At 43.1% G+C, this 72089-nt stretch overlaps 1 protein-coding gene across 1 annotated transcript; it reads right to left on the bottom strand.

Moving 5' to 3' along the window:
- Positions 1-2831: 2831 nt before the first annotated feature.
- BICRAL (BICRA like chromatin remodeling complex associated protein) lies at positions 2832-39528 on the bottom strand. The gene is made up of 12 exons (XM_082249775.1): positions 39391-39528; positions 39054-39099; positions 36190-36238; positions 33258-33326; positions 29515-31128; positions 25943-26033; positions 23685-23743; positions 20614-20675; positions 20045-20190; positions 12990-13084; positions 10118-10220; positions 2832-4253 (listed from the first exon to the last, which is right to left on the bottom strand). Exons 2-12 carry the CDS (start codon positions 39092-39094, stop codon positions 3499-3501), a joined length of 3084 nt encoding a protein of 1027 aa, XP_082105901.1. The 5' UTR covers positions 39095-39099; positions 39391-39528; the 3' UTR covers positions 2832-3498.
- Between the last annotated feature and the right edge of the window lie 32561 nt (positions 39529-72089).

Raw genomic sequence — 72089 nt, forward strand, 5'->3', positions numbered from 1 at the left:
TAAATCGCTATCAGAATTTTTATTCGCAAATGGGTCCAAAAACATCTCTTCTTCTTCTACCTAATACACTTGAGTAAATATGACTACCTGAAAGGTTATATTGCTGTGATTACCTGCTAAACATGTGACTTCTAATAGAGATGTATCATCTGTATTTGTATACAATAGAGCTAAATTTTCCTATGAAAAAAAAACACAGCCCTAGGCTGTAGATTTCTTGGAAACGATATAATGAGTAAACGTTACTGCTCTAGCCACTCTTGCCCACAAAAGATTTCCTGGGTGCATATCCAGCTCGTCGCTGATCGAATCCCTAATGTGTTTCACGCATACCTGTACTTAATCATAGAGTTTAAGATTAGGCGTAGGTAAGCCTAAAATGCTTTAGCGATTCTATCTGCTTGCTACCCTGTTTTATACAGAATACCATATAGGGGAGTTAACAGGCAGCGAAAAGTAAAAGCTCAAAGCAGCTCAACCGCCTGTAGGAGCAGCTTCTTTGAGCTTACGGTGTGCATGAAAGATATTTTGCATTGAGAATTTGGAGTGCCGTCAACCTGGTATTTGTATGATCTTTAGATTTGTTGGCCTAAACTATATTCGTCACATGGTCTGAGTAACACAAACAAGCATGTGATACAAAAATGCAAAAGCAGAAGTTACTTTTAGTGAAACTGTACATGTAATAGTCTATCTCGGGCCTGGCCTGCCTCTTCCTGCCACAGAAGACTCTCTGTTGTTACCCTACGGAGGAGTAATCTCATTCCCCCAAAGGAAGGAGCCTAAGAAATTCTTTAACTTGTAAACTCCCTCTAAGAGGCATGCAAGCATTTCCAGGGTTAGCAGGAAACCTGACAGCAGTGGACTGAAAATGAATTACTAACAATCGGTGGATGGGCCTAGTTTTTTAGTAGTTTTACGACAGATTTACTTTAAGCTCAGCACCCCCATTCCGATACATTTGATACTGTGTACCAAGCCATTTATTACCCATCGTCTCTGGACAGACCTGTATAGACTATTGCAAACCTATTTCGATAAAGAAGCAAAATTGTGTATTTACCCCAGGCCAACCAGAAGCTCATATGTCTCATGGAATCTGTTAGATGGTATATAGCTCACATATCATTTCTCCTGGCATCCTAGAAAGACACCTTCACTTAAAATGGGGTGTTCTACTTTCACACTGATTATTCCAAGTTAATATTCAATAAACATGAATAGTATAAGGCTATCCAAAGACATGGGGTGACAATCGGAGTATCAATCTGTATAATTCCTATGATATAAGTGTGCAGGATTGTTTCAGCTGTGCATCCATTACACTGAACATACACTGAACAGACACCCGCAGCACTAAAAATATGAAGAACCATTTTTTGGACAATTTGTTCCTTCCATAGATTAGCTGGCTAGAGGGCATAATAAGAGGCTAAAGGGCAAGGGTCATTTTATTCCAAAGGGTAATTTTACACGCATTATAAATCCTGGACATTTTGTAGCTCTTACACTTACTTTCTTCCCCCCCTAATTTTAATAAACACAGTATTATAGTGCAAACTTTTTTTGCTGCACTCATGAAATGTAAAAAATACCCTTTCAGGGCTACAAAGAGACTGTGTTTTAAGATAGCCCGTTGAGTATTGAAATATCCATTAGGTTTTGGATGTCTTCAAACTGTAACACTTGAAGTGCTATGCCTACCCAAGCATTCCATGGACACTGCTGCCCTCTAGTCCCCAGGGCAACAAATAAATATTAAACATTTCCCATTCCTTCACAGACTGTACAAAAAGAATGGAACAAGATAGGTAATAAATGCTTACACAAGCCTAACAGTATCCTGCTTTGCAGTATTAAAATTATTGGAAAAATGAAGTTCTATTTTGAGTCACCAAACCGTACCCAAAAAATTGCAATGGGCAGTTTAGAATGATCATTTTGCAAATTCACATGGGTCACTAAATTTGTAGCACTATACTGTGACCTTCACCATTAAATGGTCAGTCCACATAAACTGGTGTTCCATTTATGGATACAAATTGGGGAAAAAGGTCAACTATTATGTTCTTAGATGTCTGATATCTGGGATACTGCTTTATAAAGCCATGACAGGTGGGCAGAGTTAAAATCAACAAAAGACAGAAGAAGGTAGCTGGTAATCCAATACTTCTAGGTGGACTGACCCTTTGATGCCTATTTTGTTGGGTGACTGGTGTCACATATGGGCCCACCTGTACTACATGTGGCATAGTTTCTGACATGAAATGCTGGCATGTTGTGAATCATCACAAAGATCTGACACATATAACAGTGAATAATAATCCCATTATTACCTAAACCTGGAACAAGTAGCCGTACTCTTCCATTAATGACTATAGTAGCAGCATTTTTGCTGCCACTAATGATTATTTTCATGTATTGCTAGTTGCTGATTCTCCTTCACTATTTCACAGCATTTCGGAAATTATTCAAAAAGAAAGTGCAAAGAGTAATGGCTGCATGCACGTAGCAACCAATCAGATTTCAGTTTACTGTGGTCTGCTCTAATAATCTCCTATTGGTTGCTATAAATAACTTTTCTTTGTGCTTCCTCATTGCTCTTTGCACCGCTTTATTGAATAACCTTGCAAATCATTCAAGTCCAACATTGACATTACTAGCAAATAAAACACATTTAATGGTACATAGAAGCTGGTTAGTTCCAAACCTAATGGAGTGGTACATGGAATTGTCTCACGTGTACACTGTATTTCAGTAAAGCTGCAGTCTCCCGTAACATATAGTGCAACAAAACAAAGTATCAGAAGGGAGAACTGTTATCATTGCCTCTACTAGCCATTCACATCCCCCCTTTGTGTTCTCATACTGAATTGGGAAGAATTTGACTGGCTGCTATAGGCAAACAAACATGTTCTTCCTTCAGATACAAAAATAAGGCTTATTGTAAATATCGCCGTATAAGGGTGAGCTGCTTTAACAATTTGCAGCTCAGCTACTAAGTGGTTTGAGGGTGCCCGCGTGATTCCAAACTGTAGTATACATCAGCTAAGCTACACAGGATTTGTTTAACTCCCAGGGCCATGTAAGCTTCCATCATCTGTACTCTTTGGTCCCAGCAAATAAACAAATGCGATCAACATAGTATGATGGTCTGAAGATAAGCTCCATCAATGTATTATTTTTTTTATTTTTGTCAGCTGCAATGCTTAAAAGTGGAGACAGATCATGTTATGTGTTGGTGGCAAGACTGCATCTTTAATGAAATCCAAGAAAATAAAAATTAAAAACATGTTACCATCTATGAATTCACAAAATGACCTGCTTATGCAGATCATTCCTGATTGTCTATGGCAGGCTTTCTTGAATCCATAAAACGTGAAAGCCATCTCAGCTGATGTTTTTGTATCCATCTCATCACATCTTCGGTGAGTTAAATCACTATTGCTCTTCATCCACTTGCATCATGTGCATCCTACACAATGTTTTGCAGATTGTTCAGCAATCTAAAATACTATTTACAGCTGCTTCTAAAACTGAATCAGTTTCTGCTGCCCCTTCTCTAGTATGTGAAACTGGCTTGTCCATGCCGTGATCTTCGGAGCATTTTATAAGTTCCGTTTCCGCGGAATTGCTACCGGAAACCTCGCTTTTCAAATGCTTTGCACTAAGTTTAAGTTCTAGAACGTTTCTGACCGTTGCTTTCACAGTCTCGCTACACATTATGTTTTTGCTGTTTACCATAATGTTAGTTTGCTTGTCTGTGGTTTCTAGAGAGGGTCCAGCAGTTTTGCTCTGGGGGCTTTCTGCATCGTTGGGGTCCGTACTTGATCCAGAAACAGGAATGGGCTTTGGAGCGCAGTATACAGCATTTGTTTCTTTTGAGGCTTTACATGACGTGAAGGGTTCTGAAGGACAAGAGGTGTACTTACCCTTTAGTTTGCAAAGGTTTACAATGAGTTCTTTCGTAGGGGAAAACTGTACGTCCTTCAACACAGCATCTTTTTTAAGGCCTTCTGTTTCCTCTGGAGAATTTTTACATGTAGGTACTGGTAAATTGTCAGTAGGCACTAAACATGGGGTATCTGGTATTTTAGGTGAGCATGAACCTGGCTGATCTTTTGTATTACTGTCCGTTGGAGAGGAACCACCACTGGTTGGCTCTGACTCCAGGTCATGATCGCTGAGCTCCTTTTCCTCTGAAGGATCTTCATGAAATTTGCTATAGCAACAGAATTCTGTAAGGTACCCATCTGTGGAAAGAGGACACCTTTGGTTGTTACAAGTAAACAAAAAATAATTATAATAATTCTTGCAAAATATATTGAGTCTTGATTTTTTAGGCCAAATTTATTTAAAGGAAATGTCTTAAATTAACACTTGACCCTAATCCTTAAGTCATATGTCAGGACACAATTTTAAAACATTTGCACTATATCTCAGCAATACATAAACATTTATCTATGCTTTAGCCCCTTAAAGACCCTACAAGTAAAGAAAAATACATTTTAGTCTGCCAGAAACGTACTCAGCTCCGGATTTCATCTTGTGTAGTGACTCTGCCTTCCTTTTTTTGTGGACGGAAATCGCAAGAATTGTGGTCAGCTCTGCCCAGTTGTCTGTTGTTAAAGCCTAGCTCTAGGTTTACTATGACTTTAAATAATTTGTTTGGACCAAGTTGGTCCAAACAAATTATTTCCTTTACTAACAGATGTGCCTGTATAAAAAGTACAGGATGAAGCCTTCCATTCCCGTTCCCAGAAAACAAAATAGAGTCAGGCTGAGCTCTGTTCAGCCATTCATAGAAAGCCTTGTATTATATAAATGAATACATGTTTTCCTCTGATTGGCTGGAGTGGAGATTGTGATGTCATCTGCCTGCCTCTCCACCTCAGTCAATCAGGGGAAGGTTTGTATTAATACACAAATCAAGGATGCCTAGCCTGACTCAATTTTGTCCCTATCCAGTTGATACTACATACAATTTATCCAGCGCTCCCAAAGGGCACATATGTTAGTAATGGAAATACTTCATATGGACCAGCTTTGTCTGAACAAACTATTTAAAGTAATAGTAAACCTGGAGTTAGGCATTAAAGGAAAAGTAAGACCAAAGCTTTTTTTTTTGGCCCTACTTCTCCAATGGATCAAAGGAGTGCAGTACCTTCTGCACTCCTGTGACCCGTTTTAAGTGAACAGTGGGCTAAAGTCTGCTGTCGGCTGACATTCCTGAGCCGGTCCAGGATCTGGATCAATCCTGACTTTCCAATTGGTATCCATCCAGATGCCTGGGCCAGCAGCTGGCTCAGCCTCACAGCAAGCCGCTGGGAGACTGAGCCAGCCGCTCCCTCTCCTCCACAGTCTAGCACTCCGGTAAGCGCTGGAGGGGCAGAGCAGAGAGCTGGTGACTGAAAACCCTCAGCTCTCTACTCACTGAAGACTGAGAACTGAGTGATCAGTGGTCTTTGATTGCCCAGTTCTCAGTCTTAGAAGCAGTGGGGAACAGATGCAATAACGGACCGATAGACTAGATGAACTTAATTTTTTTTTTTTCATTTTTTTTAAGGAATCCATACTTCCCTTTTAAACAAATCAATCCCTTAATTTTCCTCATCTAGAGAGCATAGTGACTAATTGTTCTGTGATGCAAAATAAAAAATGAGAGAACTCCTTGAGGTAACACAGAAAATGAGCTTAGGACACGAGACAGCTCTAAACTTCTGACACAACCAATAGATATTTTTTTTGCCCTTAAAGTGTGTTTCCACTTTTGCAGCCAAATTTGGATAACACCTACTTTATAATTGCTACATATCTCCATTCACATAGCATAACTTTAAAGTGTTATTTAAACATAGCAGCTTACCTTTTTAACGCTTTTGTATGGAAATCCAGCACTGAAAATTCCTACTTAGTTCTCTTTGTTTGTGAGGGATCTGTGGAGCTGTGTTTCCTATAACCCTGTCTGTACTTTGTGTCATGTGCCTGCCTGGTTTTGAACCTGGGACCTTCTGGCTCTGTGCTGCGGCTCTGTCGGCCCTGCCATCAGAGGGTCTATTGGCCCATACACACTATCAGAAAATCGGGCGAACATTTTCATCCGAGGAAAGATCATATGATTTTCTGATAGTGTGTACACAACTTTCGATAGCCAATTCTGACCTTCTGAACAAAAATTTTTCCGATGAGACAAACTCCAAACTTTTTCTCTTATGGGAATAGAATGAACAATTTTCATTTAATGTGTACCGTTTTCATACGGGTTTCAAACGAGAAATATCAGATATGAAAGACTGTGCATGATCAGGAACAATAAATAACAAAAAAAAAAAGCATTTGTTGTATGACTATTTTCTTACATTATTTCTATCCTCAGTTCCGACTTGCTGTTAAACATCGAGGGAAAGCGGCCAATCATTCACCCAATTTTCTTATAGTATGTATGGGGCTTAAGGTGGTTTTTAAGCCAATGTCATAACTTTGTAAAATCCTGTTTGTTTCCTAATCCTGTGTGCCCCTGTCTCTGTGTTTTATAATAAATATAAAATGCCAACTATCGGTCGGGAGGAGAGGAGGAGAGAGGAGAAAGTAGGCCAGTCATGTGAGCGCCAAGCGGCGCTCTAAAATCAGGTATAGTCGGCATTATTTTTTATAAAACACAGAGAAAGGGGCATCACAGGATTAGGAAACAAACAGGATTGCATAAAGCATTAACAGTCATTTCAGCAGCAGCAGGAGGGGGGGGGGAGAACACAGGAGAGCAGAGAGCATGGCCGCGGATGACGGAGGCAAGTATACTGACCACTGTGTCAGGACTCAGCAGTCATGATATACCGTGGTCAGTTTACAGGGGGAGGGCAGAGCCAAGCAGGATCAGCCAGGTATTTCAGGTGAAACAAAGGGCCAAATGACACAGCACAAGCACTGTGCTGTTATACATGCTTTAAAGGAGAAAGATCCATTTTTGTTTTGTTTTTAGGGTAACAAATGCTTTAAGTCTCTGCAGCATACACACTGCTTGGCCCTTCTACCCTCTTTGGCTCCACCTGTCTTCCAGCTGAAGTCAATCTGTAATTAGATCACCCTTTAAATAGCAGAACTTCCTGTGCTCTGTGCCTGTTTTTTGGATCTGTTTTCCTGGGTGTGCTATACTACTGAACTACTGAACTTCTGGACTTTGACCTCTGCCTGTTTCCTGGATTACTCTCTTTGCCTGATGATTCTACATTACTCTGCCAGCCTGTGTATGACCCTGCATGCCTCCGACCATGCTGGATTCTCACTTTTTACCTTTCTGTCAAGATTTGTTGCTGACCTGGCCTGCCTGACTACGCTAAACGCCTCAACCCCCAGCCAAATCTCTACTCTGGACTTTAAGTGTTACTAAACCCAGGAGCCTGCATTCACTATATCTGGTCTCCCACAGTACACAGAACATGAAAATGCAATTCATTTAGTAAATATAAACTGCTAAATACCTTTTCTCATTTACAATTAGTCTTGTGACTTGTATCAGTGTCTGGCTGAGAACTGGTTAAAGCTTATAGGAGGAATTTTCATTATACTCCGACTGTCCTATGAGGCTGCAGGACCCCTGACCCTCTGTCTGAACAGTGCTGATTGGCCCTCTGCCAATCACGTGCACCTTCCCAAGAAAAAAAAAAAAACTCTCTAGCAATACAGAACACACTGAGCATGTGCAGAGTGCCCCCAAGGCTCTGCTCTATCAGCAGATGGATTGGGGACTGTGGAAAAAGGGGAGGATCAGAGGAGACAGGCTCAAACAGCCTTTTAACACAATGCAGGGGATAAACCCCTTAGGCTCCACAGTGAGTATAACAAGCATACTTCACTGCATATACAGACTGTTTTTTTTTTGTTTTTTTTTAATCAGGAAAAAGTTTACTGAGAGAGCCGAACCATTCAAACAAAAAATGCAAAAACATTCCAGAGATTTCATACATAATGAAATGCAATGACAAAGAATGGTCACATAACAATCCTGACATTGACATGTATAGAGGGCAAACGGATTTTACTGTTTAGGTTTAGTAACACTTTAAACTTTTACAGATTTCTTGCACTGTGTTGGTAAATCTCAACTTATCAGTTGTACGCTAGTTTTTAATGCTGTCCTAACAAAGGGTTTACTGTTTAGAAGCTGGCCTTCTGCATTGTATGTTATTGAGAATTTAATTCTGCCTGTGCCCAGTCTTTTCTATTGCGACAGATAACATTTGTAAACTAAACTTGTTGAGAAATGCTTTCAGTCAGCGATGACACTTTTTCCTAAGAAACATCTAAAAAGTAAAATAAAATAGGTTTGCTATGTGAATGGGAACACAAAACAAACATATAGTGGGTTTCTATCAAATTTGACTGCAAAAGTGGAAATACATTTTAAGTAAAATGTGAGAGAAATACAGTATGAAGGGGCTTAGTATATGGAAGTTTCTGATTTCAATACTTTCTGGTTTGCTGGCCCGGACAAATATATTGCCAGTGAAGTCAAAACTCCTGATTTGCATATGACTTAACCCTCTAAACTCTAATAAATAACCCTGATTTAGTATATACAATAAGAAAATTAAGAATAATTTATAATAGTATATACTCATTTTAACCACTTTACGACTGCCCGCCGCAGTTATACTGCGGCAGGCAGCAGCTCCTGCGCAAACCGCCGTAGCTATATATGTCGCTCGCGCGCAGGGAGCTAGAGGGCAAGCGCGCGCCGCCCCCGGCACGCTCCTGCCTCCGCTCGTCAACGGGGAAGCCAATGCCCGGGGCAGGTGGCTCAGATTGCCGTCTGACACCCGCGATCGCTCCCCGCTGAGAGAGAAGGACGGAAAGCTATTGTAAACACAGCTGACCCTTCTCCCTAGAATAATCATAGAGCCGATGTGATCCTTCTATAAAGGATCACAGGTCTCTATGGTCATTCACAAGCCACGCCACCTTACAGTTAGAATCACTCCCCTAGGCTCACATTTAACCCCTTGATCACCCATAATGTTAACCCCCTTCCCTGCCAGTGTCACTATTACAGTAACAGTGGATATTTTTAGCACTGATTACTGATAACAGATCGCCGCCATTACTAGAAAAAAAAAAAAGAACAATAAAGAACAATTACTAGTAAAAAAAAAAAACAATAAAAATGACATAAATCTTTCTTATTTTTACTTTTTTTTACCAACATATGTAGCAGAAAACAAATTGGCCTAAAATGTTAAAAAAGTTTGATTTAAAATTTTTTTGGGGGGGAATATTATATAGCAGAATGTGCAAAATATTTTTTTTCTAGAATTGTCGCTCTTCTTTTGTTTATAGCGCAAAAAATAAAAATTGCACAGGTGACCCAATACCACCAAAAGAAAGCTCTGTTTGTGGGGAAAAAAAGGACATCGATTTTATTTAGGTACAGCATCGCACGACCGCGCAATTGTCCGAATCGCACAATATGGCCTGGTCATTAAGGGGGCAAACTCCTTCCGGTCCAGAAGTGGTTAATACATGATTCACTTTATATAATGTTAGCAATATGTTAGTATATACAGTTAATAAGAAGAATATGAATAATATCTAATAATATATACTTAATTTATTTACCGTAGTTTGTAATATAATATTACAAACTACAAATTAATATAATAATAATAATCAAATTTGATATTTACAATAATTATTAATTGAATCATATTCATAATGTAATGCAATACTTTATACCCATTTATTTATTACTTTGTAATTCATGTTATATTTAACCATAGTGATAGAATATATTCCTAATTTTCATCTGGTAGTAATTAATTGTATTAATTAGTAAATTATTTCTATCTGATTTAACTTTAATTAGCTTCATTAACTTGAGCTTCCTAACCCCTGATTGGAAACTCATCTAACCCCTATTCTAATCCCAAACTCTACATCACCCCCCCGGCAGCGGCATACTTACCTTTCCCTATTGCCTACATTTTTGGAACAAGAAGCTATGTAACCTGCACCAACATCTAACAGCACCAACATCCCAGTGCTGAGGTCTTTCGGCAGAGGAGGTCACAGTGTGCTGTTAGTGAAAAACCTGAAAATAAGGTTGCCAATTTTTTACACTCACCAGGATCAACTAGCGCTGTTCGTTTCTCACGTGTAAGAGCGGCTCTCTCTTCCTGGTTGAATATTCTGTCCAGCATCACCATCTCTGCAGACGGAGTGATGCGCTAAAGTAGAAACAAAAATGATCTTCACGTTACTATATAGTTAGTGAAGCTAAATACAACATGCCTATTCTAATATAAAAAACCAAAGAGGTGATCTGTCCCAAAGCAATGAGCACTTGGGCATTCACTTATTAGGTCAAAAATTGCTTCTGCTATGGCAGTTACTGTCTGGACCCTAATGGAGAAATTAAAGTGATTGTAAATGAACACCTTGTAAAGCAACCCATTCAGTTTAAAATACAAATAAATAGGCAAAACATTTGTGTATAGATAAGAAAAAAAAAAAAACATTTTCCCTTCTTTTTATAAGTGATCACATAACCTCTGTCCTCAGCTGCATATAAGCTGGGGCAGGAGAATCAACAGCACACTGATCTTCCCAGTGAATGGGAAGTGCGGGTTGGGGGGGCTTAACTGTGCACAGCTGTGCAGGGGGGGTTGTCAGGACAAATCTGATTATTTACATTGTGCTCTCCTGCTTAGTGTGGTCAGTTGTTAATAGGAAAGCAGAGGGCCTGGCAGGAATACCTTCACACAAAAGGAACCAGTACAAAGAGAACAGAATATTTTTTCATACAAGTACATGGTACAGCAGGCACATATCAGGAATATAACATGTTGGGTTTACATACTGTAGCACCCTCTAGTCTGCTAGATGTAGATAGGCTGGTTGTTAGTGTAGGATAAAATTTATTTTAGCTCAGGGCTAAGCCTGAGCTATGAATCTGGGACAGGGTTAAGTGACCCAGAGCTGGGTGACTCATCCTAGCAGATTCTCTTGTACTTCCTGTTCTCTGGGACATTGGAGAATGTTCTAGACATAGTGGGTGGAGGTGAGGAGGGGCTGTTTGGAATATTTAAGGGCCTCAGCCAATTCCCAGTAAAGGGCTGGCAGGGGGCAGGCCACCTCATAAATAATCATGAGTTATGCCAGGGAGGGGCAGTCGGGTGGAAGATGGAGATGGAATACTGAGGAGATTGTCAGTGCCCTTGAGGGTGGCCCCTAGTCTGGGGGGAGGGGCTGTTTGGAATATTTAAGGGCCTCAGCCAATTTCCAGTAAAGGGCTGGCGGGGGAGCAGGCCACCTCATAAATAATCATGAGTCATGCCAGGGAGGGGCAGTCAGGTGGAAGATGGAGATGGAGTACTGAGGAGATTGTCGGTGCCCTTGAGAGTGGCCCCTAGTCTGGGGGGAGGCTGGGTGACCTCAGACCTGGGGCTTGGGTGCTGGAAGTATCCTACTGAAAACACATGGAGGAAGCTCTTCCTGGAGGCACAGAAGCAAGGAGAGAGGACAGTGGAAGCAGGTTAGCACTACTGGGAGATCTCCTCAGAGTCAGCCAGGTGGGCTGGTGAGTGTCAGTCTGAAGGGCTGTGGGAAAACATTAGCCTGAAGGCAGGGCCGCTGATAGGACCACCAGCCCTCTTGTAGGGGGCCCGAGCACACAGGGGGGCCCACACAGAGAGGGGGATTAGTGATGGACAACAAATACAAAAATCTTCCTCCAGCACCTGAATATGATCTGTCCCTCTCCCTGCTATCAGCTTTTATCTGTTGAGAAAGAGACAGATGTCCCTCACTAATCCCCCTCCCTTGTGTGGGCCCCCCTCCCAGCACTTATCTCTGCTCAGGAGTTTATTTGTAAATTGTAACTTTGTTTCTCTCTCTGTCTCTCTGATCACTGAGCTCCAACTGCCCAGCCTGTATATTTTTCTCATCTCATCTTTTTTATTTAACATCGATTTTTTTTAGATTTAGCAGGAATTATGCGAGTTATGTTATATTTGTGTCTGATAATCGCGATTTTGTTGTAATTTTAGCTAAATATATCTTTAATATTTTCTTGGGGGGGCCCTGCCAGGTAGTCTGTACGGGGCCCCGCAATTTCTAACAGCAGCCCTAGCTGGAGGGCTAGTGAAAGGGACAGCTGCAGCTAGGTGGGTTGGCAGTGCCTGAAGAGGTGGTGCTGGGATCAGTAGCCACATCAGTGATGTAAGATGGACACTGAAATTCTGCTACACACCTAAGGGGCCCCGGGTTCCTGCCTGTAATGGGCTATTGCTTTCATCTGACCGAGTGACTATCTGCTATTCACAGTGTTCCAGCTGAATTCTGCAAGCACATGTGTGCTGAAGGAAGAAGGGAAGTTGTATATAGAGACTGTATATAGGAAGAGTTGTCTCTGAAGTTGTTGTTGATGTCAAGTGGGCATCCCATAACCTCCCATCCCTATCCAGGTTATTACCCTCAATAAAACAAACAAAAAAACAAAATCACGGACTGTTCTTTGAGTTAAGTGTACCTGTGAAGATTCAGTGTGCCTGGCTGTGCAGGGTGGAGGGATCCCATTCTACTTGCGGCTCCTGAGGGGTTGCGCTACAATACTACTTATTTCAGCGAGGCAGAAGTTATTTTAACTGCCTGCACAGCCCAATCACAGAGGGGTTCTTCTGTTTAATAGAGGAGTGATTTAAATAAAAGAAACCAAACACTGATTTTCAGCAACGGATAGCTCGACATTGGCAAATGCCTGTTTGAGAGATTTTAAATGCAAGCTTCCACTATGACTCCAAGGCTGAGTGTTAGTATTGGGGTGGTGACATCACTAGCAATGAAGTGGCACTGTTTCAAGTAAAACTAATAAAGACCTGGAATGAAACTCAGAGTTAGAGACTGGCTGCTTCCATCAGATGTATCATATCCAGGTATTCTGCTTGTATTGCATGAAGTGATCTGGTAGCAGATATATCTGCAAAAAGTTTACATACCTTTGCATCTTCCATTAGCAGCAAGCGGTATTTGTTTAGCATTGCCTGGGTCTTTTTTAGGAGATGCGTGGCCATAGCTTCAAATTCATTGTCCACTGGAATAAACCAATAAAATAATTTTCAGGCAATTAATAAAAATAATACATATTACTGTTATGAAATGTTGGGGAACAAACACCTTTAATAGGAACTCCACTAACCGCTTCTTATACGTAAACTGGCCAGGAAACAGAAGCCCCGTACAGTTTCAGCAAAACAATATTTTCTGTGAAAGTATTTGCTATTTACCGCATACAAATACCTCTAACACAAATGTAGAAGAGTTCGGGAAAATAAGATCAGTATCCAACCCTGCCTCCTACTTAACATGTCATAACTAAGCAGGTCTGAACCAGGTACAAAAATTAGATCTTATGTTATAATGGGGTTTTCTCCTTTCTGAAATGAGCCAGCTGGACTATGAATCAGCATGATGCAGCAAAATGGGTGGGATTCATGCAGCAAAATGGGTGGGAATTCATACATTTTTGCAAGGTGTCATGTCCCTGATTTCATATTAGCTGTTCTCTCATTAATCAGGAGGAAGCAAATGAAGTAAAGGTCATAATCAGGCATTATAAGGGAACTCAACAGCCCTCTGTTTTTGAAAGTTACTGTCAGGACCGGGATCTGAACCCACAACCTCTGCTGTGTTCAGTAGTAGCTTTTCTTGCTGTTCCACCAGGAATGCTAGACAGCTCCCTGCCTGATTCCTTATACAACCTTGCCATGTGTGTATTTTCTCTTGAACCTTGATTCCTTTGTTCCTCCCATGAACTTTGTATTTAAGCCATGCCTTTGCACTTCTTGTTTACCAGATTATTGTGCTCTCTCCAGCCAATATCTTGCACCTTTTCATACCCGCAGCTGTCCTTATCACCACTAGTACTCCTTATCATCCTTGCCCTTTTCCTCGACTATGCTTCTGCTCGGTCCCAACCTGCAACCATTTGTTACTGACCTTTGGCTTGTTATTCAACTACGCTTCAGCTTGATCCCAACCTGGAACCATTTGTTACTGTACCTTTGCTTTGTTTACTGACTACGCTTCTGCTTGATCCCTACCGCACTTCTACTGGACCCCAGCTAGCTCACTTCCTGGTAGGGCGATCTTGAGGACCGCAGCCTAGTTCTAAAATGCAGCAAAAGCCATCTCCACCATCAGGAGCTCTGGTGAATACCGGTTAGGGCTTAGACTCTGCACCTCAAGAGAGCCCGCATCATCAGCTGGGGTGACTTGCTTGTGTCCTTTTCCAGCTGGTTGGTGGAAGCCTCTCTACTGCTATAGCTACTAATCTCCGAGTCTGACCCTTGACCGTGACAGTTACTACAATGAATTTGGATCTAAGATTATGTAACTTTAAATCTGTTTTTTTTTTAAATCTATTTTATCTACAGTATTTGTACTGTTTTTATAAAATGTTTGTTATATAAACAGTATTTAAAACAAGATGCGCCCACAGCATAAAAAGCACTTTGAGTGAAGTATATTAAAAATGGAGCAGCTGTGCATGGCAACCAATACCCTTTTTTCTTTTGTTTTGAAAACTTAACCGAACAAGGGGAAGATAGAAGCTGATTGCATTCACAGCTGCCCCAGATTCTCTCTGGTCCAGTTTTGATAAATTTTCCTTATGGGTTTTCTAAAAAGAGTGCGTTGTGGAAGCTGCTTGCTTTCAGACTCTATAATTAACCCTTGGCTGGGAGTAGAATGTAGGGAGGGGAAGGGATGACTGATATCACCTATTGTGTGTAGAGCTCGCCATACACAGATCGAAATTTAGCCAGTTCAGCAGGAATCAGCCGACTTTCGATCCATCTATGGCTGTTCCTGTTCATAAGAATTTGATCTATCGATTGACTTCTCATGAGTCAGCTTGTAGGAAAACTTTACTTCAGTCAGCGCTACAGCCAATAGGCTGCAATGCTGATCAATGTATTCTGACAGTGGAGGAGTCCAACTGACTCCTACGCTGGCAGAATACAATGATACAGTGGAGAAGATTCCTGCATCCACCTTGAATGTGCAGATGGGGGAATTGGTGCAGTTTGTTCTGTTTAGCCAGCTGGCAGAATGAAAACAAATATACCATGTATGGCCAGCTTGGGCTACTGAGCTCTATAAAAAAAAAAAACTTTATTTAGCAAAACAAGTAAGAGTAGTCTGGCAAACGTGATAAAAATGGTGAAAAAATGCTAAATATTCATTGGAATATTTTCATTTTTAGTGACAAAAAAATATGTATATCTATATTATTTTTTTATGTTTCTTTTTTAGTCCAGACAAATAAAGTATTTGCAGATGTCATGGTATAGCTAGTAGCAGGGCCATAGATATTTTTTTTCCCTGGGGGGGGGGGGGGGGTTTAGCCTTGAGTACCGAGAGAACAATAATTATCATGCCTGCCACACTGTGACAAATTGTGGTGTGTAAATATATACAGTATATACAGTGCCCCCAGCTGGCACATCTGTTAGTGAAGCAAATAGTAAACATGGCTTCAATGTAAGCCGGGCGCTGCCTGTCAGCCTTGTGGATAAGACAGGTGGTCTTCACAGTGGCAGTGCGGCTCCCGCAGCTGATAGGTTACACTAGCCTAGCTGCTGTGAAATTGACCGATGCTCTGGGGGGGGGGGGGTTGGACCCCCCTGACCCCCCCCCCCCCTTATCTATGCCCCTGGCTAGTAGCATCTACTCACATTGAACTGGGCTTGTTTTCTAATGTTGAAAATTTTTTCCTACTCATAAAAGTGGCTTTCTCAGTTCCAATGGCAGGAACTTCCCTCATGATTTATAACTTCATGACCAACTCCGTCACCATAATTCAATCACCATGGAGTTATGGAATGTGTCAAGATAACCCTCTCATTACATTGAAAACCATAGGTCAAGGGCAGGCTGTAAAACATGAAGATGATCAATTCTTACCTGCCTGGCAGATGGCAAGTTAAATCTTCCTTCTATTAAAGAGGTTTTGGTGCGGATACTATCTGACATTTACTTGTGTCAGAAAACATAGCCCCTGACTTGCACTGTGGTTTCTCAGGCTGTGTTGCTTCAAAACACCGTAGTGATGTAATGATCAGAAGGAGATACCACGGCGTGCAGCAGGGGACACACCATCCAACACACTCATAAGTGTCATAGAGAAGCAATGCGAATATCTCTTAAAAAAAAAAAAAAAAAAAAGATCTGACTTGCCACTTGCTGTACAGGTACAGTGCCTCGAAAAACTATTCAAACTCCTTGAAATTTTCCACATTTTGTCATGTTACAACCAAAAACGTAAATGTGTTTTATTGGGATTTTATGTGATAGACCAACACAAAGTGGCACATAATTGTGAAGTGGAAGGAAAATGATAAATAGTTTTCAAAATGTTTTACAAATAAATATGTGAAAAGTGTGGTGTGCATTTGTATTCAGCCCCCCTGAGTCAATACTTTGTAGAACCACCTTTCCCTGCAATTACAGCTACAAGTCTTTTTTTGGGATGTCTCTACCAGCTTTGCACATCTAGAGAGGGACATTTTTGCCCATTTTTCTTTGCAAAATAGCTCAAGCTCTGTCAGATTGGATAGAGAGCATCTATAAACATCAATTTTCAGATTCTCAATTAGATTTAGGACTGGACTTTGACTGGGCCATTCTAACACATGAATATGCTTTGATCTAAACCATTCCATTGTAGCTCTGGCTGTATGTTTAGGGTCGTTGTCCTGCTGGAAGGTGAACCTCTGTCCCAGTCTCAAATTCTTTCGCAAACTCGAACAGGTTTTCTTTTAGGATTGCCCTGTATTTGGCTACATCCATCTTCCCATCAACTCTGACCAGCTTCCCTGTCCCTGCTGAAGAAAAGCATTCCCACAACATGATGCTGCCACCATTATGTTTCACGGTGGGGATGGTGTGTTCAGGGTGATGTGCAGTGTTAGTTTTCCGCCACACATAGCATTTTGCTTTTAGGCCAAAAAGTTCAATTTTGGTCTCATCTGACCAGAGCACCTTCTTCCACATGTTTGCTGTCATCCCCACATGGTAAACTGCAAACAGGACTTCTTATAGCTTTCTTTCAACAATGGCTTTCTTCTTGCCACTCTTCCATAAAGGTCAAATTTGTGGAGTGCAGGACTAATAGTTGTCCTGTGGACAGATTCTCCCACCTGAGCTGTGGATCTCTGCAGCTCCTCCAGAGTCACCATGGGCCTCTTGGTTGCTTCTCTGATGAATGCTTTCCTTGCCTGGCCTGTCAGTTTAGGTGGATGGCCATGTCTTGGTAGGTTTGCAGCTGCGCCATACTCTTTCCATTTTTGGATGATGTATTGAACAGTGCTCCGTGAGATGTTCAAAGCTTGGGATATTTTTTTATAACCTAACCCTGCTTTACACTTTTCCACAATGTTATCCCTGACATGTCTGGTGTGTTCCTTGGCCTTCATGAATGCTGTCTGTTCACCAAGGTTCTCTAACAAACCTTTGAGGGCTTCGCAGAAAAGCTATATTTATATTGAGATTAAATTACACACAGGTGGACTCTATTTACTAATAAGATGACTTCTGAAGGCAATTGGTTCCACTAGATTTTAGTAGGGGTATCAGAGTAAAGGGGACTGAATACAAATCACTTTTCACATATTTATTTAAAAAAAAAAATGTGAAAATCATTTATCATTTTCCTTTCACTTGACAATTATGTGCCACTTTGTGTTGGTCCATCACTTAAAACATAAAACCCCAATAAAATACATTTACATTTGTGATTTAAACATGACAAAATGTGGAAAATTTCAAGATGTATGAATACTTTTTTTAAGGCACTGTAAGTATTGTGTTTTTCTTCTTGCCTTCCCACGGTCTGTGTTCTTTAAATATGGTGACAGTCACTTTAAGGCAGCTACAGACATTAGATGCCTGCTGCCTAATACTTCCAACTCATCCAACCAAGGGCATCCAAACAAGTAGGAAATGCCGTCCAACTATAATACCATTCTGACTTTTCTGATTAAAATACAGCAGCATTGGACAGGTGTCTACTTCAGTGATTTCCAGGGGCATTGGCCAGGTATGGTATTTGCATAGTTACATTGGTCCAAGCTGGTCCATTGTAACTATGTATGAAAGTTCCATACCTTGAATTCTTATAGGGTAGATCAGGAACATAGTTGGACCCCAGCATTTCTTACTTGTTTGGATGGACTTGTAGGCTGCTTTAGAGTCCAGCTGTTGAGCCGACACTCCATGGGCTTATTGAAGGTAGAGCTTTTTTCTGTTTCTTTGTGCATTCAACCAAGGGCTATAAGGCTCGGTTCACACTGGTGCTATGCGGGAACCACCGCCATTCCTGTGCAGGTTCCTGCATCTGACTTGCAGGCAGTTCACACTGTTCTCTGCAAACCGCTGCGGGTGTCATTATAAAGTTAATGACACCCCCAAATCAGTTCGCAGAACGCAGTGCGAACCGTGGAATGAGATCTCATGGGTCTGAACATCCATGCGTTTCGATTCAAGTGTGGACCCAAAAAAAAGGTCCTGCACCATTTTGGTGTGAATTTGATGCAATTTCGCCAATACATAATGTATGGCTGAATTTGCATCGCACAGACATCGCATGCGATGTGCACAGCAATGTGGTGCCAATCACATGTGAAGTCTGGCATCTCATGATTGTGAGCCCAGCCTAAAACTGTACTACAAGGCCAAAAGTATCTAGACCTTATTATCATGATCATAATTAGGCACACGAAAATGCAACCTGCAGCAAGAAATATTGACTGTAGAATGCAGACATGGGAGTAAGTCACACATGTGCAAGTCACAAGCAAGTCTCAAGTCTTAACCTTCAAGTCTCAAGCAAGTCCCAAGTTACTGTGGCAAAAAGCAAGCAAGTCAAGTCGAGTCCCTGCTAGAAGTCAAGCAAGTCAAGTCATTTATTTTGGTCAAGTCACAAATCAAGTCAAAATACTGATCTACCCCAATTTTACCTTTAAATCAGTTAAAAGTCAGTGGTCAGGAAAGGTTTTGTTTTATTTTCAACATTAACAAAACTGCTTAGTGCTTTTTTCTTGGCACATTAAAGAAACACTTTGAGTGCCCAAACAGCTCAAAATCCTTCGTCCGGTCATGTTTCAACACCACAGTCACTAAAAACATGTTAAGTATTTCCATTGTTAAACAGCCAGTGTCCTAAAAATCAGAACACACTGAGGTGTTTTAGGTGACTGTGGTGTCAGAAACATAACAGGCCCATTAATTTTGCTTTAACACATCTTGAGAAAATGCAAATATTTAATAACTTAAAAAAGTAAAGTCATTTCGAGTCATATGTCTCAAGTCAAAGTCAAGTCTCAAGTCATGAATGCCAAGTCAAAGTCAAGTCGAGTCTTTTATTAATTTTAGTCAAGCAAATCTCAAGTCCTCGAACTGGTGACTTTAGTCTGACTTAAGTCAAGTCATGTGACTCAAGTCCCCCACCTCTGGTAGAATGGTTTGTATTGAAAAACACATTGGGGTTGATTTACTAAAACTGGATAGTGCAAAATCTGGTGCAGCTGGGAATGGTAGCCAATCAGCTTCTAACTTCAGCTTGTTTAATAAAGCTTTGACAAAAAAAAGAACTTGGAAGCTGATTGTTTTCTATGCAGGGCTGCACCAGATTTTGCATTCTCCAGTTTTAGTAAATCAACCAAAAATTGGCTGATAGCACTATCATAGAATGTCTCACTTACAAATTGTAAAGCGCTGCACAAACTGTTGACGCTATATAAATCCTGTATAATAATAATATAATAATACAAATCAATTTATCAGACTTCTGCCCTGCTAGAGCCATTTGGTGATATGGGAGAGTTTGACTGGCCTGCACAAAGCCTAGAACTTAACCAAGCTAAACACTTAAAGCATGAATTGGAATCTAGGAGCTAACATCTGTGTCACCTTCATTAATGCTATTGGGCAATGGAGTAAAATACCACCAATAATTTTGCAGAAAGCCTTCCTATATATAATGTTGTTTCACCTTTCTGCATTTCGTCATTGGCGGGCAGTGATCCCTGAAACACATGGTATGGGAGAAGCCTCTGGACAGCATCACCCAGCGACTGGAATGGGCTCTTATTGGGGTCCAGAGCATGTTCTTGGTCTCTATGCACCTGCTGAAGAATTCTAGAGGAATAAAGAAAACGTGTTAGGTTTAGCAGTTTGAAGCCCACAGAACATACAATTAGAAATGTTTTAAGCAAATTAGCAACAAATGTACAGCAAATCAGAACGCTTGTTTTTATGTGTATTTACAATTGATGCACCTCTCATCCTGGGCAGCCAACTGCAACATTTTTGCATAGATCTGCATCAGGTTAACCACTGAATATGCGACAGATTTTCACTCCAAACAGATGCACAATAGAGGGTCATCAGGGGTAGGTTTGATTCTGGTGCAGAGCTGAGCTGGGGAATTTATGAATAAAGCTGCCTAACTATTAGAAATCTGTCTCAAGTCTCAAATCTATCTCACTGCTCCTGTTTTGCATTGCCTGGCTATGCAACTAACATCATAACCCCCCCCCCCCCCCCCCAGTGTAAACTTACAGAGTTTCTTTTGTGAGTTGTTTGTTGGACATCCTCTTCAGTCCTCTGTGATGCCCTTCAACCTAATAAAGAAAAATTTTAAATTTTAAACTTTTTATTTTAATGCAAATGACATCATATCTGCAGTACTGAAAACACCCATCTCTAATCTAATTGTCCTAGATCTATTGTTTCAACATCACGATTAGCCTCAGGAACGTAGCACAACTGTATACAGTAAATAGGCACAGTCTCTGGTATATATATGAATGCGCATAACCTTATGATTTCTTGTTAATCCCATTCACGGCATATTGTGGTTCCTTTTCTCCTTTCCTTTATACTTTTTTTTTTTTTAAATCAAGAAAAGTTTTTTGAAAAGAAGGAAGAAAAATACAGGAATTCCAGAACAGATCAACATCCATAGCTAAAGCTTCCATATACAGAGTCAAAATCGGTCAATGATACAAACTGGGCATATCTTAGAAAAGACCACTAAGTTGATCATAAACCATACCAGCAGCACAGTGAATGAAAGGCATTATGCAGCATAAGTAACTTCTTTAGTTATTCAGCCACTCATCTAAAACCAATCACCAAAGGGGTATACATTAACCTATCAGGAGTCTGTCCAAGACTAGGTCAAGCAGGCTCAGGCTCAGGTGTCCAACCATGGGCCCCAAAGGTTATCCTTATTATGGGGACATCCTCTGTGTTGTTATATATACTTCTCCAACCTGGAAGTTTTTCCCATACATTGTAATCATTCTTTATGGGAAGGGGAATCAGGTGATTTCCAATGCTGTAAAATAAATCCCTGGGCTTGGAAAGGGCTCTAGCCACTGTTTCTCTAGTAAATGCTGATAATTGGAGGTCATCTAATATTCCCAAATAGGCATGGTTTAGGGTTGAGTGGAATAGAGATCTGGAAAACAGCATTTCATGGACAATGGCAGCCTTACCAATGCCCTTTCAATGCAGCCTGCAAAGCAGAGAGGGGAGAGCCGCCTGATTATACAGAGTGGGTATCTCCTGCTTACCTGGCGCGGCCGCTGTCATACTATGATAGAGGTCACCAGTGTGCTGTCTATCACAGGAGCCGGTCCAGGAGGCAGGATTTCTTATGACAGCGGCCAGGCCAGGTAAGCGGGAGATCCCTGCTCTATGTAATCCGGTGGCGCTCACCCCCCTTCCCCTCCTAGGCAGCCAAGCGGGACCCATAGTAGAGCCAGTCCTGGGCACCCGCCCTCTGTCTACAGTTAGTTGGTGGCCGCTGTGGCCATGCCCCTGGCCCGACTTCCTTCCTCCACAAAAAAAATTGTCAACTGGCAGCAGCCGCCAGCCATTTTGAATCTAAGTTAGGACGGCCTGGGGGGCAATTGCCACCCTGCCCCCTGCCCAGGTCAGATGAGACCAAAATCAAGCTTTTTGGCATCAACTCAACTCATCATGTTTGGAGGAGGAGGAATGCTGCCTATGACCCCAAGAACACCATCCCCACCATCAAACATGGAGGTGGAAACATGCTTTGGGGGTTTTTTTCTGTTAAGGGAACAGGACAACTTCCTTACAATAAAGCAACAATGGGCATGGCTATGTACCGTCAAATCTAGGGTGAGAATTTCCTTCCCTCAGCTTGGGCATTGAAAATGGATCGTGGATGGTCATTCCAGCATGACAATGACCCAAAACACACGGCCAAGACAACAAAGAAGTGGCTCAAGAAAAAGCACATTAGGGTCCTGGAGTGGCCTAGCCAGTCCCCAGATCTTAATCCCACAGAAAATATGTGGAGGGAGCTGAAGTGTCGAGTTATCAAAGGTCAACCTTGAAAACCTAATGACTTGGAGAAGATCTGCAAGGAGAAGTGGGACAAAATCCCTCCTGAGATGTGGGCAAACCTGGTGGCCAACTACAAGAAACATCTGACCTCTGTGATTGCTAACAAGAGTTTTGCCACCAAGTTTGAAATGTGTTTTTCTGTATTTTTTTGCTGTTATTCTGTCTCTCACTTTTAAAAAAAACCTACCTAGCAGTGCTCATCAATGCAGCCTGATCAGCGCCCATCAGCGCAGAGTCACCAGTGCCCATCAATGCAGCCTGATCAGTGCCCATTAAGGCAGCCTTACCAGTGCCCATCCAAGGTAGCCTGCAATGCAGAAAGAGGAGAGCCGTCGGATTACAAAGAGCAGGTATCTCCTGCTTACCTTACTCTGTCATACGAAGTCCTGACTCCTGGAATGGCTCCTATGATAGAGGTCACCAGTGTGCTGTCTATCATAGGAGCCGGTCCAGGAGGCAGGTTTTCTTATGACATCGACCGGGCCGGGTAAGCGGGAGATCCCTGCTCTGTGTAATCTGGCGGTGCTCAACCCCCTCCCCCCTTCCCCTCTTAGGCAGCATAGCGGGACCCATGATAGAGCCAGTCCTGGGTACCTCCCCTTTGCCTACAGTTAGTTGGCAGCCGCCGTGGCCGCCAAATTTATAACTTTTTAGAAATGTGTTTTTCTGGATTTTTTTGTTGTTATTCTGTCTCTCACTGTTAAAATAAACCTACCATTAAAATTATAGACTTATCATTTCTTTGCCAGTGGGCAAACGTACAAAATCAGCAGGGAATCAAATACTTTTTTTTTTTTATAAGCTTTTGTGTCACATTAAGAGACAATTATACTCCTTTACTTTCTTTTTTTTTTTTTTTATTATTGTTGAACTTTTGATCAGACATCAAGTTTCCTCAAGTTTATCGTGTGTTTGCCCTTTGGGAAAAAAAAAATGAAAACATTTTCATGAACATTTTACGGCTTCTTCAAGCTCCTGAGCCTCCCTTTTGGCCTATCAGGCCACACATTACATTGAAAGACCAAGTTCAGGAAAAGGGGCAAAATCCATTTTTTTACAAGAAAGGTTTCCCATATAACTTCGTCTGGATTGACTGATTGCTAAAATGTGAAGTTTTCATCATTGGTCATCTCTGTTGATGCATCCTCTCAATCCGAATTGCCAAGGATAGTCACAGGTTTACTTTACATATTTGGAAAATATATTAAAATGCATACAAAAAAGTCCACACGCACTACATCAAATCTTACCTTAACATTCTGTAGCTGCGATAAATGATGTTGTATTTGTTTACTTCCAGAGTTAGGCTCTGCAAAAAAAGGTAAATCATTCACATATTTAAAGTAATTTTATAGCATGTCAAGCCAGCTCACAGTCCTGTTGAATATTTTGAAGGGGTGCAGAAATCATTTTTCTTTTTTGCATTCATGCTGCCATTGCTCTGCAATCAGTAGTGAAAAATTGTCAGCCATTTATTACATTTCCATCTGCATAGAGGAAAGCAGGAGCTGTGTACTGTGAACACTGCACAGATAGTAATTATTCAAAATACCATGAAAGAATTTAACATTACACAATTACTTGAAACACTCTCAGGCTAAAGGGTCTAGTTACCGGGCAGGGGTAAACCTCTTGGGGGGTGGGGGGAAAAGACACAGCTCAGTGCTTAAGCTCACTTGCCCTAGTTCAGTAAAACAGACATATTTAACAGATGCATAAACTGAGGAGTGTGACAATAATGGGTTTGATGAATTAGTGTGGAAAATGAGGAAATCGTGTTACATTAGTGCCACCCCCATTCCTCCAAAATTCCCACGTCAGGGGTGAAAACAGTCAGATTTAAATATTATGCCTGTGGTAGAGACATAAAAATGTTATTTTAAATTGTTAAGCTGATTCTCTAAATTCTCTAACGAAAGCACTTAATGCATGCTTGTAGAAAGCTACTATATAGAAAACTCTGTTACAATCTTGACTGACCGTGGCAGCAAATGATACAGACATTTATTTTAAATGCTACAGCAGATGCTGTGATCAGTGCGTGTTTCTGTTAAAACGTGGTGGCTTCTACCCACTGATGTCCACTCTGCTGCCACCTAGATTGTTGTCCAACAAGCTGGAAAATCTCTGCACAGGGTAAGGCTGAGAATGTATTATTGTCAAAAGGAGAAATCCCCCAAACAGGACAGCAATTAAAATACCTTTTTATTTTAACCACTTCCCGACCCCCCGCTGCCTATTTACTGCGGCAGGGTGGCTCTCCTGGGCAAACCGACGTAGAGCTACGTCAGTCGCACACGGGAAGGTAGGGGGGAAAAGCGCGCCACCGGCGGTGCGCTCCCGCCCCCCACTCGGCAGCGGGGGAGCCGATGCGTGTGTCAGGCGGCTCCGATTGCTGCCTGACACCCGTGATCGCTCCCCGCTGTGAGAGAAGGACGGTCGGTTGTTGTAAACACAGCTGACTGTCCTTATCCCTGAAATGATCACAGAGCTCATGTGATCCTTCTATATAGGATCACATGTCTCTATGGTCATCTCAGAAGCCTCGCCCCCCCCCCCTCCACAGTTAGGATCACTCCCCTAGGGTCACATTTAACCCCTTGATCACCTATACTGTTAACCCCTTCCCTGCCAGTGTCATTATTACAGTAACAGTCTATATTTTTTGCACTGATTACTGTAGCAATGTCACTGGCACCCCCAAAAGTGTCAAAAATGTCACTTAGGGGATCTGCTCTCAGAAAAAATCTCAGATCGCCACCATTACTAGTAAAAAAAACAATAAAAATGACAAATCTTTCCCCGTAGTTAGTAGACGCGATAACTTTTGCGCAAACCAAACAAAAATACGCTTATTGCAAATTTTTTTACCAAAAATATGTAGCAGAAAACAAATTGGCCTAAAATGTTACAAAAATTTTGATTTTTAATTTTTTTTTGATAACATCATATAGCAGAATGTGAAAAATATTGTTTTTTTTTTTTTTTTTTAAATTGTCGCTCTTTTCTTGTTTATAGCGCAAAAAAAAAAAAAAATTTGCACAGGTGATCAAATACCACCAAAAGAAAGCACTATTTGTGGGAAAAAAAGGACACCAATTTTATTTAGGTACAGCGTCGCACAACCACGCAATTAAAGTAATGCAGTGCCGAATCGCAAAATAGGGCCTGGTCATTAAAGTCTTAAAGTGGTTAATGTATATATTGCTGCTTGTGTCCCCGCTAGAATATTACTGGTATATACAGCGTAGATCTATTAAACAAACCTCCTATGCAAAGAAGGTGTGCTGTTTGCTACATTCCTGTATATAACTGCTGATGAACCGCTTTAAAATGTAAGTACTATTGCTAGTTGCATTTTGAAAATGCATTTAACGATTCATTCATAAATACAAAACTTTTATTAATGTGTGTCTTTTATATCTGCCCGGCTTCCACTTTTAATGAGAGCAATCCTTACCCACTGCTATCTATCCATCAAGATAATACCATACACCAATAAAGGTACCTGTCAGTGAAGCAATGTGTGCGTGACATTGTCTCTCCTGGTTTTTCAGTGATGAAACTGGAGAGAGGGGACTGGAGAGTATTTTTGCAGTCTGCAAGAAAAGAAAACACATCAAAAACATGCATGTAAGATCTCTTACTTTATATTTATCTATTTCTTTCCATTTAAATTACAAATGCAAATTTCATTTTTTACATTCTTATTTGGTGTTCAGACATTCCCATATGCTGAGGACAAGGAAAAGGTGCACACAAGAACAAAACCTCAAATTTCTGCTTATAAACCTGCCAGTAAATGACAAGCGATTATGTAACATTGCAGACTATTACAGTAAAAGATCGTTCACATTGCCGCGACCTTTAATCAGACATCCCTGCGTGACTTTCTTGCGTCTTGCATACGACCTAACAGATGTCAAGCAAGTCATGTTGAAGTTGCACCAAAGTAGTGCAGGAACCTTTTCCTAAGTCGATTACAATGGTTCAATTGCCGTTAATGGGGCGTGATTTGCCATGCGACTTGTGAACTTGTGAACCAGGACCAGGGCTAAATCATGATTGACAATGTTTATTGGAATTTCCAAGGACAAAGAAAGAAACAGATTCATAAACAGATGAGTGTTCCTCTTCTCACTAATGCCAAATTTGTATAAGGACAGAAGAGAAAAATTCCATATGGTACCCACAATGCCACCTGCTTTTGCAATCTAGCATTGTGGCATTACCTAAAAATACCATTCCATTGGATTCCTTCTCCAAGTTCTATGCTGCCAACTACCCTGACCTCCTACAAAAGCTCAAGCTCCTTCTACCTACCTTGTCCTCATACACATTGTCATGGCCGGCAGCATAATGACGTACCTATCTAGGCTACAGTACTTACATTGGGTGCTACCAATCCCTCTTCCTCCACTTATCTTTTGTATTATCCAAAACCAGGTTATGCACTTAATGTGGCTCAATCGCATGACTGAGAATCCCCAAGCATATTATGTTCCAGATCAGACTTAATGGGGACTTAGGCATTCAAAACTTTTTAAGATACTATAAAGCAGATGAAATGGCACAGACATCTAAATACTACGCTATGACTCAAACCCTGTTCTGGGGCAATCTGAAAGCTGAAGACTGCGCTCCTCTATCTATTCATGACCTCCTCTGACGTCTTACCAAAGACAAATAACCCATATCCAATCCCTCTAGCAGACATTTTCCTTGGATTTGGGATGACCATGCTCAGGAGGTCTTCTCTTACCGCATTTAACCCTCCTATCCATTATACATAACCCCTCATTTTCTCCTGGTTTTGGTCGCCTAATTCTTTTAGAAATTGGATAACCTCAGGAGTAACTACATTTCTCCATCTGCTAACCCTGAGAGATATAAAATCCTTTCCAAACCTAGAGGAACAATATCAGTTATCTAACACTGAGATTTCCAGGTGTTCAACACTACGTTTCCATCACAATACATCTTTCCGGTGAGAAGTTAGATTTTACACCCTTTCAATCTAAATGCAAAAATAAGTCTCACTCACCTGGGATGATCTCACTACTATATAGTACACTGCTGTCTAAATACTCCCCCTCTCCTCTTACATACAGTATGTGCAGAAGTAGTAAGCAGACTTGGGCAAGGCTTTGAAACATGATGAGCGGGCTCAAATTTGGGATACCACGAAATCCTGCTCACGCAACTTATAATAATGAGATGGTACATAGTACCCTAACGCTTGGGAGGAATATATCTTGACACCCCTGCTATATGTTTCCAAGTCTGTTCTGAAGTGCGCTCATTTTTGCACCTATGGTGGATCTTCCGCCATTGTTTAAAATGCTTGAACTCAAGTGTATGAAAGAATATGTACTCAACAAACATTTCCCATGAACCCATTTAAAACACTTTTCAAGCTGAAACATTCAAATATCACTAAATGTTTACACCTATGATGAAAGTTTTGGCGGCTGAAGAAAAGCGGTAGCAACGGCATGGCTCACCGACACTATTCATATTACAGAGGTTAAATCTAGATTGCAATTGATACTGATCAATCAGAAACTGATGGCCAAACAACACAGTACAAAAAATTTATAAAGGGATCTTTTTCTTGCCTGCGACTTTGGCGGTCACCTTCTGGAACTTTAATAGACATGTCCACTTTACATCTCTTTGTGGCCCTGTTGCTGCGAGTTCTCCCTGGCCAGACCCATTTTACCAACCTAGTTCTTCCTCCTTTACCTACTTTACTCTTTTCTATAGCTGGTTCTTTCTCTGGTCCACTTTCTGCTCTTTTGATGAATGTATTGTACCTCTAGGACACTTACACTATATTTTCAAAAGTATTGGGATGCCTGGCTTTACATGCGCATGAACTTTAATGGCATCCCAGTCTTAGTCCGTAGCTTTTGATATATAGTTGCCCCCCCTTGCAGCTATAACAGCTTTAACTCTTCTGGGAAGGCTGTCCACAAGGTTTAGGAGTGTGTCTATGGGAATGTTTGACCATTCTTATAGAAGAGCATTTGTGAGTTCAGGCACTGATGTTGGATGAAAATGCCTGGCTCACAGTCTCCTCTCTAATTCATCCCAAAGGTGTTCTATCGGGTTGAGGTCAGTCAGGTTCCTCCACCCCAAACTCGCTCTTCTATGTCTTTATGGACCTTGCTTTGTGCACTGGTCCAAACCATTTGTTGGAGAGGGGAATTTGATGTGGGGTTGTTTTTCAGGGGTTGGGCTTGGCCCCTTCGTTCCAGTGAAGGGATCTCTTAAGGTGTCAGCATACCAAGACATTTTGGACAATTTCATACTCCTAACTTTGTGAGAACAATTTGGGGATGGCCCTTTGTGTTCCAACATGACTGCGCACCAGTGCACAAAGCAAGGTCCATAAAGGCATGGATGAGCGAGGTTTTGGGTGGAGGAATTTGACTGGCCTGCACAGAGTCCTGACTTTAACCTGATAGAACACCTTTGGGATCAGTTAGAGCGGAGACTGAGAGCCAGGCTTTCTTGTCCAATATCAGTGCCTGACTTCACAAATGCGCTTCAGGAACAATGGTCAAATATTCCCATAGACACACTGCTAAACCTTGTGGACAGCCTTCCCAGAAGAGTTAAAGCTGTTATAGCTGCAAAGGGTGGGCCAACTCAATATTGAACCCTATGGACTAAGAATGGGATGCCATTAAAGTTCATGTGCGTGAAAGGTAGGCGTTCCAATACTTTTGACAATATAGTGTATGTTTATCTGGATACAACATCTACTCAACTTGTTATCTATTATAGATAAACTGTCTACACATATTTGTATACAGTACTTAATTTCTATAATAAAAATATTGAACAAGAAAATGATCATAACATATGGGAAACATTGTATTTGCAGTCCTCCAAACATTTCAAACACAAACACTGTTTATTGCTTGGGGGCTGTGGAAGGTGAAAAATCTATCTTACAACGGGGAGGAACCCCCAATCAAAGAGAAATTTAACATATTTTTTATGGATCACTCTAAAATTATTTTAAACTAAAAACACCTTAGAATGATAACACAGAGCTTCACTATGCCTTACCTGGTTAAGAGAAAATGCCTGCTGAGAAGCTGTTTTGGGACTTAAACTGCTGCTGGTTTTAGAATTGGAGGACTGAAGATGGGTTTCATTCATTGCAGTTTGTGCTCTGTTCTGTTCCTGCTCTGTTATGTAACTGTCCGTTCCTCGTGGAAATCCTACTCCAGTTCGCTGAAGTCCGGCTCCAGAACTTACAATGGTGAAGCGGTTTCCAGATGACATATTTGAGCAACTAGTTGGCGTTGATGAGATGCCTGATCTTCCTAGAATAGTGGTGCTTTGACCAGGAGACAAATGCAGTAGTGTAGGAGACAGCTGCGCCATCTGCCCTCCCACACTTTGAGATGGTCCATGGTTCAAAATGACTTGACCTCCAGAACTTGTAAATGACTGTCCAGGAACAATTTGCACAGCTGTACCCGGACTATGTAACATTTGCCCTGGGTACTGCTGACAAGCCCTAACCATACCTGTTGAGTTTCTGCTCATCAACATGTGTTCGGGAGGAACCTGTTGAGAACCCAGATGGGATTGCTGTGTCTGTGCAAGTTGATGGTTAATGGCCTGGATTTGCTGCATTGAATTATTATTTAGTGAAAGGCCAGCGGGAATGATAAATTGGTTTGGATGACAGTGTTGTTGACCAACTGGAGAATGAATGACAATGCTACCACCCCCTGGCTGCTGACTGGATGGTTTACGAGAACATTGCTGGTTTGCTGGCATTTGTTGACTCATAGAGGAACTCTGGGATGCTGTGACGAACGGGATACCTTGATGCCCATGATGATGTTGTACTCCTACATGACTAACACTGTAATGTCCCTGCTGTCCTACTTGCATTGGTTTAGGCTGAATATTTATGTGAGCTTTGTTAGAATTTGGTGCTGGTCCTCTGTGAATAATAATATTATGAACAGGTAAAGATGCTTGAAAATTGCCACTATTGAATGGTTGTCCTGCTGGACTCGTGTTTGGACTTCCAAAAACAGCATTGCCATTTGGTGTCTGTCTTTGTATTACAAGCCCCCCACCAGCATTGGGAGGTACTTGTTGGCCACCTTTGAGTATAATCTGGGAACCATCAAGATTGTTTATAGTCATCACTGGAGATTGACTATTAATGGAACCAATTACATGGATCTGCCCAGAACTGCCATGTCCACTATTTGGCATCTGCTGGCCAGGAATAATTCCAACATGTTGCATAAAACCATGCTGCACACCTACGGTGTTTCCTGCAAATGATGCACCTAACTGCTGTTGAACTACAGGCACATGGGTCACTCCTAGGGGATGTAATGTTTGGCCTGAGTAACTAGGGTCAGTGTTGGTATGAGTAAACGATGCTGATGAATGAGCGTGAAATGGAACATTAGAAAACTGTTGGCCAGATTCTATGCTGGCATCCAAGTAAGCCTCTTCTGCCAAAATCTGTTCTGTGATGTTGGCCTCCTGCAATGACTTTTGTAAGATGTCCTCAGTGAGGTCTGGCATAGGGGATGGTTCAAGATCGCCTTCAAAGTACTGAATGTTAGTAGACATTTCCATTCCATCTTTGGATTCTTCTTCCTCTGGGCTGCGTGCAGTTTTAGCAGATGATTTAGCATCAGCAAGCTGAGGAAAAAGCATGTAGAAGGTTAAAAAGAGTGCAGCAAAAAAAAAAAAAAAAAATGAAAGAGTTTCATCAGGGGGTGTGTTTTCTGGGGTTCATATAAAGATATCCATAATGAACACAAATTTTTCAATTGCTTGTTAAAATAAATCAAATTTTTTAAAAAACGTTTTAGAGGGAAGAGTGCAAGTTCTGATCATAGCAACCAGCAACTCATAATGTACACCCCCCGCTTCAATGTCCTGCTTATGAACTAGCCTATCATGGATTTATATATAAAGCATTGCTTCTAGGAATAGTCATTCTAATAATATGTGAATTTTATTTCCATGGAGCAAAAGACAAATCCTGAGTGGTTTCATTTCAATATATTTTGCCAAAAGGATCCTCCATATTTAAGAGAAATAAATGTAGCTATATCCTTAAAGATTTTCATATCCTCCATTTATATATGCAAAGGATTAATGCTGCAAGTTTGTCCAAGGATTGTCTTTGTGTACCAACCAAACCACCATAGCTCTCTAGACACTAATCACCTTCTATCTGACATGCAATGGAGAAACCTCCCATATGTACACATCAGCGCTCCTCAAGCATGAAGGCTGTAAGTGCTTTGTTAAGAGCATAAATAGAAATTCCACTATGTAAGCATCATGTGTTGTCCACTCCATGTTTGCTCTGTCTGTGTTTTTGCCCTGTGTGCGGGTGGCTGGTTGACACCAGAATAGCATCAAAAAGTGTGCCACGTTCCCATGTGATTCCTCAAATTGCAGCGACTTCAAAGTAGTTCATGCACTAATTTGATCCGACTTTCATGCAACTTGAGGGCCATAGACTTTAATGTTAACCTTTAAAACTTGTATGAAAGTCATACCTGAATGTTATGCAATGCAACAGTTGTGCAACAGTTGTCCATTATCACTGGTCAAAGCCAAAGTCGTATCCAAGTCACACCCATTCAAAGTGGCGTCAAAGTTGCACTTTTATGCAAAGTCGGTGCAACTTTGGAACCGTACAAGTTTGAATGGAGCCTAACTGGGTGTGTTTGTACTGACTGTATGTGCATGGCCATGAACTGACTCTGACTTTCTTATCTAGGACTACAGAATAATTAATGTCTGTTATAGAGATAGGAGAGTGGAAGAGTTTGAGTAGTTCAGCAAAAGACATTTGATTAGGGCTGACACCACACACCACCACAAAAGAACTTAAAGTGTTACTGAACCCAGGAGCCTGTATTCACTATATCTGGTCTCCCACAGTACATAGAACATGGAAATTATTTTAGTAAATATAAACTGCTAAATACCTTTTCTCATCAGCAGTATATAGCAGTCTTGTGACTTCTATCAGTATTGGAGGAGTTTTATATTCTTGAAGGAGGAGTTTTCATTCTCCTCTGATTGTCCAATGAGGCTGCATGACCCCTGACCCCGGTGGCCTCGGCAGGGGGGGGGGCTGACCGGGGCTATAGCCCTGAGTGTGCCCGCAAAAAGCCCCGAGTCTCGTGTGGATGATTTACTGTTATTAGCCCAGAGTGTCCGTCCACTGTCTAATATGCTTCCCCTCTCCTGCCTGGCCTGCCACACTGGTTTCTAGTATCGCCTGGCGACGCGTCTACCTGACCCTCTGTCTGGACAGTGCTGATTGGCCCTGTGCTGATCACATGCACTCTCCCAAGAAAAAAAAAAACTCTCTAGCAATACACTCCAAACTGAGCATGTGCAGCCTTCCCCCAAGACTCTGTTCTATCAGCAGATACATTCGGGACAGTGGAAGAAGGGGAGGACCAGAGAAGACAGAATTAAACAGCCTTTTTACACAATGCAGAGGATTAACCCCTTAGGTTCCACAGTGAGTATAACAAGCATGCTTTACTGCATATACAGATTGATTTTACTGTTGTGGGTTTAGTAATGCTTTACCAGTAGAGTGCATTTCTGACAAATCAAAAGGAATTTTTCTGTACCTGCAGGGGTTTTAAAGGAATATAACACAGGGAAATGCACATATGTTGCAGAGATGTAAAAAAAAAAAAAAAAGGCTATAGATTTTATTTAAATATAGCTTCTTATTTCTGATCATTGTTTAAGACGATATCCTCATTTTGTTTGGTCTCATTTATACTTACATTAGCATTGGCAAAAATAGAGTTTGAATTTGAAGCTGAAAAATCTGCATCCGTTAATTCATCAGCATCCTGTTAAGTAAAACAAAGAACAATTAATTTAGGGTAAAATATTTAAAAACATTTTTCAAATTTAAAAGTTAAAGCACAAGAAGCATTTAGGCTAAGTTCACATGTAGGCGTTTTGGGGCGTTTTTCTGCTCTAGGATCAGCTCAAAAAACGCCCAACAAGACAAATCCTATTCATTTCAATGGCCCCTGTTAACATCTGAGCGTTTTGACGTCTTAAGCAAAACACCCAACGCTCAAAAAAGTACATGAGCTTCTTTTTGGGCAGATTATTTTTTTCCATTGGTCACTTGTCAACCTAAAAACACCATGTTCTACAAGTATAGTGGAGAGGTATATGTAGGCTGACATTGCTGATCTCTGTCTGCAAATGTTAGTTACCTTGCTGGCTGTGAGTTCAATACAATATTTCACAGAACAAGTATGCAGCAAGTGAAATCAAAGGAGAGTCCGAACTGATTTGAATACTCCGTAAGGTCAGTGACACAAGAAGAAAGCCATTAGATCAGGATGATAGCCAAACAACCAGAATTTTGGTGGGAGAAGTCAGTAATAGATGCCTACGTATTCCTTAAGTACAGGCTTGTTTTAAAATAACACCTTTCAAGTGAAAGGGAGTAAAAAAAAGTTGGTTGCAGGATAAAACTTGTCCCATAACTTTGACAGGAACCTTTTGGAAAACTATTTCAATGTCTCCTCGCCATTTAATTTATGGACAGGTTATGGACAGCCAAGTATTTCCATATTTTTAATTAACAGTAAAAAAATCTTAATAAATCCCCACTGACCTTTTAGCTGCAGACAATGTGAAGAAATAATAAAATAACAGAAGCACTAAAGTTGCTTAAGGCTCCTGTTTAAGGCCACGCCATCATGCGGATCCGCCTGCTCAGCAGGGGAAATCTCTGCTGACCCACGCTGAGCAGGCGGATGACAGATCCATGTCCGTCCTGCTATGCAGAGCAGACACAGACACAGCCTGCTGATCTCTGTGGGACAGATAGATGGAAATGGGCCGCCTGTCTGTTTCCAGAGATGTATAGTAACGAAGTAGAACTACTTCACTACTGTACTTAAGTACCGAAAGGCGGTATCTGTACTTTCCTAGAGTAGAATTTTTTTCTCCTACTTCCACTTTTACATTTTTTCGATGATTTCAATACTTCTACTCTGAATTTTTTTTTTTTGTGCTGCATAGTTACTCGTTACAATTATAAAAATTACCACTGCCAGAACTGTAGATGGCAGGTTTCATGAAGCTCAAAAAAATGTGTATAATGTCATGTGTACTTTTGACTTCTTTTGACTTCTTTCTTTAATAACTTTAACTTTAATAACTTTAACTTTAATAAACTTTTGACTTCTTTCTTTAATAACTACAGAGAGGGAAAAAAGTATTTGATCCCCTGCTGATTTTGTATGTTTTCCCACTGACAAAGAAATTATTAGTCTATAATTTTAATGGTAGGTTTATTTTAACAGTGAGAGACAGAATAACAAAATAAATAAATAAATAAATAAAACGCATTTCAAAAAAGTTATAAATTGATTTCCATTTTAATGAGTAAAATAAGTATTAGATCCCCTATCAATCAGCAAGATTTCTAGCTCCCAGGTGTCTTCTATACAGATAACAAGCTGAGATTAGGAGCACTCTCTTAAAGCGAGTGCTCCTAATCTAGGCTTGTTACCTGTATAAAAGACACCTGTCCACAGAAGCAATCCCTCCTGAGATGTGTACAAACCTGGTGGCCAACTACAGGAAACGTCTGACCTCTGTGATTGCCAACAAGAGTTTTGCCATCAAGTACTATGTCATGTTTTGCGAAGGGGCCAAATACTTATTTCACTCATTATAATGTAAATCAATTTATAACCTTTTTTAAATGCGTTTTTCTGGATTTTTTTGTTGTTATTCTGTCTCTAACTGTTGAAATACACCTACCATTAAAACTAGACTGATCATTTCTTTGTCAATGGACAAACATACAAAATCACCAGGGGATCAAATACTTTTTTCCCCTCACTGTACATGCATGACTCTCAGAGGCATGATAATAAGACTGACAGTTACTTGATGGGACTTGTAGTTGTTCCCTTATGCCACAGCACATGGAAAGCATGTAGCATAAAGTTAGCCTAAACAAATCTTTTTCAGATCACAAAGATATTCAAATAACTCAAAATCTCCACAAATGATTTATGTTATACCCAAGCGCAGTAAAGCATGATGTATATGCAGTAAAGTATGCTTGTTGTACTCACTGTTGAACCTAAGGGGTGAATCCTGCGCATTGTGTATAAAGGCTGTGTGATCCTGTCTCTCTGATCCTCCCCTTCTTTCTCTGACTCCAACCCATCTCATGATAGAACAGGGCCTTTGTAGTCAGGCTGCACATGCTCAGTTTTGTGTGTATTGTTAGAGGGTTGTTTTTTTTTTCTTGGGAGAGTGCATGTGATCAGCAAAGGGCCAATCAGCACAGTCCTGACATGTTCAGACAGAGGATAAGGGGAGAATGAAAACTCCTCCTACAAGCTTTACTATGAACTGGTACAAGTCACAAGGCTGCTATATACTGCTGATGAGAAAAGTTATTTAGCAGTTTATGATTACTAAAAAAAATTGCAGTTCCATAATCTGTGTACTGTGGGAGACCAGATATAGTGAATGCGGGGTTCTGTGTTTAGTAACACTTTAACCTCTGCCCTCTGCCTTTATACCTAGTAATGTTTGGGATCAAAATCAAAGCTAGCAAAAATCCCATAGAATATTTCTGGCACAAGAAAAACACACACACCACAGCCAAAAGATCTAAAAATAAAGATGTCATTCCTTTTTATTTGATGTGCACAGGAAAAAACTTACAGATTTATCTCCCGATCCATGTAGATAATAATTCAATGCCTGAGCGTCCCTTAAAAAAAAAAAAGATTTGCACGTATTTAAAAACACATTTAATTATACAAAGGATTAACTGTCATTTTTCAGCTTTCGGGGAATGCTGGTGGGCTGAATTGTCCACAAACTTCTTATAACATTTCAGGACGAGTATCAAAACTGTCTTGCTAGAGTTCCCATTTATTTTACATATAACAATGAGCCTCAATCCCACTGCTGCAAACGAGAACTACCAATTTTTGAAGATGTATAATCTGCAATGTAAAATTTATGAAAAGTCCAAGAATGTAACTTGTAATGTCTGCAGCCATAAACTCAGGAGCAAAGATTTTGTCCTCCACAGTAAAGCCTGGTACACACCTGTAGTCAGCTCGGCTCAGAGCTGCTGTACTAACAGTCTGGTCATAGGTATGCGCAGCCTATTGCATTAGAGTGTTCACCCTAAAGCTCAAACACACATGCCTTTCTCTGCAGCCTCAGGGCCGAGACAAGTTGTTGGCAGGAGGGGCAGTTGCCCTGGGTGCAATGGTTTATTGCAGGAATGGGGGCACCCTGTGCCAGATGCTTCTGTTACAAGGCTGACAGGAGTAGTAATAGCGACATCCCTGCTAACTCTAACCCTAAGGGAAGGGGGGGGGAGGTGCAGATTAGTATCTTTGCCCCAGGCCAATAAAGGTGAACCTTGGCACCCCAGATGTTTTGGAACTACATTTGTCATGATGCTTATGCACTCTGCAGTGTAGTTGAGCATCATGGGAAATATAGTTCCAAAACATCTGGGGTGCCAAGGTTCGCCATCACTGCCCTAGGTGCTTGATTACCTTGTCTCTGCCCTGTGCAAGGGACAGTGAATAAATGGGAAGTGCTCTGTGCTGAGCCGCTTCCTGTTCATTCACAAACTGAAGCATAGAAAACACAGTTTGCTACGCTTGAGTTATGAATGGACACAGTAAGTGAGTGTGTTCGCTGTGTTCATTTCGAAAAGGAAGGGGCTGGTAAATTACATATTTACTAGCCCCTTTCCCCCCATACCCCGCAGCAGCTGGGGGGAGAGCGAGAAGGAAGCCAGCAGCACTGCCGGGTGGGGGCAACACAGGGGAAGCCCGGGCAGTAGGGGAAATCAGCACCGCACAAAATGATTAGGGTGTGCCAAGGCACACCTGGCATGACTATGAATTTGGTTTTAGTACAGCGATCTCCCCTGCTGAACTATTGTGTTCTGACAGGGCGACAGGGCGATAGGGCGATGCCCCCCCCCCCCCACCAGAACACTCCATTCTGCCCTCTCAGCAATTGGCTGAGAACGCTGATCGGGAGTCGGTCGGAAAACCATTTTTGGTCATGAGCCTTTGACAGAAGCCTGCCTGTTGGACCAGTAAAAAATGTAAAAACCTGTAAACAATGTTAAAGCGTTGCCCATGGAGATTTTTAAGTACTGAAGTTTGGCGCCATTCTACGAGTATGTGCAATTTTAAAGCGTGACATGTTAGATATCGATTTCCTCTGCATAACATCCTCTTTGCACTCACTCTGGAAGTGGTTAAGCACTTTTGCACTGTTTGTATATTTGATTTTTTTATGAATCAATATATATATATATGATTTTTAATCGTTGCACAATTAGCAATTAATGTATGGCAATATTTGTATACATGCATATAACACATATGGAGTAGGGATCGACCGATTATCGGCAAAGCCGATATATCGAGGGCCGATCTGCACTTTCCCCGATATATCGGAATCGGCCCCTGAGGTTACCGATATTGCCGATATTTTGGAAAGTGCTTGGACCGGAATAATGCCTGCAGCTAGAGGCATCACCCCGGTACCGCCGATGGACGGCTGTCTTGTAATGACAACCGATGTGGCTGAGAAGCCGCTCGGCTGTCATTACAAGGAGCGGGAGGGGACATACCCCCCCCCCCCCCCGCCCGGGTCCAACCAGCCTGCACGGCCACCGAAGAGAAGGCCCAAACAAAGCCGCATTCAGCTCTGATTGGGTGTCCATGTAAAAGCCCAGAAATGACTTCCGGGTACTTGGTGCCAAGTCCAAAAAAATTACAGCATTCAAAACAGCCAAACTTGGCGTTTTGAATGCTTTTAAGTGCAGAGGAGGGGTTTGGGGTCTTTTAGACCCCCAGATCCCTCCACAAGAGTATCTGGCAATAAAAAAGCGATATTGGTCGATCACTAATATGGAGGTGGATATAGCGCTACACAATACATTTTAACATTTTGATATTTCCATAACTCCTCCCAGAAGCCAGTCCACTGCTAATGACTGAGGCGGGGTGTTGTTATAGTATTCTAAAGCTATGTACAGCACCCTGCCGGCACTCTTACCAGCTATGATCTGCCTATATTGCATGGAGAAGCAGAGAGATCTCGTGATGACATCACTGGGTAAAAAATAGGGTATAAGACGACCCCCCTAATTTTCATCTACCGGTAATACTTATACTTAGGTTACCTTGGAGATATTATACTCGGCGTATAAGACGACCCCCCATTTTTGGGGGATTTTTTTGAGGTTCAAAAGTAGTCTTATACGCCAGAAAATACAGTATGTAATGAAAACGAAGAGGTTTTATTTAAAAATGTTATTACCGTGTAATGGGGAAGGGGGGACTGCATAAGAACCAAGGAGGGCAAAATACAATATAAGCAGATTAAACTTCAGCTTTAACTAAATAGTTGGTGAAAAAAACCCTTCATTTTATGTTATTAAAATAATTTATTTATCTCAGGTAACTGGAAACAGTAACAGTAAACTGGCACGCAGAGATAGATTACAACAATGATATTTACATAGTAAACAGTACACTTACCCAATAAAATCAAGAAGCCCAGCGTCGTCATCATCGTCCATGTCAGCTACATAAAAAAATGCACTTTCCTTTAATGCATGCATAATTACGGCAAGACTTGTTCACTTATCAAACTGGACGAAGACAAATATGTTCAAATGTAAACTTCTTTAACAATCTCGTCAGATGTTCTAACAATGTGAATAGTAAGATGCAACGTGAAACAAACAATTATGTCAGAGAGAGCTCAGGCGTCTGCCAATCCTTAAACACTGGTCAGAAGAATCTCCATTGGACAGCTTAATTGGTAAAGTAAATAAAGAGAAACATTTTTTACTTCATTAATTGCAGAAAGTACCTTGTGTTCCAAAGCTTTACCACAGCTTTTCCACATGCCAATCATAGGAGACTCCATTTGGAAATGAAGTCAGCACAATCATTGTAACAAAAAAAGACTCCTCTGCCCCTTTAGAATATTGTCTTGCATGTCAAGAAACCTGTAACAAAAAAAGGAAAAGGTTTGAAATACTTTTTTTTTAAGTGGAAGACTATTCTTCTTTTTTCATTTAATTTCCAAATCCCCCTTTTGTAATTAAATCCCCGTGGGGGGTGTAAAAAAAAAAAAAAAAAAAAATATATATATATATATATATATATATATATATATACACACACACACACACAGTATACTGTATACATAGTTACATAGTTAGTCAGGTTGAAAAAAAAAAAGACACAAGTCCATGTAGTTCAACAACCAATAAAAGAGGATAAAAATGTATACAATTTTATATACACAATGCTATACCCACAGTTGATCCAGAAGAAGGCAAAAAAATCTGAAAAGCATGATCCAATTTGCTCCAAAATTCCTTCCTGATCCCCCGAGAGGCAATTGGATATTCCCTGGATCAACTTTACCTATAAATGAACTATATGCTAGAAAAGTACAAATTTTTAGCTGTTCCCATTGATGTAGAGGAGCTCTTGTCAAACACTGGACCCAAGTTTAAAGTAATACTAAAGTCTCGTTTTTAGTTAGTTAAAAATAACAAACATGTTATACTTACATGCTCTATGCAATTGGTTTTGCACAGAGCAGCCCAGATCCTCTTTGGGTTCCTCTTCGCTGCTCCTGGCCCCTCTCTCCTGTTGAGCGCCCCCACATAAAGCAGCTTGCTATGGGGGCACCCCAGCCAAGTCACAGCTCCCTGTGTCCATTTAGACATGGAGCCGTGGCCTGGCCCCACCCCCTTTCTCTTCTCATTGACTGACTGACTTTCATTGACAGTGGGAGGCAATTTTGGCACACTGCTGTCTCAGCCAATGAGGAGGGGTGTCCAAGGCAGCCGAGACCATCCTGAAACATCGCTGGATCTAGATGGACCTCAGGAAAGTTTTAGGGGGGCTGAGGGGAGCTGCTGCACACAGAAGACTTTTTAATGCATAAAATGCATTAAGATAAAATAAACTTCTACCTTTACAATCAATTTAATTCTTGTTATCTTAATAACATTTAACAAATGCCTGACCTTTTGACATACTTGAGCTATAACATTCATGGTACTATGCTGCAGCCTGGAGTTTATAGACAGAAATGTGTTCCTCATTTAAAATGATGTAGGAACTTAATTTAAATGTGCTACGCACATGTGGGAATGGCTACCAAATTTCCAAGATAAATGGCCAGCTACACAAGCTGAAAGCAGGTTAGGGACAACTCTAGAAGCAACACTACAAGAGAGTGAAAACAGACAAGAACCCATTTTCCTATAGAATGCAAAGTCCTGTTTGCTATGGAAATGGTAGACCAGCTATAACAGAAGCTAAGAAACGTTTACTGTATTCCTGTGGCGTATAGACTGGTGCATTTGCTAGGAAAGGATAAGTAGTGTGTGCATATGTAAATGTATGCAAATTTGTAGCAATCTAAATGTCTTATATTGTATTCCTGAAACTGTAAATAATTTGTTAACATAACATTCTTGTTTACTAAAGGTGCATAATTATACTGCTGTGTAGTGTTCTAAGCTTTATTGCATTCAAGAGAAAAATAGCAAAAACAGCAAAAAACAATGGGTCCACAAACACTTAGGCTAAGAAGAAATGGGTTGAATGGTACTGGCCCTAATTTTACATTTAAAACTTTAAATTAGCAATATATATATATATATATATATATATATATATATATATATATATATATATATCTAGATATAGATATATATATATATATATATATATATATATATATATATATAGATAAATATAGATATATATACAGAGTATCTCACAAAAGCGAGTACACCGCTCACATTTTTGTAAATATTTTATTATATCTTTTCATGTGACAACACTGAAGAAATGACACTTTGCTACAATGTAAAGTATTGAGTGTGCAACTTGTATAAATTTGCTGTCCCCCTCAAAATAACTCAACACACATCCATTAATGTCTAAACTGCTGGCAACAAACGTGAGTACACCCCTAAGTGAAAATGTGCAAATTGGGCCCAAAGTGTCAATATTTTGTGTGGCCACCATTATTTTCCAGCATTGCCTTAACCTTCTTGGGCATGGAGTTCACCAGAGCTTCACAGGTTGCCACCGGAGTCCTCTTCCACTCCTCCATGATGACATCACGGAGCTGGGGGATGTTAGAGACCTTGTACTCCACCACCTTCCATTTGAGGATGCCCCACAGATACTCAATAGGGTTTAGGTCTGGAGACATGCTTTGCCAGTCCATCACCTTTATCCTCAGCTTCTTTAGCAAGGCAGTGGTCGTCTTGGAGGTGTGTTTGGGGTTGTTATCATGTTAGAATACTGCCCTGTGGCCCAGTCTCCCAAAAGAGGTGATCATGCTCTGCTTCAGTATGTCTCATTACATGTTGGCATTCATGGTTCCCTCAAAGAACTGTAGCTCCCCAGTGCCAGCAGCACTCATGCAGCCCCAGACCATGACACTCCCACCACCATGCTTGACTGTAGGCAAGACACACTTGTCTTTGTACTCGTCACCTGGTTACCACCACACACGCTTGACACCATATGAACCAAGTTTATCTTTGCAGAGATGAGAAACAGAGAGATCGTTCTCTCTGTTCAGAGCTCTGTGTTGACTGTCAACACAGAGCTCTGGGCTGTGATTGTACACAGCCGATCAGCAGGTGCCAGCCATGAATCATTGGCCAAGACTTGCTGACAGGCTCCTGCTGTGTATAATCACATTGGGTGTCGGCGAGGGGGGGGGGGGCGCTAAACCCAGAAAGGAGCAGCGACGCACGGGTACGTTGCCTTGCCTGTTCGGGACGCCCCTCCGCACTATATTTAGGGTGGGCAGTCCCTAAGTGGTTAAAATAGCCAGGAACAGATTCTTTTCTGGCTTACCTGACAAAGAGCTTTGACTAGTATTACATGCCTGACAAAGAGGTCCTACATGGCCCCCTTCTTCTGTGATATGATAAAAACTTATGGGCATTATTCAAAGATCCATAGTGCACTGACCAATATTTATGTGGATCTGTCACATGACCAGGGTAGGAATTCACACTGCTAATGCTCCATCCAGTCAGTAACTCAAATTTTACGGCCTGTAATGTTGCTCTGGAAGAGAGATGCTGGCGTTCTGGTGGCCTCACTGTTTTGACTCATAGGGGCTTCTGCATGCAGAGGCCACAAACATTCCATTTCCTAATGCAAGCATAACTGTTCCTTTTTTAAAAAATACATATAAATTTAAGCTTACAGGGGTGACCACTAAATATGAGTTTTGGGTTTGGATTAAACATGTTTGCAGTGCACCAAACAGATAAACTTGGTAAATGACATCACCAGGAAACGCAAACTGGTATGGTATAGATTTTTTTTTTTTTTAAATATATTGATATATTGTTCATGACCATATGTAAACAATTATGTAATTTTGTGCATTTAAAAATACGACCACATGTGGTCAATGACACCCCCTGAAAAAAATATGTAAAAATACATATAAAAATACATATAAATATAAGCTTATAGGGGTGACCACTAAATATGAGTTTTGGGTTTGGATTAAACATGTTTGCAGTGCACCGAACAGATGAACTTTGTAAATGGCACCACCCGGAAATGCAAGCTAGCATGGTATAGATTTTTTTTTTTTTTAATATATTGATATATTGTTCATGGCCATATGTAAACAATTATGTAATTTTGTGCATTTTAACTTACGACCATATGTGGTCAATGAAGACCCCTGGGATACCTCTGCCACTTTGTTTACTAACAGAAGCCAGCACAAACTGTTATTTAGCCGAAATATATTTTTTAAAAGTCACTTTTGCTGGAGAAGATTTTACAGGTGTGCAACCCTACTTTTAGGTTTAGGGTATTCCCCAAGCATTTTGATTAAAGGAAATGTGATTTTTTTTTTTTTGTGTTGCTCTTTACGCTGCATTAAAAGAACCATGCCCTATTAAACTGTATCTTTATATTTTATTTATTTATTTTTTGCATTGGTACATGTCCCCCATGCTTTTTATTACCAAAACCTTGCAAACTGGCCTTGAAAATGGCAAAAAAAATATATGAGATCCATTTCCCATGGACTTCAATGAGGTCAATGCTATGTTTGGTAAACATCTAGCAAACTGAATTTTGCTCCTGAAAAAAAATTATTTTCTGTGGCCGATGGTTGAATTACCCATGTAAAGTAGATGCTTATTGTTCTCTATTTATGAATTGTTCTGCAAATAACAGAGGATCCTGTGAGCCACTACAAATAAAACTGTGTCTATCAAGAGCTGCAGGCACCAATCACCATCTCATTCAAGAGTGCTGTGCAAGTTTCAATCTAAAATAGTGCTGCGCTGCGATCAAAATTAATATTACAAAAATGAATTATATACAGATTAATTCCTGCAAACAATAAAAAGTGAATGATTTAGGGCACATAATAACATCTCCCTAATACCTCAATCCTGCTGAGTGTATACCATATATAGCAAGTGCTTATATACAGTAAATCCATGCATGTGATCAAAATGAAATTTAAATACAAATGTAATGAAATAAAAATGTCCACGTCTGGGCAATTTAAGATAGTGATAATCTTCCCCATTACCGATCTCCTTAATTATTCAAAGTTCACAGTCTTCCTTCTCCCTTAGTGAGGTAGGAATAAACAAATCCGTGTGACACCTGAGCTTAGGAGGCTCAGGAGCCTGGAGTGTGAGCTAACGGCTTGTATACACGGATGAGACCATCAGAGAAGAGTTTTATGCCCATGTAGACTGGTGCGCTGGAAGCACCAGAAATTTGGATACCATTGAGAAGAGAGGGGTGATGAGACAAGGAGCAACCATTGAGGGCTTATTGGATACCTATTTCCTAGCCCAGGAGAGGCTAAAAAACACATTTTGACCAAGCTTAATTGCAAGGTCGCATTACTGAAGGTGAGAGTTCAACTGAAGGGGAGACCACTTCATGTGGTATCACACGGATTTGTTAATTCGTACCTCACTAAGGGAGAAGGAAGAGTGTGAACTTTGAATAATTAAGGCGATCAGTAATGGGGAAGATTGTCACAGTCCATCTAATTTCACACAGATGTGGACTTATTATTTCATTAGATTTGTATTTAAATTTCATTTTGATCATATGCATGGTTTATATAAGCACTTGCTATACAGTATCTCACAAAAGTGAGTACACCCCTCACATATTTGTAAACAATTTATTATATCTTTTCATGTGACAGCACTGAAGAAATGACACTTTGCTACAATGTAAAGTAGTGAGTGTACAGCTTGTATAACAGTGTAAATTTGCTGTCCCCTCAAAATAACTCAACACACAGCCATTAATGTCTAAATGGCTGGCAACAAAGTGAGTACACCCCTAAGTGCAAATGTCCAAATTGGCCCAAAGTGTCAATATTTTGTGTGGCCACCATTATTTTCCAGCACTGCCTTAACCCTCTTGGGCATGGAGGTGACCAGAGCTTCACAGGTTGCCACTGGAGTCTTCTTCCATTCCTCCATGACGGCATCACGTGGCTGGTGGATGTTAGAGACCTTGCGCTCCTCCACCTTTCGTTTGAGGATGCTCCACAGATGCTCAATAGGGTTTAGGTCTGGAGACATGCTTGGCCAGTCCATCACGTTTACCCTCAGCTTCCTTAATATGGCAGTGGTCGTCTTGGAGGTGTGTTTGGGGTCGTTTTCATGTTGGAATACTGCCCTGCGGCCCAGTCTCCGAAGGTAGGGGATCATGCTCTACTTCAGTAAGTCACAGTCATGTTGGTATTCATGGTTCCCTCAATGAACTGTAGCTCCCCAGTCCCAGCAGCACTCATGTAGCCCCAGACCATGAAACTCCCACCACCATGCTTGAATGTAGGCAGTACACACTTGTCTTTGTACTCCTCGTCTGGTTGCTGCCACACACGCTTGACACATCTGAACCAAATAAGTTTATCTTGGTCTCATCAGACCACAGGACATTGTTCCTATAATCTATGTCCTTAGTCTGCTTGTCTTCAGCAAACTGAGAGCTTTCTTGTGCATCATCTTTAGAAGAGGCTTCCTTCTGGGACGACAGTCATGCAGACCAATTTGATGCAGTGTCCGGCGTATGGTCTGAGCACTGACAGGCTGACCCCCCACCCCTTCAACCTCTGCAGCAATGCTGGCATCACTCATATGACGCTAAGCACACGCACTCAACTTCTTTGGTCGACCATGGCGAAGCCTGTTCTGAGTGGAACCTGTCTTGTTAAACCACTGTATGGCCTTGGCCACCATGCTGTAGCTCAGTTTCAGGGTCTTGGCAATCTTCTTATAACCTAGGCCATCTTTATGTAGATCAACAATTTTTTTTTCAGATCCTCTTTGCCATGAGGTGTCATGTTGAACTTCCAGTGACCAGTATAAGAGAGGGAGAGCAATAACACCAAATTCAACACACCTGCTCCCCGTTCAAATCTGAGACCTTGTAACACTAACGAGTCACATGACACCAGGGAGGAGAAATAGCTAATTGGGCCCATTTTGGACTTTTTTATTTAGGGGTGTACTCACTTTTGTTGCCAGCGTTATTTCCTTAGTGTTGTCACATGAAAAGATATAAAATATTTACAAAAATGTGAGGGGTGTACTCACTTTTGTGAGATACTGTATATGGTATACACTCAGCCGGATTGAGGTATTAGAGAGATGTTATTATCTGCTCTAAATCATTCACTTTTTATTGTTTGCAGGATATTATCTGTATATAATTAATTTGTGTGATATTAGCTTTGCTTGCAGCGCAGCTGAATTGTTCTGGTCAGAAAACAGCTATAAGCAACCACAATAGACAATTTCATGAATTTGAAATGGGGAATAAGTCCACAACCCTGAAACACTCTGGTAGATAAGATTTTGTTTTCCTGTGTCGGAGCCAAAAATAAGGTAAAGTTGTATGTAGAGCTACCCCCCAGAGGCCACTGGTTTTAACTGGTTCACTTCTTCCCCAAACGGTGCAGAGGCCACCAATCACCCAAGCAATAGTCCAATTACTCTGGTTCCAATAAGCAGTCTAGGGGTTGTCTTTTTTAATTTATTGCTTGCAGAACTTGTAACAGGAGAGGGGTTAGGGTGGTATGTGATACTCAAGGGACACTGAATAGTAGCAGGAGGACACACAGTCCTTATGCCAGGGAAAAAGGGGAAGGGCCAGAACTAAGATCCTGTAAGAGCTGTCTTATTGACAGCTAACGCTGGAACTTATCACCCCAACAGTAAAACATCTTGAGCTCAGGACAATACTCGCAATATCATAAGACAGCTAAACACTCCCCAGTTTTCACTGGACATCTCTATTTCACAGGACAACTGCACAGTTCCTGGCCTCCTCTAGACTCTCTTTGGCTGCAGGACAGCTACTCACTCCCAACTTCCACCGGACACTCTTCAGTGTGGGAGAGGGTAGTATTCACAATACACACTTTTTAGCTTCCACCAGGCACTTTTCAGTGAGCTCTCAAGACCAGATCCTTAGGTGAAGTCCCTTAGCCAGCTCCAGAGATACTTAGGAATAGGCCCCACAACTGGACCTTGATGAACATCAGCAAAACTCCATTAGAACTGCCTCAGAGGGGCCGCAGCCCCTATGGCTGTTGAACTTCTCCAGCAGGACAAGAACCTGGCTGCTCCAGACCCCAGACTATTTATGCTCTCCCCAGCTATCTATTACACACACCTCCCCGGGGATTGGTTGGAGCACAATAAGTATTAAGCTACCAAGCCCTAAGTTCTAGAAACTTCCAGAAGGCAGGGGGCAAACATAGAAATCTAGAGTAGCCCAAAGAAATCAATAGCCACTCCAATGATAACAGAGGGGCCAAAAATAATTACATTTACCTGACATACTAGTAGCCTATCTGAGAGAGTGCTACATCTAGCTCTTGATCATTCCCCTCATAGGAAATGAGCTTGTATGATATAGAAAAAATGAATTCCATTTAGCCCTAATCCTCAAGCAGTTCAATCCATGTGTTTTCCTGCTGATAAAAACAAAAACAAAAAAAAACATACCCCCTGGCCTAGAACAATAGAAGCCCAGCATCAAAACTACACAGGCCCCTACAATCAGGTGGATGCTTCAAAAAAGAGCCCAAAGTGATGCCTTTTCTGAAGACACCATCTTAATGGACTGACCAGTACTGAACTATTTAACACCCCAGGCATTTAAAAAGAGGGTTTGGAAGCTCAGCGAGGCCTTGCATGCAAGGGGCAGGTTAGGCTGCTATCCACTATCAGAACTTGTAAAGGGCATGATTTCCTACCCCTTCTAATGATGCAACGTTAAAATCGAGCTAAACCCTAACTGGATGACATTTAGTTGCTTAAAGTGGGGCTATGAGCACAATAAAAATTACATACTGGGGTTAGTTTGTAGTTAAGCTCTGCTGGGCTCCATCATCCAATCATGTGCAAGAAAATATGCTGTTTTTTTTTTTTTTTTTTTACATTTTTTCCTTCACCTGATTGGGTATTCTCTAAAAACTGAAGTGTAGTAAATCAACTCCACTGTGTATGAAGCAGTTCATCACTAGCATTAACAGTGTAACCGTTTATTACCTGTTGATCTAGCTTAATTACCTAGATAATAAGTCTGTTATTTCTCAGCTTCCTTTAACAGACCAAGCTGTCCAACAAAAGTGACAGTAAAGCCTCGTACACACGTACCGATCGTCGGCCGAACGATCGGCCGTCTTTTGTCCAGGGCTGTCGTGTCTGTTGAAAACTGCAAAAGACTGCACACGAATTTTGTCGGCCAACAACAGCCCGACTGCAGAAGTGATGTCATGTGATGGTTAACTTTCCTTGTCTTTTTTCTTTTCTGAGCATGCCCAGTCTTGCAAATCTGCTGTCTGTCGGCCGAAATCTGTACTGACTGGCGAACAATCGGCCGTTCTGGTGTTGGCCAACAAAAATTTTAATGCTTGCACGACAGATTCTGTTCACCGAAAATGCGATGTCGGCTGTCGGAAACATCATACTAACAAGCCTACAATCGGCCGATCGGTCGTCGGCCGAATATTTTTACGGCCGACAATCGGTACGTGTGTACGGGCATTAATGTTGAGACAAACTATTTAACACCGCTAGGGATGCTTACAATAGTCAGCTTTTATTAAAGTAGTATTAAACTCTAAGCACCTTTTAATTTAACCCAATAAGCACAATAAATAAATATTCCCAAGTAAACTATTTCTTAAAATTCTAACCCCAGCATTTGCAGTTTACAAATTTCAATGCTGCTGGTTCCAGCTTCCCTGAACTCCTGATCTTCATGGGAAAGAATTAACAGTGGAAAGGGAAGTCTGTTAGTCTGGAGAAGGGAGGTAGAGGAGGAGGGAGGAGTAGGAGTGCGCCTTGCCTTCATAGGCTATGGGGCTGTACTTTTCTTATGATGAACACAGTGTAGCGAAACTCAGCTTTAGTTCTTGTGTACAATTGTGGTTCTATAGGTTGCTGCAGGAGAAAGGAGCCACCCTGAAACAGGAAATCTGGGGCAGTGGTCAAGTTACCAGTCTTAACTGGAACATGGGTAAAGCCTGGTACACACGACCCGAATGCTGGGCGACATTGGCCAATTTAAAAAAGAGTGTATGGCAGCTGGTTTCGACAGAAGCCGGCCATATGGAAAACCAGCAGCCCACCTACTCCCGATCAGCGCTCTCAGCCAATGGCAGGAGGGATTCCCCTTGTAAACACTGTGTGTGTTGATGGGAAAATCGAGTGAATTCCTTTCCTACGGCCAGCCTTACCCTAATCCTAAGCCTGTGGTTGTGTACAGAGATGTATCCTTGGGTCCACTGGCATAACAATAACTGTAATGTGTTTTAACCAGTTGCCGACCACTCGCCGCAGTTTTACGTACCTGTATGTCGTGCACAGGGGGAGGGTGGCGCACGCGCCTGCTGTCCCTGCGATGTGCTGATTCGGTTCAGAAACTGATCAGTCATCAGGTCCAGGCCAATGATTTTTGGGCTGGACCTGGTGATCAGTTCTGACCAATGGTAGAATATCCTGTGCCGTGTAATACACAGGAAATTATGCAATCTCCTCTCCTGGAGCCCTTTTCGGTTCCAGCGTGAGAGGAGACAGCATCTACCGTGAGTACACAAGCACTACACTGACACCAGTACATGTAGGCTCATTTTAATCCCTTCTTGGTCACTCCCCAGTTAACCCTTTTACTCCCTGTCACAGTGTCACTATATACAGTATACAGATAACTTACTGATCACTGTATTAATGTCACTTGTGACGTCAGTTAGTGTCAGCAGTAGTTAGTGGTAGTAAATGGCAGTCCCAGATAGGTTTAGGGTAACCGCCATATATCCCCTAATAAAGATTTAACCCCCTGATCACCCCCAGTTAATCGCTTCACTGTCCTGTCACAGTGTCACTATAATAGTATTATAGATCTTTTTCGTGATCACTGTATTAGTGTCACAGGTGACGTCAGTTAGCATTAACATTAGTTAGCATCAATCCAGGACAGTGTCAGATTGCTTGTCACATATTTAGTAATACATTTTAACCCTTTGATTGCCATTGACACACACACTAAACACCTCCATACTAGTATAGTGTCTGAACGGATCAATATCTTTACCAAATCAGTATAATAAATCAAAGAATCCTACACCAAGTTGTGCATTCATTTAAAGCTGATGAATGTGTATAACAAAAATCCCAGTGACGAAGTCGGAATTGACGAAACGCGTCAGATATGGCTATATGACAAACCGAAAGTGCTCTTGGAAGGAGTGGAGGCCAGTGTCTGTGGTCTGTTAACCAGCGTGGAGGTGGTAAGGACCACTGGGGCGCTCCATTTCCTATTGTAGCTATACCAATGTGCTGTTTAAAGCGGGGTTCCGGGCAAAAAAAATGTTTTACCTAAAAATACCCCCGGGACAGTCAGGTCTAGTGCATTTAAGCAACGATAGCCTCTGAACTGTCCCCTGTTTCACTTATCTTTTAGAAGAAATACTTACCTTGAAAATGTCTTGTCCAGCGCTGCCATCTCAGATGTGGGCAGCTGAAGCCGGAGCATCCTCTTCGGTGTCCTCTTCAGTGATGTCGGAGTCCCAGAATGCCCTACTCGCCACTTCTGGTGCAGGTGCGTCATTCCTGCACAGCTTCTGGGCATGCCCAGAAGCTGTTCAGCAGGGAATGACGCGCCTGCAGCGGAAGTGAGGAGCAGGGACGGTGCAGGCGCATTGACTCCTGGGATCGATGACGCTCATCTCCCAGGAGTCAATGCAAGGAGGAAGTGATGGCACGGGCCGCGACCGCAGAGGGAGGAAGAGGAAGGAAGGTAAGTATATTTTCATTAAAAACAAGGTAAGTGAAACAAAAAAAAATTTAATAATCCAATTCTTTTTCAGGTTTGTGTAAGCTAGCGGACGGTGAAAAGTTTTTTTTTTAGGGTGGAACTCCGCTTTAATTATGTATTATTGTAAGAGTAATGGGAGAAGGATTATTTTAATAAAATATTTTAATTTAAAACGGTATTACACAAGTAGAGAATTTTCTCTTTTCCATATAATACTTTAGGAATCGTGTACAAGAGGACCCTCTGAGTGCATTTAAACCCTGAGAGGATTACTGATACGGCTAGCGCAAAACGCCTTTTGCCCACACCATGTGAATGGGGGGGGGGGGGGACATTATTTCTGGTAAGGAACCATCTAATGGGAGTTGTTGTGCATGTTGGTGGTGGTTTAACAAGGTGACTGGAGTTTGATTCACGGGAACCACACCTGGAGAGTCTATATGGGATTTTAATGATTGAAAGGATCACGTCCAGGATTACATGCTAATAGCAGGAGCACTTGGAATACATTGTGGGATTCGGAGTACACTTTTATAGCGATTCTCTGCTCATTGCTAGGCAGAGATCGCTCTGAGCACATTATAGGACTTTATATATATATATATATATATATATATATATATATATATATATATATATATATATATATATATGTTCACAAAGTGTTTTACTATATTTTTTCACTATTTTGATTTTGCTTACATGCGAATTTTGCACATATTTATATTTGCCTATTTAATATATATCGGTATTAGATTTTATTAAAAACATTCATCAGCTTTAATTTAATGCGCAAATTGGTGTAGGATTCTTTGATTTATTACACTGATTTGGTAACTGTATTTTATTATAAGTTGCAGCAGTCCTTTATTTATTTATCACTAATTGTCACATACTATCACTTTAAAATTTTAAATGATATTAGCGTGAGAGATTAACAGCTGGTTCACATTAGCGCGACACGACTCCTTACTACTTCAGGGGCGACTTGTGCATTACATTGCACCACGACTTTGGAGCGACTTGCAGGGACTTCACATAATGGAAGTCTATGCAAGTCGCTCCGAGGTCGCCCCGAAATAGTACAGGACCCTTTTTCTAAGTCGGAGCAACTTGTGTCGCTCATATTAGAACGGGTCCTGTAGCGGTCAATGGACCGCGAGGGAGCGCGACTTGTCAGGCTGACAAGTCGCGCTAATGTGATCCGGCTCTAACACTTATACATTTTTTTCACATTTGGATCAATATCTTTGATCAGATCAGAACTATACTAGTGTCCCTAATAGTATAGTATAGCGTTCCCAAAATGCAGCGTTAGCAGGATCAGCCCCGACACCTGCCAGCAACAAAGAAATGTAGCTAAAGACATTTTGGCCTAAGTGTATGACAAAAATGTAGTTTTATGGATATATTTTTATAAGAAAAAGTAGAAAATGTAATTTGTTCTCAAAAATGTTGGTCTTTTTTTGTTTATATTGCAAAGTATAAAAACCGCAGAGGTGATTAAATACCACCAAAAGAAAGCTCTATTTGTGGGGAAAAAAGGACATAGAATTAGTTTGGGTACAGCAATGCATGACTGCGCAATTACCAGTCATGAAGTGCCAAATTGCAAAAAATGGCCTGGTCATTAAGGGGGTAAAACCTTCCGATCCTTAGGTGGTTAAACATGGGTTTTTATCACCCCTTATTTTAGATCAATTATTTTTCCATTGCAAGCTGCAGCTTTTTTACGGCGTGTTAGAACATGCTCCATATTAATGCTTTATGTTCTTTTTTTTTTTTGGCACACCAATGTAGCTTCCATAGGACAAAAGTCTATTTGCATTGTCCTTGCATTGGGACTTCATTAGTCAATGCAACCCAACACTGATGGTGTGAAAAAGTCCTGAGAGTCCATTCATGCCGGCATGGTCCACATTGCATTAGTTTCATTAGAGGATAGGTGAGACATTTGTGATGTCTCATAAAAGAGAACCTGTACCCATAACACTATCACTTTTTGACCTCTATGTGATAATAAAAAACAGTTTAGTAAAAATTAAACAAATACATAACAAAAGTGTAAAAAATTAAAGTTCCATCCAAGTACTTAATCCCCCCCATCCTCATATACAAAGTTAAATGCACATATCATGGGCGTCTACGCACAAAAACATCAACTGCGCTACACATTACATATCGCCGCACATGCCGGAGTGAGAGCAATAATTCTAGGCCTATTATTCATGGTTAACTTAAAATTGATGACCCATAGAGGCTTTTAAAGTGCCTATGAAACAAAAACAGAATGTGTTACCTTTTCATGCAATTTTTTGGATTGACATTTTGGGTGTCTATTTACTTGGAGCAACCTCATCATTGCGCTAATTTTTTGTGACATAAAAATTTTTAACTACCACTATTTTATTTTCTAGGGCAGGGGTTTCCAAACTTTTTAAACAAAGGGGCAGTTTACCGTCCATCAGACTTCAGGGGGGCCGGAGTGGCCAGTGGGAGTAGAAAATGCCCTATCATTGGTTTAATTGGGAGTAGAAATAGAACCTCATCATTGGTGTCTGTGAGAAGAATAGTGCCCCACCACTGGAGTAAATTGAATAGTGTCCCAAAGGCCAGATAGAGGCAGGCAAAAGGCTCTAAGACAGTGTTTCTCAACCTTTTTTTAAGTCAAGGCACCCTTTAAAATTATAGACAATCTCAAGACACCCTTTACAGTTATGCACAGTCTCGAGGCACCTCATTCTAAAATGTAAAAAATGATTCTAATAGTTTTACAATGCAGCAACATTTACACATAAAGGACACCCAACGTTAGAGGTGATTTTATTTTCTTCCAAAGCAAATACACTTTTGCACACTGGTACTGACTAGTATTCCAATGTTTCTCTTCTCCCTCAATTCCTCTCCATCAGTCTGATAATGTGACCCCAGTGCTGAGGGAGAGAGGCAGAGGAGGGTCAAACAAGGATGCTGTGGAAGCAACAGACATCCTCCTTATCAACTGATGACATCACTTCATGTTAGGATGCCAGTGTCTAGAAAGTCATAATGGTACATAATGAAAACCTGTGGCTTTGTGTTACTAATTCACCTGATGGCTTGTATGCAATTTTTGATCAATTTTTCGACACTTTGCCAAGGCATCCCTGAGGAAGCTTCAAGGCACCCCAGGGTGCCTGGGCAACCTAGTTGAAAAAGGCTGCTCTAGGATGTCTGCTTTCAGAAAATATGTAATGCTTGGGTGTTTTATGTAATCTTCAGGCCTAAAATGATTTTTTAAACATGTGCAAAAACTTTTATTGTGTACTTTTGTATACAATTTTTGATCAATTTTTCGGCATTTTGCCAACGCACCCCTGAGGAAGCTTCAAGGCACCCTGGTTGAAAAAGGCTGATCTAGAATGTCTGCTTTCAGAAAATATGTAATGTTTGGGTGTTTTGTGTAATCTTCAGGCCTAAAATTATTTTTTAAACGTGTGCAAAGAACATTTGCAAAAACAACTATATTCCAATTTCTCTCCTATGTAATCACCCTGTCACATGCACCCTTCATTGAGACTAAGAAGCAGCCGTACAGCTGCAGTTTAGGCAACCTCTGTCACTATCAGTAAACTAGTCCAGAGCAATGATGTACAACTGATAGTAAAGTGAGTACATGCGGGCAGGATGGGGATGGTAAAGCTGCAGAAGAGCAATAGTGCTGAGAATAATGTATGAAGTAAAGGTGAAAAACATTTTTTTAATGGGAAGAAAATGTGACAGTTACTTAGGGTACACAGTGCTATAGCAAACTAGAGGTCATCTAGTAAGGAATTAAATCTACTGTAAAGCAGAATTAAACCCTCCTATCCTTTACAATTAAGGAAGCTGCCTTCTTAAAGTGGCCATACATGGATTAAAATTCATCCGGATTAGAAGAATTCTATTGTTCAATCAGCCTGCCGGACTTTCCCCACTCGGTCAGCATCACAGGCTATAACACTGATCGGCGTATTCTGATAGCGGTGAAGTCTCCCAGATATCGTAATACAATCCCTCAGTAGGGAGGATTCCCCCCATTCACATCAAGTGTGTGGATGGGGAATTCAAGTAATTTTTTTTATTGTATAACTGGCTGGTAACTAAAGAAAATGATAACTGTATGGGCTGCTTTAGCTTCTGTTTGATCTGAAGTTGTGATTATGCTGCACGTGATCACCAGCCAATTGATGGCTTGACAGTAGGCATTTTATTATTTTTAAAAGTTGTCATTTAATGTATGCCTTGAATGTAACTGTTGTGGGAAACATTTAAATCAGTGTGTTTAGTTCCTCTTTAAAGCGGAGTTCCACCCAAAAGTGGAACTTCCGCTCATTTGCTTCCTCCCCCCCTCCGGTGCCACATTTGGCACCTTTCAGGGGGGAGGGGGGGAACGGGTACCTGTTTTTGACAGGTACCCTTCCCCACTTCCGGGAGAACGGTGCCGCTGCGCTGTTCCTCAGAAGGCCCCCTCCTCCTTCCCTCTCCACCAAGCCAATGCGAATGCGCAGCGCGCTTCGCGCATGCGCATTAGGGACCCGCCCGTGAAGCCGCAAAGCTTCACTGCCGGGCTCCCTCACTTGCAATGGCGGCGGCAGCACCCGACAGCCGATCACGCTGACCCGCTGTCAGTTGATGTCACATAGCTGGGCTTGGGAAAGTTTGTGACCATATGTTCGGGATCTGCCCACATGCTTGGACCAGCACCCTGCTCAGCCTCTCAGCAAGCCACTGAGAGCCTGAGCCAGCTACTTCCACCCCTTCCACAGCCCAGCGCTTCAGTGAGAATGCAAAGGGGGGGGGGGCATAGAGAGGACAGCAGAGACTGACAGTCACGGGCTCTCTGCTCAGGGAGCTCTAAAAACCAAGCGCTCCTGAGGACGCATTGGACGCGAAATGGGCATAGAGCTTGTTATCTCAAACACCTAAGGTCCCAGCCATCACTTTTCATTTTAGTGGTGGCTTTATATGTGAGTTCTTTTTTACCGTTGTTCGATTTTATATTCTATATACACTGTTTTTGTATCAGTGTTACTGAATATTTTATTGTATATTTTTATTTATTTGATTTTTACTTCATACTACACCATGAGCCTCTCCCATTTTTTTATATAATTTAACCCTTCCATGACGTGCTGAGACAATCTAAGCATTGGATGTTTTCTATGAGGCTGGAAGTTGCTGACTACGTTGATGTCCCAAAAGATCTGTAGACTGGTCGAATAACACTCGTTTGCTGTCCTATAATTTAGACAGCATTTGGCTCTGGTGAGTTTGCATTTCACTTATTTTCGTTGGTGGAGAGATCATTTTCAGTTTCATCGTGACATCCATATGTTCACTGGATTGCACCTATTGAATGTTGTCACATTAAATCTTATGAACTTTTTCACAAGAGACATTTCTTCAATGTGTTTATTTTTTTGAATTTGTTTCTTTTTGATTATTTATTATAGCGCTGCATTTTTCTTTTTATTGTTGTCATTTTGTGTATGTATATTTTACACTTTTTTTGCTAGCTGCTTTTCATCTCATTAGCGCGGATTCACACCTTTTATCACTCATTTGCTCGGTGGTGTTTGATCGTTCGGGTCTCAGCCTTAGAGCCAGGGCCGGATTAAGAGCATCATGGGCTTGGTGCTGAGGATTTTGAAGGGCCTTAAGGGCCGTGCCTTGGCATGCACCCAGAGGAGGAAGGGTGCAGCCATGCATGCCTAATTCAACATGGGATGCTGTCTCTGAAGCCCATAAACACATCCATGCATCGGCAACTGTCCCTCCTTGTCCGGCCTTCGTGCTGTGTGGGGAGGTTCTGAGGGAGCTGCCTGGGGAAGCGAGCATAGAAGCCAGACTTCTGTGTTTACAAGTGACAGAAGAGCGGTAACAGTGAATATGGCCAACCCGGGGCCTATATTAAGGTAGGGGCCTGGAGCTGCAGCTCCAATAGCCCCTACGTTAATCTGGCCCTGCTTAGAGCCATTGGGGACAGATAAGTATTATTCTACAAAGAAAAATATTCCCAAAGACCTTTCTTTTTTAGAATTCATCCATAACACTGCAAAGTCTTATGGGTTTTCTAAAAAAAAAAAAAAAAAAAGCATAGCACAAACTGTTTGAATTCGAACTCTCTCCAACTGAAACTTTACGGAACTGCCCAGAAAATAACTTTAATGCTTCTGTTGTGAAGGTTTGGGATGAATAGTTACACAGTGCCTTTAGATACAGAAGTTAGTGAAGGATTGGCATAAAGCCCATTTACTAGCTATATTGTTAATAATTTTGAAATCAACTATGCATGAAAACATAGGAACTGGGGTACATAAAAATTGCAACAGGAGCTCTGGACTGAGGAGTCAAAATTTGAAATATTTTGCTGTAGGAAAAGGCAGTTTGTTGGTGAAGGAGGTTCCTTGCAAATTTGGGGCTGGATTTCTGCAAATGGAGTTCAAGATTTGGTAAGGATCAATGGTGTGTTCAATGCTGGGAAATACACAAAGATACTTTTCCATCATGACATACCATCAGGGAGGTGTGTGACTGGTCCCAAATTTATTCTGCAGCAGGACATCAACCTCAAACATGCAGTCAATGTCATTAAGAACTATCTTCATTGTAAAGAAGAACAAGGAGTCCTGGAAGTTATAGTTTGGCCCTCACAGAACTCTCATCTTATTATTGAGTCTATCTGGGATTACATGAAGAGACAGAAGGATTTGAAGCACCCGACATCCACAGATGATCTGCAGTTAGTTCTCTAAGATGTTTGGAACAGCCTACTTGCCCAGTTCCTTCAAAAACTGTGTGCAAGTGTACCGAGAAGAATTGAAGAGTTGATGTTGTTTTGAAGGCAAAAGGTGGTCACACCAAATATTGATTTGATTTTGGTTCTCTTCTGATCATTTAGTTTCCATGTTTTTAATTGATATAAAAAAAAAAACTCTGAACACTTCTATTTCTGAAAGCATTCTTAATTTACAACATTTTTTTCCCTCGGTCTCAAACTTTTGCACAGTACTCTACACAGGGGCGGACGTACAGGGGTCGCAGGGGTCGCCATGGCGACCGGGCCCCGTGCTGCAGGGGGCCCGAGAGGGCCCCCTGTATGTATAGAGAGGAGAGCGGCAAGCGCAGCTGAGACCGGAGCTCCCCGATCCTCAGCGAGTTACACAAACACACAGGCAGCTGATCTCTCTCTCCAGCTTCCTGTGTGTGAGTGCAGACTGAGCAGAGACGAGCACTGAACCCGCCCCTCCCCCTTCCTGTGTGTTTCCTGACTGTCCAGTACACGGAGGAGAGGGGGCGGGACCAGCTCTCTCCACTCTCTACAACATCGCTCTGATCTGAGGTCTGTGATGATTATAACTAATATAATACTGTACTAACTTGCAGGGGGGGGGGGGGGTATGGAGGTGTGTGTGTGTGTGGGGGGGTGTATGGAGATGGAGGGGTGTGTAAAGCTGGGGGGGGGGGGTGTATGTAAAATTCCTACCACCCCACTCACTGTCATCTTCCCACCATCCCACCCACTGTCATCTTCATCCCCCTGTCATCTTCCCACCATCCCACCCGTCATCTTCATCCCCCTGTCATCTTCCCACCATCCCACCCACTGTCATCTTCATCCCCCTGTCATCTTCCCACCATCCCACCCACTGTCATCTTCATCCCCCTGTCATCTTCCCACCATCCCACCCACTGTCATCTTCATCCCCCTGTCATCTTCCCACCATCCCACCCGTCATCTTCATCCCCCTGTCATCTTCCCACCATCCCACCCGTCATCTTCATCCCCCTGTCATCTTCCCACCATCCCACCCACTGTCATCTTCATCCCCCTGTCATCTTCCCACCATCCCACCCACTGTCATCTTCATCCCCCTGTCATCTTCCCACCATCCCACCCACTGTCATCTTCATCCCCCTGTCATCTTCCCACCATCCCACCCGTCATCTTCATCCCCACTGTCATCTTCCCACCATCCCACCCGTCATCTTCATCCCCCTGTCATCTTCCCACCATCCCACCCACTGTCATCTTCATCCCCCTGTCATCTTCCCACCATCCCACCCACTGTCATCTTCATCCCCCTGTCATCTTCCCACCATCCCACCCACTGTCATCTTCATCCCCCTGTCATCTTCCCACCATCCCACCCGTCATCTTCATCCCCCTGTCATCTTCCCACCATCCCACCCACTGTCATCTTCATCCCCCTGTCATCTTCCCACCATCCCACCCGTCATCTTCATCCCCCTGTCATCTTCCCACCATCCCACCCGTCATCTTCATCCCCACTGTCATCTTCCCACCATCCCACCCACTGTCATCTTCATCCCCCTGTCATCTTCCCACCATCCCACCCACTGTCATCTTCATCCCCCTGTCATCTTCCCACCATCCCACCCACTGTCATCTTCATCCCCCTGTCATCTTCCCACCATCCCACCCGTCATCTTCATCCCCCTGTCATCTTCCCACCATCCCACCCGTCATCTTCATCCCCCTGTCATCTTCCCACCATCCCACCCGTCATCTTCATCCCCACTGTCATCTTCCCACCATCCCACCCGTCATCTTCATCCCCCTGTCATCTTCCCACCATCCCACCCGTCATCTTCATCCCCACTGTCATCTTCCCACCATCCCACCCACTGTCATCTTCATCCCCCTGTCATCTTCCCACCATCCCACCCACTGTCATCTTCATCCCCCTGTCATCTTCCCACCATCCCACCCGTCATCTTCATCCCCCTGTCATCTTCCCACCATCCCACCCGTCATCTTCATCCCCCTGTCATCTTCCCACCATCCCACCCACTGTCATCTTCATCCCCCTGTCATCTTCCCACCATCCCACCCACTGTCATCTTCATCCCCCTGTCATCTTCCCACCATCCCACCCACTGTCATCTTCATCCCCCTGTCATCTTCCCACCATCCCACCCGTCATCTTCATCCCCACTGTCATCTTCCCACCATCCCACCCGTCATCTTCATCCCCCTGTCATCTTCCCACCATCCCACCCGTCATCTTCATCCCCACTGTCATCTTCCCACCATCCCACCCACTGTCATCTTCATCCCCCTGTCATCTTCCCACCATCCCACCTGTCATCTTCATCCCCACTGTCATCTTCCCACCATCCCACCCACTGTCATCTTCATCCCCCTGTCATCTTCCCACCATCCCACCCGTCATCTTCATCCCCCTGTCATCTTCCCACCATCCCACCCGTCATCTTCATCCCCACTGTCATCTTCCCACCATCCCACCCGTCATCTTCATCCCCACTGTCATCTTCCCACCATCCCACCCGTCATCTTCATCCCCACTGTCATCTTCCCACCATCCAACCCACTGTCATCTTCATCCCCCTGTCATCTTCCCACCATCCCACCCGTCATCTTCATCCCCACTGTCATCTTCCCACCATCCCACCCGTCATCTTCATCCCCCTGTCATCTTCCCACCATCCCACCCGTCATCTTCATCCCCCTGTCATCTTCCCACCATCCCACCCGTCATCTTCATCCCCCTGTCATCTTCCCACCATCCCACCCACTGTCATCTTCATCCCCCTGTCATCTTCCCACCATCCCACCCACTGTCATCTTCATCCCCCTGTCATCTTCCCACCATCCCACCCCCTGTCATCTTCCCACCATCCCACCCCCTGTCATCTTCCTACCATCCCCCCTGTCATCTTCATTCCCCTGTCATCTTCCTACCATCCCACCCATCATCTTCATCCCTACTGTCATCTTCCCACCATCCCACCCCCTGTCATCTTCATCCCCACTGTCATCTTCCTACCATCCCACCCACTGTCATCTTCATCCCCACTGTCATCTTCCTACCATCCATATTGTAAAAAAAAAAAAATGAATTAGGGCTCTTTCACACGGGCGATCCGATCAGATCCGCCTGTCAGTTTTTCAGGCGGATCTGATTGGATCCTCCATGCAGCGGATGTCAGCGGAGACACCTCCGCTGACACCCGCTGCCATCCGTATCCGATCCTGTGTGTGAAATCCGGAGGGATGGAAACCCTATTTCTCTTACGTCCTCCGACAGTCGCCGCCTCTTCATATTCGTCACATATGGGGTATTAGACTTTGCTCCGAAGGAGTAGCTAGGCAACAGAATATGTTAACAATAAAGCTTTTAACATATCCCACCCTCAAGGGGTGGTCCCCTCAGTCAATACCCTCCTACTTCCTGCAACCATATCTCAGTTTTAATGTCTAGCTTGTCAGGAGTGGCTGGCTCTCTCTGTGCTGGGACTTTCTGTCCCAGACTCTTTCTTCTTTTTAATATTTTGTTTGAGTTTTTCTCTCTACCTTTATTTAGCTGTTATTTTGTCAGCGTTAGTTAGTTCTTCGGATGAAGAGGATCATGCGGACTGGGTCTCGGGCTGATCCCCCTGGTCGCAGGTCGTGGGTCAGTGGCTTCCCAGTCTGCCATCGAGCGTTCAGCCAGGTAACGCTCCTGGCATAGTGAACGACCCATCCCTGTTCGGTGCAGGGATGATTGGTGAGGTGGCTACCTCACTGGACGCTGTGCGGTTTCTTAACCCCCATTTTGTGCGTCTTGAATTGCGACTCTCCCTGCCTCATGTGCAGCGGCTTGTTCGCCTGTGCGGGTCCCCCACGCCATGTGAGGTAAGTGTATTTATGTGGGGACCTGTCTGTCTGGGGGGGGTGTCAGTCTGGGACTGTGTAACCTGCCTCTATTCACACTGCTTGTCTCCCTATCTCTCGGCTGCATGCTGTGGGCTGCAAGGGGGGGGGGGGGAGCTGTATGACACTGTGTGTGTCAGACTGGTCAGTGTGAGAAGCTGTGTGCTGTGGGGCATGTTTTTTTTTGGCATGTTTGGGCATATACAGCGATCGCTGCGGCGATCTGACATGTATTCTGATATTGGAATGTAATGTGTGTTTTAATGCACTGTGGAGCGGCGGTTTCGGCGCCAAACGACGCCATTTTGCCTACACCCGCTCCGGCCGCATGGTTTACATGCATGGCGGCCATTTTCTTGTAGCCTCCATAGGCTTACATAGAGCGCCCTGGCAGCATCACTTCCTCTTTCCAGGAACACCGATCGAGGCAGCAGCAGCGGCGAGGGTCTCCTCAGGTTTTATCCTTCTGTTCTTGCTATCCATTGCCTGTGTTCAGTTTGCATATTCCCTGTGGGGGTCTCATTGTGCTTGAGTGTGGTGCGGTGGGCTGCGCTTGCCGCGCTTGCTTAAAAGGGGCAGTTAACCCTTGGTTGTCTGGCATTACAGGGGCAATGGATTCTCAGGAGGGCAAATTTCCTACAGTATTGGTGGAAAGCCAGGGGACCGCAGTTTCCCCCCCAGGGGGGGATTTAGCCACTATTGTGGCTGGCCTTGCTGCTCAGGTGCAAATGCTGGTGGCTGCTCAATCTACTAAAAGGCCCAGAGTTGCTCTTTCCTCTGATTCTGAGGGTGAAGGTGATGGGGCTGTTATGGCAGGGGCCTCCTTATCGGGGTCCCGCTCCTCTCTTGATCTAGTGGGGTCTGAGGTGGAGGCTGAAGTTGAGGGGGTTGATAATTCTCCCCCTGGCTCGCCTGAAGAGCTTGCAATCATGGATGAGTTGATTGCTTCCATTAAGCAAACGCTGCGTTTGCAGGACGAAGTGTGTCCCCCCGCTACCTTGGCGGCTTATGGGACGCAGAGGAAACGCAGGACGCCGCAGGTTTTTCCCTGCAATGATGATTTTCAGCGCGCTGTTAAGGATCAATGGCGCAATCTGCGCAAACCTTTTGCGGTACCAAGTAGATTCAAGCTGCGTTATCCTTTTTCGCCTTCCACTGATGAAAGGTGGTGTGTGCCTCCACCAGTGGATCATGCAATTGCGGTTTTGAACAAAGCCACTGCGATTCCTGCAGAGGATTCCCCTGTTTTCCGTGATGCCACGGATAGGAGACTGGAGTCTCTTGCCCGTCATACTTATTCTGTTACGGGTTCTATGCTTAAGGCTCTGTTTTCTTCTCTCATGGCGGCCCAGGCGATCGCAAGTTGGACGCAGATGCTTAGGCGCGTCCTAGTGGCCGACTCGGCCTCGCCGGCGACCCTGGATATGGTGGATCAAATCCACCAGGGTGTCATGTATCTGTGTGATGCGGACCTGGACCTGATTCCGTTGGCTGCACGTGTGCACAGCGTGGCGGTGTTGTCTCGCCGCCTGGTTTGGTTAAAATGTTGGTCGGTGGACCAATCTTCACGTAAGACCTTAGCCAATCTGCCTTATGATGGGTCTCGCCTTTTTGGGGAGTCCCTGGATGTGTTGATTAAGGGGATCACCGGGGGTAAGAGCACTCTCTTGCCCCATTTCCCCAAGGCTAAGGGGGCTTCTGGGAAGAAGCATGCTAATTTTCGGCCCCCTCAGGGGTCCTTTCGTGCCTTTCGGCCGCACTACAAGGGCAAACCGTTCAAAGGTCAAGGCTCTCAGAAGAAGCCCTGGTCTGGTAAACAGAAGTCCGGCCAATCCGGACCTGCAGCCCATAACAGTTCGGCCTGAAGGGGCGCCCTCACCCAGTTTTGGGGTGGGGGGACGCTTGCTCGGTTTTCTTCAGCCCTGGTTGGCCCGTGTGCGGGACAGATGGGCTCAGGAAATCGTTCAATCTGGTTACAAGATCGAGTTTCTCTCTCGGCCGGAGAGCAGATTTTTTCCCTCAAATCTTCAACTGTCTCCAGAGCGCTTGCGGGACCTGCACCTGGCGGTGCGGGACCTGAGGGCTCAGGGAGTGGTGGTTCCGGTGCCTCATCGGGACAGGTTTCGGGGGTTTTATTCCAATCTGTTCACCGTGCCCAGAAAGGAGGGCAAGGTTCGTCCGATTCTGGACTTGAAGGCTCTGAACCGCTCTGTGCTGGTTCGCAAGTTCCGCATGGAATCCCTGCGGTCGGTGGTGGCTGCCCTGGTTCCGGGGGAATTCATGGCCTCCATCGATTTGAAGGATGCGTACCTTCACATCCCCATATTCGAGGGTCATCAGAGGTACCTTCGATTTGCCATTGCGGAGGATCACTACCAGTTCGTGGCGTTGCCCTTTGGTCTCGCCTCGGCTCCGCGGGTCTTCACCAAGGTGCTTGCACCGGTTCTGGCATTATTGAGGGCCCAGGGCGTTTCTGTCCTGGGGTATCTGGACGACATTCTGGTTCGGTCTGCGACCAGCCAGGGTCTGGAGGAGGACCTGTCTGTCACGATGCAAACTCTGCAGGAGTTTGGTTGGACGATAAATTTTCCAAAGTCGACACTGAGTCCGTCGGTTCGTCTCCCCTATCTGGGAATGATACTGGACTCGGTGCAGGCGAAGGTCTTCCTGCCGGAAGAAAAACTCAGGACTCTCCGGGAGGAAGTCAGGTCCCTCAGGGACGTTCCGAACTCGTCTCTGCGGACGTGTATGAGATGTCTGGGATTGATGGTCTCGGCCTTCGAGGCGATTCCTTTCGCCCAGTTTCACACGCGGGGTCTCCAAGCGGAGATCCTGTCCAGGTGGGACGGGCGACCTCAATCTCTGGATCTTCAAATCTCGTTGAGTCTTCGCACCAGGGAAAACCTTCTGTGGTGGCTCCAGTCCCCGTTGGTGTCCGGGGGCAAGTCGTTTCGTCCGATCTCGTGGACGGTAATCACCACGGATGCCAGCCTGTCGGGCTGGGGTGGAGTTCTGGGCGTTCTGTCCGCTCAGGGGACTTGGTCGGAGGGGGAGTCTTCCCTTCCGATCAACATTCTGGAATTGCGTGCGATAAGTCTCTGTCTTCATCGCTGGACGGACCGGCTGCAGGGTTGCCCGGTTCGGGTGCAGACGGACAATGCCACGGCGGTGGCCTACATCAACCACCAAGGGGGCACCAGGAGTGCCCGAGCGGCTCGAGAAGTGGCCGACATTCTGTCTTGGGCCGAGACTCATGTCCCGGCGATAACGGCGGTTCACATTCCGGGAGTAGAGAACTGGCAGGCGGACTATCTGAGTCGCCAGACCCTGGATCAGGGGGAATGGTCTCTCCACCCGGCTGTCTTCCAGATGTTGTGCGCGAAGTGGGGTCTTCCAGATGTGGACCTGTTCGCGTCTCGTCTCAACAACAAGGTGAAGAGGTTCGTGGCAAGGACGCGCGACCCTCGGGCAGACGCGTCGGACGCATTAGTGGCCCCGTGGCATCAGTACAGGCTGATGTACGCGTTTCCACCGATTCAGTTGCTGTCCAGGTTCCTTCGCAGGTTGCACTCGGAACGCAACACGGTGATTCTTGTGGCACCGGACTGGCCTCGCCGGTCCTGGTACGCAGACCTCGTGAATCTGGCGGTCGACGCCCCGTGGCGTCTGCCTCTTCGAGACGATCTACTGTCTCAAGGACCGATATACCATCCTGCTTTACAGTCGCTGGCTTTGACGGCCTGGCTGTTGAGACCGAGGTCCTGAAGGAGAGGGGTCTCTCACCGGAGGTCGTTCATACTTTAATCAACGCGAGGAAGTCTTCCTCGGGGAAGGTTTATTACCGTACTTGGAAGGCCTATTTTGCCTGGTGTGAGTCCAGGGGGTTTTCACCCCGCACGTACTCGGTGTCCCGTGTGCTGTCTTTCCTTCAAACGGGTGTTGATCAGCGTTTGGCGCTGGCTACGATAAAGGGTCAGGTGTCTGCTCTGGCCGTTCTGTTTCAACGTCCCGTGGCTTCCAACCCATTGGTTGGCACCTTTGTTCAGGGTGTGCGGCAGCTGGTTCCCCCGAGGCGGGATCCTCTGCCCCCTTGGGACTTGAATCTCGTTCTATCTGTGTTACAACGTGCTCCTTTTGAACAGATCAGGGAGATCTCGTTGTCTATGTTGTCCAAAAAGGTCGCCTTTTTGGTGGCGATCACTTCGGCTCGCAGAGTGTCGGAGCTGGCGGCTTTGTCCTGCAAGCCTCCGTACCTGGTTATTCATTTGGATAAGGTGGTCTTGCGACCTAATCCTTCTTTTCTTCCGAAACGAGTTTCGGAATTCCATCTTAATGAGGATATTGTCTTGCCTTCGTTGTGCACGAAGCCTAAACATCCAAAGGAGGTGAGATTGCACTCTCTGGATGTTGTTCGGGCGATAAGGGTTTACCTTAAATCGACTGAGTCTTTTCGTAAGACGGACTCCTTGTTTGTTCTTCCAGAGGGTCCTCGGAAGGGCATGGCGGCTTCGGCCTCTACCATCGCCAAATGGATCAGGCAGACCATTGAACAGGCCTATGCTTTGCAGGGGAAGGTTCCCCCTGTGCCTGTGAAGGCGCACTCTACTAGATCTCTGAGTACGTCTTGGGCCTGTCGTCATGGGGCTTCTGTAGCCCAGGTGTGTAAGGCGGCGACTTGGTCGACCGTGCACACTTTCACAAAATTCTACAAAGTAGATGTTCAGGCATCGGCGGATGCTTCCTTTGGCCGCAAGGTTCTTAGTGCGGCTGTTCCCTAGGGTCCCTTGTTGGGGACACCTGGCTGTTGGGATAAGTTTTGTATCCCCTGGTTTTTTGTCTTTTCCTGGGTTGTTGCTCCTGTTGAGCACTTGTTTTTTGCTGTTGCCCAGCTGGTTTCCTTCCTTTGGTAAGGTTCCTTCTTTGATGCGGAGACTGCGTTGCCTTTCGGCGCGGATGCGTTTCCCACCCCTCATGTTTGCACTGCTTTGGGACGTCCCCATATGTGACGAATATGAAGAGGCGGCGACTGTCGGAGGACGTAAGAGAAAACGGAATTTTTGTAAAATCTTACCTGTAAAATTCCTTTCTCTGAGTCCTCCGACAGTCGCCGCCCCCGCCCCTCTTTGGGGTTTGATTGTATACTCTACTGCTATTCCACAAAAACTGAGATATGGTTGCAGGAAGTAGGAGGGTATTGACTGAGGGGACCACCCCTTGAGGGTGGGATATGTTAAAAGCTTTATTGTTAACATATTCTGTTGCCTAGCTACTCCTTCGGAGCAAAGTCTAATACCCCATATGTGACGAATATGAAGAGGCGGCGACTGTCGGAGGACTCAGAGAAAGGAATTTTACAGGTAAGATTTTACAAAAATTCCGTTTTTTCCATCCGTTCAGGGATCGGATTGGATGAGAGCGGACAGGCGGTCCGCTCTCATCCGATCCCCCATAGAGAGCAGCGGGAGCTGTGACACCTCCCTCTCCGCACTGCAAGCGGAGACGGAGCTGTCATCCACCGGCTCAGCGGGGATCGGCGGATCGATCCCCGCTGAGCAGCATGGATCCGCCTACGGAGGCGGACTGTGTGAAAGAGCCCTTAAGCAAATTCTAGAAAAATGTAATTAAAATAAAAAACTACTGACACTAATGGCAGAACTACCACACAAACATTGGACTTGCGACCGGCCCTGGCGTTCCGCCACCAGGCTGGGAGGGAAGGGCCCCGTCGGAGGAGGGGCCCTTTATGGTTTCTTGCATCGGGGCCCTGAGGGTTCTAGTTACGCCACTGACTCTACAGTACATATAGCCTGGTTACAGGTTCACTTCAAAGCTAATCTAAAACCATAAAAAAACTTATATTTGTATTGCTTACGCCCCGTTAACTACAAAAATAAATATATGTTGCTGCGTCTATACCCTCAATAGTGCATACTGATCACTGCACAAATTAGTGAAACATATCATACCTTATCATATATATTCCATCGGAAAATAATCCCCCAAACATATAATTAAATTAGTCTGTATACTTCAACCAGTGATATAAAATTGAAATATAAGTGAAACAAATGCACAGTGAACGACCAGAGGGTTGCAACTTCCAATATGTCCTTTATATGAAACGTGTGATAAAGTTCATAGGGAATCCAAAAGGGTATTCCCCAAAATAAAGTGCTAGTGCTTCGTTGACTTCTACCACCAAATTATGCGCTCACCTCTCCTTTTGACCTCTCATACTAGGTCAAACAACAACTAAAAACTTTCAGCTACTAGGACTGACAGTGGGGCTCAGGGGCCCCCGCGTCACTTACGGTAATGGCAGCGTCACCCGACTCCACCCTATGCGTGTCGTCACGGTCACGTGACTTCTTCAGGGGTATCACTCCCTGTTAAGTTGTAAAATGTTTTTACTACCTGTAGATTCAAAGATTTGTATCTGTTTCCCAAATTGACGGCACATGCAGGGCAGCAGGGGAATGGGGAGTGGGACCACAGAGTGTAGATGCCGCTGTTAGAAGAATGCAGTCACAGTAACAATGCCCATTTTTCCTCCACAGCAACAATACATTTGCAGACCATGTAGTGAATATTAATGAGTGACCAGAGCATATGTTTCTGAATCCCTACTACATGCCATTACACTATATACTGTATCCTCCAGGGACAGTTGTGCATAATAACAACTTGTTTGGCAAAGCAAACATAGTAAACTGATTAGGCTACATTCACACCTGAGCGTAGCGTTTTTCGCGCGTTTTTTTACCGCGATTTTTGCGGCGTTTTTTACCGCGATTTTACCGCGATTTTTACCGCGATTTTTGTGCAGGCGTTTTTAGATTGAATAGAGATCAATGGAAAACGCCTGTAATCTGCCCAAAAAGAAGCTCATGTACTTTTTTGAGCGTTGGGCGTTTTGTATACAGCGTCAAAACGCTCAGATGTGAACAGGGGCCATTGAAATGAATAGGATTTGTCTTGTTGGGCGTTTTGAGAGCTGATCCTAGAGCAGAAAAACGCCCCAAAAACGCCCCAAAACGCCTAGATGTGAACGGAGCCTTAGTGTTTAGTGTTGTATTTTCTAGTGGCTGTTGCAAAATCATTCATATTCAGGCTCATAATAAAGATATAGCATGACAATTAGGAGGTATATGCAGGGCTTTTTTTCTCAGAGAATAGCTACAGGAACTCCCCCTTCTGAGTCACTTCTTGTCTTCGTCCCTTGCCCACCTCCAAGTACCGTTTCTTAGTTTCACACCCTACCCACCTCCCAGTAGTGCCCCTTTTAGAGAATAAAGAGCCAAATATCATTTTACAGTGCTAAGTAATTTGTATAGAGTTTGTTAATGATAACAAGAAAAGTAGTGAAATAGATCCCCTATAGCTAGCAGCAAGAGACCCCGCACCAGCAACAATAGATTCACCCAGAAACAATAGACACCACAGCAGAAATGAACACCCACAACAAAATACCACCCTGGCAGCAACAAAAGGTCTCCCAGTAGCCAGCATCAATAGACTCTTCAGCATCTAGCAACAATATACCCCCTCCCTGAACAGTAGCAACAATTGAACCCCAATCAACTATAGACCCACCACCAGCAACAACAGACCTCCCCAGCAACAATAGACCACCACACATAAATAGATCCCCTCCAGCAACAAGAGATCCCCCGCAGCCAGCATTAATAGACTCTTCAGCACACCCCAGCATCCCTTGCATACATTCAGTGCTGAAGGTGCCAAATTTGCGTTACCCCGTGATCCCGCTGAAAAAACCCCCTGGGGAAATCTGTATATAAAGTTAGGTCCATATATAGTATATTTGGACACAGGCACAATTAAATTTTTCAGGTATTTACCAAAACATATTCAAGCTATAGTTATATAATGGATATGGGCTGAAAGTGCATACTCTCGGGTTTGAGGGTTTGTACATCCAAATCGGAGGAAGGGTTTAGGAAATACAGCTCTTAAGGATAGCCATCCCCTTTTTCAAGGGCCCAAAAGTAATTGGACAATTGAACCAAAAGCTGTTTTATGGCCAGGTGTAGGCTACTACTATGTCTTCATCAATTAGGCAGGTAAAAGGTCTGGAGTTGACTATAAGTGTAGTATTTGCATTTGGAATCTATTGCTGTGAACCTACATCATGCGTTCAAAGGAGCTGTTAATGCAAGTGAAACAGGCCATTGTAAGGCTTCAAAAATGAAACATCCATCAGAGAGATAGCAGCAACATTAAGAGTGGCCAAATCAACAGTTTGGTACATTCTGAGGAAAGAAGAATGCACTGGTGAGCTCAGCAACATAAAAAGGCCTGGACATCCATGGAAGACTACAGTAGTGGATGATCACAGGATCCTCTCTATGGTAAAGAAAAACCCATTCACAGCATCCAGACAAGTAATGCCTCGTACACAGGTACCGATTGTCGGCCGTAAATATTCGGCCGACGACCGATCGGCCGATCGGCCGATTGTAGTCTTGTTAGTATGATGCTTCCGACAGCCGACAGCGCACTTTCGGCCGAAAACAATCTGTCATTCAGGCATTAAAATTTTTGTTGGCCAACACCAGAACGGCCGATTGTTCGCCAGTCAGTACAGAAATCGGCCGACAATCAGCAGATTTGCAAGACTGGGCATGCTCAGAGAAGAAAAAAGACACGGAAAGTTAACCATCACATGACATCACTTCTGCAGTCGGCTGTTGTTGGCCGACAAAATTCGTGTGCAGTCTTCTGCACTTTTCAGCGGACAGGACAGCCCTGGACAAAAGACGGCCGATCGGTCGGCCGACGATCGGTACGTGTGTACGAGGCATTAAGGACACTCTCCAGGAGGTGGGCGTATCATTGTCAAAGTCTACAATCAAGAGAAGACTTCACAAGAGAAAATACAGAGGGTTCACCACAAGGTGCAAAACATTCATAAGCCTAAAGAATAGGAAAGCCAGATTAGACTTTGCCAAAAAACATCTAAAAAAGCCAGACCAGTTCTGGAAAAGCATTCTTTGGACAGATGAAACTGATGTAGCACCCTCCTAGGTGAGTGCTTTCTGCTTACCAGAAGGATTGCCAGGTAAATCTATATTGTTCTCTGCCTACCAGAGAGCAGGATCTGTTAGTGAGGTCTGCTCAATGTGCTCAGGTGCAACTCAGTGTGTCTGAAGTGTTTCACACTGGTCCAATAGGGAGGCATATTGGACAGTGGGAGGAAACCTGACAAATGAGTGCACAGGCATTTAGTACAACCGTGGTGATTGGCAGAAAAAATTGCCTCGGTGCATGCTGAGATACTATATAAATGCCAGGAGGAATTGAACCAGGAGGTCCTGTAAAGATGACTGGAAGGGAGACACTGGAAGGATATGATTCTGCATACAGTGAGCACAGATCTGTGTCAAGGGGCCTGACCTGAGGGGGGCCATCTCTGCAGCTAGAACAGTTAGTGGATGGGTGTCAGTAAAGGGGATGCTAGAGAGTTTCTTGAAGATAATGCATTTCCCCAAGTCTATTGCTGGAGAAAGAGCAAGGAGACTTAACCCTTTCCATACATGTGGCAGTATGGTTAAAGCAGCGTGACTGCTTCACAAGTAACCTGGTGAGGCCAAGTGAGAGTTGTCCTTATCAACTGTATATAATTCCAGTTGGAGTATCCCACTATTCCCTTCTCTCATCAAAGTTCCACAAAAAAAAGTAAAAACCCACACGCCTGGGCTGTTTATTTAGTAATGAGCCATTAGGAGTAAGGATGAATGTCTGAACTGTACCCTAAGTGACTGTCTGCTGGTAATCAGAGGAGGCCTAATAAGTCATCATACAGCAAGCGCTATGGGGACAGTGCTACACTAAGATTAATCTGCAAAATAGGTTCCTCTATTTTTGTGTGGATTGTGAAGGGCAACTAAATTGTACCATTAAAGCATTAAATATGACTAGTATTATAAAAAAATGTCTGCAATCGTTCCTAGGAGGAATCTATCCTTGGGGTACAAATAGAAACAATTTTACCTGCTGAGTTGTAATTTTGAATCTTTTTTAATTTTTCTGAACTTTGAAAACAATCTTTGGTATATACTGTTAAAATACTCCAGTGCTTGCTTTGCTGTGCTGTCACGTGTATGCACTGATTTATTATGGGCGTGGATAAGGCACTGCGGCATTGCGGGATACAGGGATAAATAGTTGTGTACAATAAATAATTTTCCATTGTTTCGCAGACTAATTGCACAGATGGTCCTGGTAGGGTACCATAGTCCTACCACATCATTGCACCCGGCGCAGGAAGGCCCCAGTCATGTTACTGGGGCCTCTCTATGGCAGTTAGGGTAAGGCTTTAACGTTATGTTCCTTCTTCTTTATCCAGATCCACAATCTGGATGGGTGCCGTTTACTTCCTGTGTCGGTGGCAGTCTCCATCTGTAGTGTGTCAATCTGTTCCTGGGGAGGGGCCTCTAACAGAGTGCTTTGCGTAGCCATGA

This window comes from Pelophylax lessonae (assembly GCF_965119305.1).
Source record: "Pelophylax lessonae genome assembly, chromosome: 3".
Classification (NCBI taxonomy): Eukaryota; Metazoa; Chordata; class Amphibia; order Anura; family Ranidae; genus Pelophylax; species Pelophylax lessonae.

Coding starts and splice junctions, on each gene's coding strand:
- BICRAL (XM_082249775.1), bottom strand. CDS start 39,094: ATGGACGATGATGACGACGCTGGGCTTCTTGATTTTATTGG. Junction 13,085..20,044: donor CAATGACGAAATGCAGAAAG/GTGAAACAACAT, acceptor GGTTTATTCCAG/TGGACAATGAATTTGAAGCT. Junction 10,221..12,989: donor TGCTAATGGAAGATGCAAAG/GTATGTAAACTT, acceptor TTTCTACTTTAG/CGCATCACTCCGTCTGCAGA.